Source organism: Megalops cyprinoides, chromosome 3 (genome assembly GCF_013368585.1).
Source record: "Megalops cyprinoides isolate fMegCyp1 chromosome 3, fMegCyp1.pri, whole genome shotgun sequence".
Lineage (NCBI taxonomy): Eukaryota > Metazoa > Chordata > Actinopteri > Elopiformes > Megalopidae > Megalops > Megalops cyprinoides.
In genome coordinates, this window is record NC_050585.1 from 7,090,655 (window position 1) to 7,151,602 (window position 60,948).

Sequence of the window (60,948 nt, forward strand, 5' to 3'; positions counted from 1 at the left end):
AAAAAAGGTAACATTGACATATGGAAATCAAACTGAATTTCCTTCTGGACAAAGCTCATAGATTTAGAAACTTACTTAAGAGAAGAAAATCTCTACTGCCACCACTAGTCAATAACCAGTAGTGCAGCCACCAAGAAAAAAAAAAATAAAATGCACAGCTCCAAATCTTGATGTTGGTATTTCTGTTGCTTTTCAAACACTCAGAGTATATGAATTTAAAATATCAAGTGAAATAAAAGCCAACACATATCTGGCCCGGTAAAAGACTTTCAGCTTTCCAACTAATTTACGTGGTGTACAAAAGAGCACAAACCCACAAAAATGATTTTTTTTTTTCTTTTAAAGTAACATGAGACAGGGCTTCATACAGCTCAGTGCACTCTCGATAGAATCCTCCACTTCATTTCAACAACTTCTTTTGCCTGTGGGACCTGCACACTCATTACAGTGCTAACAGAATCTTGGTCTTTCACAGAACCCACACACAACTAATCTTACACTAGAGCAAGGAGCAGAACCTTACAATTTCAAACAGCAATGCGGGGCATTTTTGAGAATCTGTCAGTGAGGCTTAGACACAGAGGATAATAACTATTTGCCTACACTGACTGTTTTTTTCCCATGATTCTTTGTGCTCCTTTGAATCAGTCTCTCAGGTACAGCATAATCCAAGTCATACTCATTTCATTTACCCAACAGACATTCTGTAACGAATAAAGCAAGAGATTCAATTAAATGTGTTATGTGACTAATGGCTAATTAATGTTTAGTGAGGCTGCAAGCTCTTTTAATAATTGGAGAAATAGCCCTTCTTCTCTCAAGTGTGTATGGCGTGCGGTTCCTGTGGAAAGAGGACAAAGTGGAGAAAGAGAGAGAGAGTGAACAACTGTAGATTTAAATTTATTTCAATACACAACTTGCAGAGAGAACCCTTTGCAATGTCTACACAAATCAATGTCCTTACACTGTGTTAGAATACTTCGGTATTCTAACAATAAAATACCAAGCCGTACTTGGGTTTGAACCTTTTAATAGCCACCGGATGTAATCCCAGATGAACCATTTTTAAAAAGTCTGGCCGCCATGTGGATTATGTCCACAAGTGCTGTGGAAGGCAATATCCTGGCAGGCACTGATACTGTCGTTTTCTATTACAGTGTGAGCATTACTTCCCATCATTCTTGAAGCTGCCAAATATGCCTTTACTTCCTCCCTGTCTCTGCTCCGAATCCTCATTTGCAGCTCAATACACGCCTGACCAATGTCCCAGACTCAGGCAGTTTGAGGGAGACTATCGGCACACTGGGGCTAAATGCAGTGGCAGCCAACCGACCAAGAAAATAAAGCAATTTAATGCAGCAGCGGGTGTTTTCAGGGCAGGTCTCTGATAGCCTGGGCGCATAAAACAGGCTGTATATGGAAGGCAGCCACAGGTCTTCTGACCAAGGTTTAATGCGAGTCCCATATCTGCTGGCAGGAGGCCTTTACCATACATCACTGCGAGCCACATGTTAGAAATAAAAACGAACAAGAACACAGCACTGTCTGTCCTGACCTTGTGAATGACAGAATGGATAGACGGTGATAGCCGACGCACGGCATTACCATATTATAACGCCGAATGCTGAGGAAGCATTGAAAATGAGGACAGCTATAGGCAATATCTCCACATGCGGTTAGTGAAGCCAGACTTTTCTCGCCCTCCCCATGTGGAAGGACATGCTTCTGCCTCTGCTTGCCAGTGAAAGGCACTGGGGAGAATGCCCTCAGGTCCCGAGTCCTGTAGGAAATCAACCGACAGGAATGCGGAATCTTCTGATCTTCCCAGATGTTCCGGTGCTGTTCACAACTTTTGCTCGTTGAGTGCCATTATTTTATCCCACAGCTTCCACGATCAGGAAGTAACTATTTTATAAAGCTCCTGGGCTGATTCTGGCCAAGACACACTGGCAGCTCCTTTGAGAGGAACCCAGTTTCACATTCATATGCATTAATCACGCCTCACTTCAGATATTCAATCCCCTCATTCTGCAACAGTGTATTTTCAGATTTTCCCTGTTTAAGATTTAGACACAGCTTGTGTGAGCAAATAGTGCAGACATGTATCTGGAAACTTGGAGAAGACTGTAATACGAATAATTTTTCATAACTGTCCCCAGATTAAATCCACATTTGTCTGTGACTTTGGTTCACACATTAATCCAAGTGTTACTTTTTTCTTCATAAACACAGTGTGGTGAGTTCTGTGATGACCAAAGAAGAATGAGACATGCTATATGCTAGTGCATATGCTAGTACAGAAGAAAAGGAAAACTTTTGTTTTGTTTTGAGTCACTTTGCTTCTACAGCATGTTTGTGTCAGACTGCTGCTTGAGGAAACATACTGTATCAGAGCTATTCGGCTGTTTGGTAATGGAGCTGTTGAGCATAGAACAAAATGCAATTTGTATTCATTAGTCAGACCAGTTCAGGACACTAAATTTAAATGTTCATTTAACACCTCTGCAGGGTGCCTCGGGCCCCAGATACTTAAGTGACATCACCAGTATCAGTCCCATTGGCCAATAAACACAAAGCGTTCTTGGGCTGCAGTGACACAAATTCCCTTTTGTCTGCACACCGGCACAGCTTTTACGCCTGAGACGGCCGTGCCTCTATCTCCTTATCTGCCAATATCTCTGTCAAGGCAAGCCCCGGTCTCAGGAGCCACTGGAGTAAATTGCTTTCACAGGCCTGGTTTCCCGTACCGCTCCACCTCCTCTCCACCCTGTGGGTAATTCTGGGTAATTTGTAATTTTAACGATTTCTTAAGATCAAGGCAAGATATTCTCCCCTACCTAAAAGCTCTGAATGGCAACCCATAAAACAGCGTAATGCCAATGGTGCATAGAGTTCAAAGGGATGAGAGAAAGAGAGAGAGAGAGAGAGAGAGAGAGAGAGAGAGAGAGAGAGGCAAACAGAGGGAGAGAAGGAGAGAGACAGACAGGGGGAGAGATTTATTCAGGTACAATAAATTAAACTGAAATACCTTTCAGCGCAAGAAGAAAAATACTTCTGCGATGACCATGGCAAAACTATCTTAGACTTTTTACGAATCATACGGATTTATTAGCTCCATTACTGCAGAAAAGTAATGGCACTCCCGAGTTTAACTGAGTTCACGTGTCTCCAGGAACTTTTCCTAAAACTGCCATGTACACAGAAGTTATGTATGTAATATATTGTGGCAAAAACGGTGAATGAGGGCGGTGAATTGAAATGCACTGCTGGGCCTTGGGTTGTCTTCTCTGATTGAAATACAGTGTAAGATGAACTGACTTTATGGTCCTTATCAGTTCTCCCTCTGTTACTGCAAAGAGATGCAGTACTGGAGACTACATAAACTATAGTTACTTTTTCATTTAAACATCATACTTTCTGGAGATTTTGTCTGGTCCTCACATTATCTAAACTTTTTCTTGTTTAAACTGGTGAGGTTCATGACCTCTTTGTCCTTCCAACTGCAAGACTGGTTTAGCAGGCCGTCCACCACCAGCTGGTCTGAACACAATGTAATGCATGCTTGAGTACATTGACACATTTTTTATTTTTGCGTTCAGATAATTGTGAAAAGCTTTAATGTCAACTCAACATTTGCTATAAGGGTGTGAAAATAACCATGTCACTGTGTTCTCAATATCGTATACCCTATTCTGCATATTTAGAAACTGGTAACACAAAATATCACCAAATGTCAAAGTAGGAAAAGAACATTGTGTCTGATCAAGCCTTGAACTGCCCAGTGTTGCAGTTGATTGCAATTTGGTTTTATGGTATTAACGTTTCAGATTTTAAAATGAAAGTGAGATTCATGAATGAAAACCTGAGGTATGGAAGAGAAAGTTCAATATGCCACTTAAATTTAGCCTCACAACTTCACCAATATGCTGTAGGCAGCAACTTAAGGCGCTGTTTTGCTTCATCAATAACCATGGCTTTACTATGTGTGGAATTGGCTGAAGAAGTCTCCCAAAAGCTGCTTATGTTGATACAAGTTTGAAAAAAGTGGGACCCTTAAAATCCTGCTGGTAAAATGACTGCTAAAGGCTTGATGTATGACAACTAACACCAAAGTGCAGTCTGTCCTTGTAACCGGTACAGACCAGAGCTAGCAGACCAGAGTTAATAACAAACTCAAGTTGTTTTCCCCACATATTTAAAACTCTGACCAAGATAGTATCTCTTGAAAAATGCATAAAGTTAGCTCTGGTTAATGATCTGAAAGTTGCTGTTTGTCACATTAGATTAATTTAATATTATGTTTGCTTGGGTATAAAAGTGGCTCCTTCAGATTCAAATCTCTAACCTTATTTTCCTTGGGCATTTTTACTGATATGGTCAGTCAATTTTTATAGACTAAAATGATCTGATTAGTGGGTTCAATAAACTCTGAATCTGAGATAGATCTTTTCAGACAAAAAGAAAACCCTTCCCAGATTAATGCACTGCTGTATTGCAATAAAGTGGTTTTCTTTCTTGAGACGACTTGGTGGCGATCATTGGAACCAGCAGTCACTTAATATGATAATATGGTGCTTGACTACCATGGTTTTTACTGGACAGAACAATATGTTTTTTGATTGAATTCAGAGGTAGGTCCACTTCTTAAGCATGACATGTAACTGCACTAGAGCAATATACTACATCAGATTGGGCGCAGGCAGCAACAACATTGAGATGAACTCAGCTATACATTGCCGTCCAAAGTTCACAACAGGTACCTGGAAATATTTCTCATGACACTTCAGTCATGCTTTGACTTTTACACTGCGGATAAAAGCGTTTGTATATGTAACAAGCTACATCCAGTCCCACAATTCAGCTCTACATTCCAAAAGTGGTGACCCCACAGAGGAGCAGGAATATAGGACTTTGACTTCACTGGAAGAAATGGGAAATCACTCATAACTTTTTCAGGAAAGGAGGAGGAAACCTGCTGAGCTTGAGGTATGTTATGCTCTATAGATGTACAATAACAATTCAGACATGTCAAAGACAGCTTTTGTTCATATTAAAAAAATATGCAATAGATCAAGTCATATTACAAAATCCTTATGCCTGTATTTATTGTACTTGTTGTAACCTCAGTGGAGTAGAGGACTGACATTGTATTATAAAAAGCAGATCCTGGACATATCTTAAGCATACTTTAATGGATTAACCCCATATTTCTACGGCCTAAAACAACTAATTGAATTGATTACACCTGTACAATCAAAGCATCTAACCATATAATTAATGTCATTAGACTATAATATTGCAGTAATTACTGTGGCAAGTGTAATGCATTTATAGTGATGTTGTCATGAGGAATAATGACAGACAATCAACACTGGTGTTCTGTTGGGGCAAGGAGAGCAGCCATGGGTTGCTGAAAGGAGATCGGATATTATGAACAATGGCTTCATAGGAGGCATAGCAACAGGAATACCTAGGCTGGAACAGAGGTATTACTGCCAGTCTGGGTCCTTGCTTAATAGGCCTAAAAAGCCTCTTTTTATGAAACCTTTAATCTTGAAATCCATTTTCTTTATAATTATGATCATTTATAATCCCCCAGTCCCCCAGTCTCCAAGGGGTACTGCTGATACATATACATATATATATATATATATATATATATATATATATATATATATATATATATACACACTTAGTTTCATACACTTGGTTTCTATTTTATATGCATATATATATATATATATATATATATATACATATATATATGACAGAAATCAAGTGTATGATGGATCTCTCCCCAGACATCTGCGTTGCTTTCAGCTCACAGTTTAGTAAAGCTTTTGACACCATGTTTACTCTCATAATTCTTAGGGAAATGTGTGTTTACTGTAAGCAGGGTCATCTGGACCTCTGGTCAAGAACAGGAATGTCTTGCAGCAGATACCTTTGGTCTATTGGACTGTAAATCTGGGTGTGTTTATACCGATAACATCAAAAAAGTAATATCAAAATAAACCAAGAGCGCAAAAAACGCAGAGCAGGTGTACTTTTACTTCAGCCTTGAAGCGGGGAGGCAGAAAGGTGGAGTTTGTGTAGCACACAAAATAAAACCTGACTTGCAGGTTGGAGAAAGCACATTCATAATGTCCTCCACTATGTGCTCCTTAACTGTCCTAAATATCATTGTGCTGAAGTTCAGTGCACATAAACACGGACAATAGAGTAGCAAGGACATTGTGCAATTCGTCAAGGGGGTAAAACCTCCTAGTTTCACATTACAGATAACAACCTAGGGCCAGAAAAGCTTCAGACCTGAGGAGGAACAAGACAGGGACACAACCAGTAAGTACAGACCTTTATCTGCACTTTGACTATTGAGCAAAATGCAAAGATAATGCAGTATTAACAGAAAAAATGAATATAGCCTTTCAATATTTTGGAAAATGTAAAATGCAGGAAATGAGCTGTCTAGTTAATTTACAACTTTCATAAGTGCTTATTAACCAGGAAAGAGCAATAAGGAAAAGAATTTCTTTGAACTTGAAGGTCCTGCATTACAATACTTTGGTTTTTTGACATTTCATTTCATAAGTAATGGTGGCATTAAAATTAAAATGTAAGCGTTTATCATTTATAGAATTTTATAAAAGACACATGAACCATTCTTGCAAGATGTTTCTTGATAAAATGATGGCACTGGCAATGGAATAAGTCAAGCCACTTTCAAATGACTCATCCATGGTGTTCTCAAGGTTTAATGTTAAGATACGCCACCGGACAACATATCTTTCCTGAATATTCATGTTTATCAACTTCCCAAAGAAATTGTTACAAATGAAATTGGCTTTACTGCTAAAATAAAAAGGAGTACTATTGACAGCAATTTCCACACATACCCAAACAACAAAATGTGTTAACGATTGAATTAGGTTGGATTCGGTGCATAATATTCTGGTTCCTCAGTGATCAATGACCAAAATTACTTGATGAATATCTAGCATTTCTTTTTTACCAATTAAAACTTTTTAATATGACAAAATTGTCAAAATAGGTCTGCTTCATAAGGTATTGCTTACATCAAAAACAATGATTAAATGTGTGTAACTGTAATTCATTCAGTTCAATGTATTGGTCAAATTTGCAGAGGATTTGCTTTCTTTATTTTTTTCAGTTCAGATGGAAATGGAGGAGGGCCAGAACAATTCTCAGACAGGGGCGAAGAAATATCAGATCTACAAAATGACGGCTGCCGATCCGCAGACACAAAGAAGGGTGGTGTCCAAGGATGGGCATAACAATGTGAGGATTGACAATGTCGAGGGCATGGTTAAGCTGTACCTCCATGACATCTGGACCACCGTCGTAGACATGAAATGGCGTTACAAACTCACGCTGTTCTCCTCCACGTTCGTGATGACCTGGTTCATCTTTGGCGTTTTTTTCTTCTTCATCGGGATGGGGAACGGCGACTTTGATCCCGAGCGGTCCTTCAACCACACGCCCTGCGTGATGAATGTGGAGACGCTGACCGGCGCCTTCCTCTTCTCCCTGGAGTCTCAGACCACTATTGGGTATGGCTTCCGCTACATCTCAGAGGAGTGTCCCCTGGCCATCTTCACGCTGGTGGCCCAGCTGGTCATCACAGGCCTGGCTGAGATATTTGTCACGGGGGCCTTCCTGGCCAAGCTGGCCCGTCCCAAGAAGAGGGCGGAGACCATCAAGTTCAGCCACTCGGCGGTGATCTGCCAGCACGAGGGCAAGCTCTGCCTCATGGTGCGGGTGGCCAACATGAGGAAGAGCCTGCTGATCCAGTGTCAGCTGTCCGGCAAGCTGCTCTTCCCCTACGAGACCCAGGAGGGCGAGAAGACCCTGATCAGCCAGACTGAGGTGGACTTCCAGCTGGACTCCAGCGGCGACTGCCCCTTCCTCATCCTGCCGCTTGTGTTCTACCATGTGATCGACGAGGCCAGCCCCCTGTGTGGCCTCACGGCTGAGAATCTGCGCACCAGAGACTTTGAGCTGGTGGTGACCCTCAACGCCACCATGGAGTCCACTGCCGCAACCTGCCAGAGCCGCACGTCCTACATCCCCCAGGAGATCATCTGGGGCTACGAGTTCAAGCCTGTGCTGTTCAGCTCCCCCAGCGGAAAGTATGTGGCCGACTTCAATTATTTTGACGAGGTGCGGCCCTGCACCGACCCCGCCCTTTTCTGCAACAACACCGAGAAGCTCCGGTTGGAAGAGGAGTACAGGAAGGAGCAAAGTGACTGAAAACAGACCAGCACACACTGTATGTGACTTCTGTGCCATTTTATCACCAGATTGTGAAAAATATAAAGAAGTAATATGGCAAGTACATGAAAACAAACAGAAGTGTGTTACAAACAAGCTTAATTTAGAGAAACGGGTTTTAGTGTGTGGGTAAATGCTGTTAGGATTGATGACAACCTCTGTAGTATTGTAAAACAAAAGTACTGTATACAGTGCTGGCCAAAAGTATTGGCACCCCTGCAATTCTGTCAGATAATGCTCAATTTCTCCCAGAAAATGATTGCAATTACAAATGTTTTGGTAGTAATATCTTCATTTATTTTGCTTGCAATAAAAAAACACAAAAGAGAAAGAAAAAAAAGTCAAATCAAGTATCAATTTACACAAAACTCCAAAAATGGGCCGGACAAAAGTATTGGCACCCTTTGAAAAATCATGTGATGCTTCTCTAATTTGTGTAATTAACAGCACCTGTTACTTACCTGTGACACATAACAGGTGGTGGCAATCACTAAATCACACTTGCAGCCAGTTAAAATGGATTAAAGTTGACTCAACCTCTGTCCTGTGTCCTTGTGTGTACCACATTGAGTATGGAGAAAAGAAAGAAGACCAAAGAACTGTCTGAGGACTTGAGAAGCAAAATTGTGAGGAAGCATGGGCAATCTCAAGGCTACAAGTCCATCTCCAAAGACCTGAATGTTCCTGTGTCTACCGTGCGCAGTGTCATCAATAGGTTTAAAGCCCATGGCACTGTGGCTAACCTCCCTAGATGTGGACGGAAAAGAAAAATTGACGAGAGATTTCAACGAAAGATTGTGCGGATGGTGGATAAAGAACCTCGACTAACATCCAGACAAGTTCAAGCTGTCCTGCAGTCCGAGGGTACAACAGTGTCAACCCGTACTATCCGTCGGTGTCTGAATGAAAAGGGACTCTATGGTAGGATACCCAGGAAGACTCCACTTCTGACCCAGAGACATAAAAAAGCCAGGCTGGAGTTTGCTAAAACTTACCTGAGAAAGCCAAAAACATTTTGGAAGAATGTTCTCTGGTCAGGTGAGACAAAAGTAGAGCTTTTTGGGAAAAGGCATCAACATAGAGTTTACAGGAAAAAAAACGAGGCCTTCAAAGAAAAGAACACGGTCCCCACAGTCAAACATGGCGGAGGTTCCCTGATGTTTTGGGGTTGCTTTGCTGCCTCTGGCACTGGACTGCTTGACCGTGTGCATGGCATTATGAAGTCTGAAGACTACCAACAAATTTTGCAGCGTAATGTAGGGCCCAGTGTGAGAAAGCTGGGTCTCCCTCAGAGGTCATGGGTCTTCCAGCAGGACAATGACCCAAGGCACACTTCAAAAAGCACTAGAAAATGGTTTGAGGGAAAGCACTGGAGACTTCTAAAGTGGCCAGCAATGAGTCCAGACCTGAATCCCATAGAACACTTGTGGAGAGATCTGAAAATGGCAGTTTGGAGAAGGCACCCTTCAAATCTCAGGGAGCTGGAGCAGTTTGCCAAAGAAGAATGGTCTAAAATTCCAGCAGAGCATTGTAAGAAACTCATTGATGGATACCGGAAGCGGTTGTTCGCAGTTATTTTGTCCAAAGGTTGTGCTACCAAGTATTAGGCTGAGGGTGCCAATACTTTTGTCCGGTCCATTTTTGGAGTTTTGTGTAAAATGATAATTGATTTAATTCTTTTTTCATTGTCTTTTGTGTTTTTTCATTGCAAGCAAAATAAATGAAGATATTACTACCAAAACATTTGTAATTGCAATCATTTTCTGGGAGAAATTGAGCATTATCTGACAGAATTGCAGGGGTGCCAATACTTTTGGCCAGCACTGTATGTTCTGAGCTGATTCCTGAGAAAACCAATTACAATGCATTTTGGATAACTTTTAGCTTTGACAGTGGACCCGGCATTGATTACCACTTTTTCTACTTTATATTACAACTTTATACTGGAGTCTAAGTTATGATGTATGAGATAATGGAGGTAGTGAATGTAACATAACAATGTTTTAACTAATTGGATTTTGAGTTTTGTTTACCAATAAATACACAACTGACCTGTAAAGAGTAAAAATGTCATATTTTAAGGCAATTAAACCCAACAGTATAAAGATGCCTCAGGTGCAAAGTCTTACATACAGTAAAAAGGGATGGCTCTGCTATTGTCATGGGTCCAAACAATGTCAGCTGTTATGGCAACATGGAGGTATGTTGCCTGTCAGATGCATCAGTCACTGGCATTGAACACAAACACACAGACACACGCACACCCTGTTACACACAAACACTCAAATAAACACACACACACACACAGTAGGTAGAGTCTAAACAAGGAGCAATGCAGTTCCAGCAACATACTCATATGATTAAGTTAATGTTTAAGAAGTCACTACTGAGAAAAATAGGTTTTGACTTGGAAATATTTTATTAGAATGTCACAATGGAAAAAAGAACATAATTTATCATAGAATGCGGTTTCTGTACCCTTCCCTTTTAGACAATCTCAGTCCAGGCCTTTTTGCTTGCCTGGTTTATTAGGCACTGCTACCCCCATCCCATCCCTAAACCTATAAAAGTAATACTGAATAGGTCGAAATGCCATGCCAGGCCCAGCTTATTTTTTATTGTTACATACAATCAGTTTTTTATTCTAAGTACATACAATCTGTACTGTAAACAAAAGCATGAAATTGAGAATCCAAGGCCACTATTGGTAAATTGATTCCTGTCCACTTGGTCTGTTTTGATACTATTTTTTATCCCCAACTGTGTCGATTATTTAAAAAATGTGTATAAGTCTGGCTCTTTGGCTGGCTGAGATCAACTCGTAGTGTATAAATGCATAAGTTATATATTTATAATATAAAAGACATATAACACTGAATTGTATATTTCAATCTAACAAACGCACAGCGTTCGCGACTCAGAAAAAAATACAAAAATTGATATTTTTTTTATGAAATCTCTTTGGTAGTATGAGGAGTTTCTATGATAAGGCACAGGTCAAGAAACTCCCCCTCCATCCAGAAACAGATTTGAGGTCCACTACAATATTCTCATATCATCATTATTCCAGTTTTCCAAATTGCAAAGATGCACCTTTTTCAGAGCATTCCCTTTAAAAAAATAGCAATCAAGTAAATGGCTTTCCTTTACTCTCAATAATGCCATATGTAGTATAATACTGATAGATACCTGTATGGCAGTTTATAGCCAAAGGAATAATACTTAGTTTTCCCATATTTCAATGTCTTTCCAATCTGTTATCAACCATCTTCCATGTAGTTGCACCAGCTCCTTGTTCCTATCTCTCTTCCCATCCCACACCGGAGTCCATGGCCTCTAGGCTCAGCTGTCCTGTACTGCCCGCCAAAAGCACATCCCGCTCTTGCTTGTTTCACAGTTTACTACAGCTAACACCTGTATCCCCCTTGCATTTTCCACACAAGTGGAAGTTGTCACTTTTATTGTCATTGCTTTTGTTTGCTCCGTCTCTTTTTCCACCCCCACCCCCGTCTATGCAGACTTTGATATGTTTGCTTCATTAAATAAGGTAGTTTAATACTTAACATATATAATAGGTAACTGTTCATGCAGCTATTGTTAAACTTCTTGTGGTATGTTCTCCTCCTGTTTTAATAGGTATGCATTACGTCACATTCCCCTCCCTATATGCCTCTATGCAACACCACGCTGTCTCTTGCCTCAGTTTCTACTTGACCCACACAACCCTTGCTTCCATTGGAATACTCCATTCCCCATTTGATATATACATGTCAACATCTCCTTCTCTTTAGAAATCCTCTCATTCTTTCTGTACATCCTCCTCTTTTACACCTACCCGCTTCCCAGCAATTTCATCCTATTCTACATAGTTACCATCCCTTCATTTCCATTTTCTTTTACTTATGCCCGTACACGTGTCTGAGTTCACTTTTCCCAAACAAAAGCCCTTTTTAGTTTGCTTTTTGTTCACAATTTGTCTGCCTGCACTTTTACCCCCAATTCCTCGTCCTGCTGTTTAACCTGGTGAGAGCCAGGGTTCCGCCCACCGGTCTGTCTAATAGTATGTGCCCAAGTGGGAGGGCATGTGGGTGGCAGGGTGCCGGGTGTTGGGGTAAATGCCCCCCGTGGGGGAGTTCCAGTAGGGGGTGGGGGCGGCGAAGAAGCTGGACGAGGTGACGGGTAATGCCTGTGGGTGGGGCGCCACAAAGTTCATCTTCTGCTGGTGGGCGTGGTAGGAGCTCATGTAGGACAGGTCCGAGGGGTACTTGTACATGGCGGACTCGGGCGGGTGGGGCTGCAGCGCCTGGGCGATGCCGTGGAAGTCGAACTTGTAGGCGTAGCGCTTGCCGTGCACCTTGGTCATGATGTTCTTGTCGTAGTAGTAACGCAGGGCGCGGCTCAGCTTGTCGTAGTTCATGTTGGGCTTGCTCTTGCGCTCGCCCCAGCGCCGCGCCACCTCGTCCGGGTCTGTCATCTTGAACTCGCCGTTGGTGCCCTCCCACGTGATGCAGTTGGAGTTGGAGCTGTCGGACAGGAGCTCCAGGAGGAACTGCCACAGCTGGATCTGACCGCTCCCTGTGGAGAGAGACAAGGCAGGGGTAATCACCACTGCAATAACCTCCCATGGATTGCCATGAAACCATCAGTGCTTATTGCCAAATGATGAAAAATCGTATATCCCCAGACATCAGCACCTCTCTGATGATACAGGCCACTGGGGTAAAACTACACAGGTACAGCTGTTTTGTCTTTCGACAGGGGGCTCAATCTACATTGTACCAGATCCAATCGGTCAAGCATGTCTGTTGCTGTCATGGCTACGTAACTGTGCTGCCTCCTGAGGATTATGTAAAGAGCATCCCTGAAAATGTAGCTGCTGCCAAACAAGATTCCCTGACAGGAGCCTGAAAGTGTGTTGCCACACTTGCCAGACAGGCCCCTGCAAAGGGAATCTATCAGCTGCACAGCTGAGTGCACAGAAAGGGCACAGGGAGAGGTCCACACCCCTGACACATCGCCTCACCTGGATTGGCCAGCCTGCTGCTCGTAGGCCCCAGTATCTGGTAGGGATCTAAGACAGAGGGACAGGCACAGACAAAACAATGATGTTCGAGCACCAGATGCTGTTTTGTGTGGGTGCTTGCTTTGGCTTTTATCAAAGTAACAGGACTGTGTATTTTGTCACCAAGTCACTCACCAAGCTGGGGTCTCTGCTCCTCTGTTTTGGTGACTATGGCAGGAGATGGCTGGGACCCTAGAAGGAAATGGCTTTTGTATATCAAAGTGGCTGATCAAGGGTGTGGGTGTATACACACTAAATTAATATCTGCTTATCATTGGAATGCATTTGTGTCTCATTTTTCCACCTTATCACAAATTATCAATGCCACCTGCAAAGAGAACACAAAGTTCAAGAAGAGCACCTTTCACTTTAAAATATGTACAGCATGTAAACAAACTTCCTGTACAACTTTGCACCTTTGAGTGGAATGACTATTGGTGTAGCTAAAAATATCCTCATATCAGACAAGGATATACTATTGCACTCACCTTTGGATGAAGACACAGCTTGTGGCGTCCACCCTGACCTCCTTGCTGCCTCATAAGCTAAGTCTGTAAAACAGTAACACAAGCCTCTCTGCAGTCAACCACATGCAATTACTGACTTCACCACCAGAGGGAGAGAAGCTCACAAATGTTTACAGGAGAAGTGGTACGTTTTCTGTGGTTCACCTCAATGGGTTAGGGCAAGAGCAGCATATTGGCATAGGTTTCTATATTATGTGGGATGCAGAAAAAACATGCATGGTATATTGTACACATTGACAATGGGCAGAAGCTTTTATCTGAATGTGCATAATTGCACAAAGTAAGGGATGACATCATTTGAATGACCCCAGGGTCTGCAGATTGATGGTTAATATTTTGTTTACATAGAGTAAATACCAACAAGTATGTATCAATATTTATATGCTGTTAAAAAACACTGGGTTGTAGAAAGTTTCAGCACAGTGAATTCAGGCAGCACCTACCTGGCCTGCCCGGGACCCTGGGAGAGGAGTCGGGATACACTGAGGTGTTGGGGAAAATAAAACTAGCACCTCCTGACAAAGGAAAGACACATGATTAGGGTCAGAACTTGAGTGAAACGGGGCAGCTTTGTAAGGGGGTCACATGGGGCAGCAGCTCTGCTGACGATACAAGCAGGAAATACAGCACAAAGCAGGAAATACCAGCCAGTAGGTGTGACCACCCCCCCCCCCCCCACCCTCCCCATATGACTTTACCCCCAACCCAGGAAATACTCAGCCATTAGAGGAGACTGTACAGCCAAAAGGCAATACAGATCCCCACTGTGAATGAGAGTGCTTTGCAAGGTAATTCCTCCACGCAATGCAAAAGCAATCCAAAACATGCGTTCATCAGTTTTCCTTTTAACTTAACTGTAACACAGCATGTGTACAGTATCAATTAACAAATAATAAGGATCCGGAAAAGTAGCGTACAGAATTTTGTGCCCAAAACAAGATTTAATGAAAATATATCTATACATTTTTATAAATGTCTATGCACAAATATAGACATGTAGGAATAGATATTTACATAAACATCATCCATCACATGTATATAAACTGTGTATATACATAAGTCAACATGGCATGGTTGTAAGACTAGTGAAGTGGGCGGAGCAAAGCGTAGACAGGGGTCCTTACCTGTGTTGCGGGCATGCATTAACCGCGGGGAGTTTTGCAAGGCTTTGTCAACATCATCTGAGGTCAAGTGAGGAAGTGGAGCTGAGAAACAAAACATTCTTTTTTTTCAAAGAGGAAATTGACTGAAACGGCTCAAAATAACCTGCCAATGCACCAGGAGCACCGCGCTTGCCATTTGACTGACACACACGAGCCACAGTGAAGCACTCAGCTGCTCTGTTCTCAGATCAGTTAGAGGAGCCAGTCCAACAAGGTGAGGGTGAGGGAGAAGCACTGAGCATGGCACATGCTCACAGTGAGAAGGCGTTACGATACAATGCGAAACCAAGACAATGTCATAACTGCCAAACTAAACAAACAGCTAATCACTGCTGCCCACAGTCATTTATGAGAATTGCATGCTTCCACAATTTTCTTTCTCTAAAATAAATTTGGCGAGTTTGTGGAGACATTAGAAGAGAAAAAAAAAACAACAAAAAACATGGCCAGAAAAAAAGCAGCAGAAAAGCACGAAAGAAGATATTTTAAAGCTTTCCTTTCCACTGTGCTTTCTCTGTTAAACTACAGCAGTCAAAGCCAAAGTCCGAAATACTTTGCCGGGTCTGTATCTGCATGGAGATAATCAATAAGACCCCGAACCAACTCATGGTATTCTCATCAGGGTTTTTAAGCTACTGCTAAAACCCCTGGGCACTTCTCTGAAACTAGGATACCTTGGGTATGCACTATTCTCAGGTACTTTCACAAATTTCCCTGTGTAATGTTGTGAACATGGATTAACCATATGTTAACATTACTTAAAGGGAAAAATCAATAAAGAGATAATAATTCAATCCCTGGACAACTCAGTGTTGTTTCAGTTTAGTCCTCCGTATGCTGTTTTTAGGAGTAATAAAACTGTGAGCAGTTAAATAGATTTATTGCATATAACTGCATAATTGCGCATTAAAATATGTGGCACAGTGTATCAGTTGTGTCTTTTATTTTTTCACCTTGAAACAGCCATAAATGTAAAATTATATATACTATATCCATGATACAGAGCTGCAGGAATTCTACAAATATTTTCTATCCAAACATGTACACATCTGGACCTGGTGAGTTCTGTCAAATGTTTTTTTCTTAATTTGTTGTTGCTTTTATGAACACTCAGAATCTTTCCACTGACCTTGTTTCAACACACAAGCAGTTATATTGCAGGGTACTACAATAAACTACTCTCCCCATTTAATAATCAACCTCAAAGAATTAGTCATGCAAAAATATTTGAGGGAGAATTCATTTTTTTTCAAACTGCCGCTCCATAGCTTCAAAACAAAATGAAATGTGAACAACCCTTGCGATTAAAAAAAAAAAAATACCCCAAAGAAATGCAACTTCTCCTGAACTTGCAGCGAAAAAACAGAGAGTTCCATCAGATGAAAATGAAAACAGGCACTGGATCCAGTTGGGTTTGGGAACGTTGCTGACGAGGCTTGGCGAGCCTCTGTCTGCCTGAACGCTGTCCAGCACAGAGAACGGCAGTCCAGAATCAGCCCAGCTGACCATCCCGGGAACTGGCAGGGAGGCAGAGAAGGGAGCGCCTCTCCGACTCACTTTCCAATTTTTACCCCTCTCTCCTCACTGATACCAGGGCTACAAAGTGGCTCTAAGCCATCATAAATGGCACAATGCTACTTTGAAAATATTCTTGCTTGGCCATAAAAATGTTTGAGCTCAGATATCCAGGGAAGATCAAAAAGAACAACTTTGACATGAACTTAACTTTTGAGGCACTGAACACTGACAAACTTTTTCCTGTGCAGTGGCTAAACAATCCAACCTGTTCATAGGGACTTGCCAAAAGTAAATAAACACATGTGAAAGGCAAACTAAATTGCCCACAAGGTCACAGGCTAAAAGCTAGTAACAGACTGATAGAAGCCAAAGTATTTGTCTTCTAATTCATGCCACTGGCATAGGTGGACCAAAGTTGAGAGTTAAATTGGCATGAACACGTGGGCTCTATGCATGTCTGTAAACCTTGTATTCAGTCTGGCTTGTACTGTCACAACGGTCGGGTTTCCAGGCTATCAGACACAGGTGCAGCTGGTTTCTGAGAGAGGAATCATTTGACCGCGTGAGAGAGAGGAACACGTCTGTCCGGGCACAGACAGAGGAAAGGACAGAGGACCCAGGGTGGGCTGACATGCAGCCAAGCAGAACAGCAACATGAAGACTTCACCCTTGAGATCTGACCCCTGCAGGCCTTGATGTTTCAATGCCTACAGTATGGAGGCGGTTGGGTGAGCGGGGAGCAGCACTCACTCTCTCTGAGGTAGTGGAGGTGGGAGAGCAGGATGTCCGCGTTGTAGCTGGGGGTCAGCCTCTGGAAGTCCTCTTTGCTCATCTTGCAGAGTTCCTTGCCATCGATGTTCTGGAACAAAGAGATGTCCACATCCAGGAGGAGGTACTCCTTCACGGCCCACTCCAGCCACTGACGCACGTGCTCTGTCGTCCATAGGGTGGGATCTGTGGGACCAAACACCGTGGTGTGCACACGTTCACTCACCAGCAAGAGAAGGGGAGCTACAGTTTTGGCCAAGGTGTTCTTCATCTCAAACTGTTTGAGGTGATTCAACATTTGTACCTAGTAGTACTAGTAACAGATGCCAGTTTTCTGAGATCACAAACAAGACATAATGTGCTAAACCAGATACTCCGCAAAATAAGAAACCGCCATTTTGGCACACCCTCCTGAAACACGTGTGGTACAGTTAAGAGCGTTCAAAATGAGCTGACACATGTGAAAAGCATTGAGAAGTGTGTTACTCTAAGTGTATTTAGCAACACCAGGGTGTAACTTTACCTCTTTTGTGGGGGGAGAGTGGAGGACATTTGCAGCTCATGATTTTTGGCGTGGCTTTGAGCCAAAGCAAATGAAAGCACTTACACAGGCGGAAAATGCGCCACGCAGTGTCCATTCCACCGCCACTTCTCAGTGGAGATGCAAGCGGGGTTGAAAAAAGCTGCATTCAACAGGACGTTTGTTCTACTGTTTTTATCCCCGCCTGAAGTGGTGATGGAAGTTACGGCAGGAGTTACGGGAGTTATGGCAGCATGCTAGCCCTGTGAGGGGCACCCTGTTCTGGGAGAGCAACCCCTGTCATGCGGTGAGGGAGGGACATGAAAAAGCTCCCTTGTAAAGGACGCATGACTGTGTAACATGCACCTAACACACACTACCACGCTGTTGCTTGATGGTTTTCATATGTGTTTTTTTTTTAAATTTACTTAAAATTTATCACCCTGTATTCATCCACATCTAAAGAGGCACATCTCAGATTCAAAGCCTGTAAGGTAATCTACAGACTAGGAAGAACACATATTAAATCTCTTGCCCTGAGAACAACTTTGATTGTAACTCTGGGCACATGTGCGACAGTGATTTCACACTTGGGAAATATATGGTATAGAAATTTACGCAGCAGTATTCTGTCCACTGGCTGGGCAGGAGCAGCAAGAGAGGGGATGGATATGGAGGGCTGGGGTGAGATTCTCACCTGTGGCTTGGAGAGTCACACAGCTGCTTCTTTCTCTGTCGCCAACAGGCATGTGCAGCAGTGCAGGGGTGGAAAGCTAAGCCTCCAAAAGCTATAAAAGTAAATCTAATGCTGCACTATCATGCATACAATTCACTCTTTTGGTTGGAGAAATAAAGCTCGTCATTTTGACCTCCCGATAAATTCCAGAGGGCTTTGTTCCTATTGTCCTTTTTTTTTTTTTAAATGGAGGGCAAAAACAGGATGTGCTTAACGTGCCTCGTCATCGTCCTTGTCAACTTCGGTTGAAAAGGAAGTTGCACTATAAGACAGAAACCATTACTCAATCCCCTACCAAAGTAAAAGAAAGTAAACTATGAACTTTGTGCAATTAAGTTAGCTCGTGGACCCACTGACAGGAAAAACATTTGAAAAGAGATTAGTATCAGGTGGGTTTTCAGCATTAATCCAGTGTTTTTCCATTTCCGAGGTAAATGCGTTGAAGACAAATTTCCACAGGAAATTCATCCTTAAGCCCACAGAGTAGAAAAATAATTAAATATCAATGATGTCAGAAGTAGCTACTGCCTTTCTGAGTAAAGCTTATAAATGAGGGCAGTCCGAGGTGGCCAGTCTGATTGGTCCTTGTCATCCCCTCTACAAATCTACTGTAAAACTGCACAGCTGAAAAAGAGCAGGTAGAACTCCTATGGTTCGGAGAGATGCCACTGTAGGTGTGTGTCTGTGGGTCTCTGGGTATGCACTGATAAGAATGCCTTTCTCCTGTTTGGCAGACGGTCTCAGCCCACGCCCTCCCCTCATCCAATCTGGAACTGCTCCATAGGAAATGGTCTAGACAAGGCCCAGCACACTCGCAACAGACTCCCAAGCTCCTGTGCTGCCGCTGGGAGGGAAGAGCCCTACAGAGACCCGGATATGGACTGAGGCATTCCAGATGTCATTGATACTCTGAACCCATCCTTCTAATCGCGCTTTCAAACCCCATCACTCACGTGATCATCTGCTTTTACCTAATTGATGGCACCTGCTATGTAGTATTGTGAGTGACCGGAGGGCGGGTGTGGTTTTGGTGTGGTCTGTGATGGTACCTGCGGGCACGATGACCCTGCGCTCGTTGGTGGTCATGTTGGGGGGTGGGATGTGCTTGTCCTCCACATAGCTGCCGTAGGTCATGGGAACGCTGTCCGCTCCGCTGGGGAGCTTCCCTCCCTTCCCTGCACTGCAGTCATCTGGGGAGGCCCTGTGCAAACAGACGCAAGAGACCATGAAGCTGGATCCACACGACCGCATAACAGCAGTGACCACAGCAACACACACAAAACTCTCAGACTGCCCTCACTGATGTCATTTTAAAACTAAACTTTGGGCTACGGGGCCATTTATCTCATAAGCAGTGTAAAAGCAACAGAGACATGTTTGTCCAACACCGTACGAAGCAGGATGGTAGCATATGCTTCAGAGCAGACTGCGGGACAAAATGGCCTCAGATTTTCGCTAGATGGTTTGGAAACATTTCTGAAGCGAGCCTATTGCTAAACCTAAGCCCTCCGGCTCTTTCATTCATGTATCAAAAACCACATGAAAAGAGAGGGATCTGGACTGAAATAAAGAAGAGGGAACGAGTGCCAGAGGCCCTAGATCCAACGATTGACCCCCGTATACATTCATCAAGCCGCCATTATCATGGCCGGCGAATCCCCTGAGGACACGGGCGCCAGATGTTGCGGATTACAGTCGGAATGTCCCATCCATGCAGATCACCCATGCCCTGGCCCAGATATGAACAATTTGGACTCTATTAGAACCATGTACAAGTCATGTGTCAACCAACTGTTTGTCTTTCGCAGCTCACAGAAGGGAGCGTAGCCAGCGATGCAGAGACCAGCTCTGTTTAAGGTGCACGGAGCACAGTGTCGCTAAGGAGCAATGGGACACCGTATGGTGCACTGAGTACTGAAAATACCGGGCCGCTGGACCAGTTACAACACAAGGTCACGTCTGGATAGCCACTCCTAACTTAAGTAAATAGACAGGCGTTTGCCTGAACCATGCCATCTCTGTTCACTGTCTCTGTTTGTGTGTCACAAATCTAGGGAGATAATCGACTGCCTTTTTGACAGGATGTTCTGCCAGTACATTCCAAAACCAGAATGGTCCAGTTTCGAGGAGGAATGTTAACGTGAGATCTCCCTGCCTCACCCCTCTGTATCTCTTTTCCCCTGAACCACTGTAGTTTGGATCACCTTAAATACGCTGCTTTCTCAGTTGGTGGTGGGAACAGCCTCCCTTAGGGGGTTTCAGTTACACATGTTCTTTGATGTTACAGACTGTAATGCAGGTACTGCAATACAAAAACTGGCCACAAGGCATTAGACAATGTTCTGATTTTATATTGGTCTTCATTCACATTAAGTGCAATATCAGATGAAAGGTCCTACAAATCAGCACATCAGCAAATCCCTCTGCTGTTTCCAGAATAGCTCAATAGCCCATCCACCTACAAAGCCCTTTTAAGATTCTAAACAGACCTCATTTTGAAAGACACAGTAGTTGTGAAGCCAGAACTGATCCCAGGATATCCCAATAAAAGACTCAGGATCAACAAATAAGGAGTGATCTAAATATACAAAGTCCTCTAAAATTATCTGGCTATGAGGTCCCTACAGATATAAAACTGGTGCATAGACCTGCCAAAAATACTGGGTCAAGTTTGGGAATGAAACTATTGTAATATTATTCTCGTAAAAAGCAAGACCAAATCAGATACCAGAATTTAAAACTCCCTCACAATAATAAAATCAGTAAAAACCTGAAATTAATAAATTAGTAAATATTAATTAATTGCTACTGCTATTATTTAAACACCATGACATATGGATTTCACCTTCCTTACACATTAATAGTATCCGTTCTGTCACTGGACAACAGATCTATGATGACAGATCAATAGCAGGGTAGCATTCAGTTTCCTGGTGATTTTTGTTTTTTTAAGAGGGGGGCTATCATGGACAAGATGGGCAGGGGTTTTTCTGTGTTTTCAGCTAAATTTAAAACCAAGAATTTAAATATAAACAGTACAACAGTAATCATACCTACACAGCGGTATCATATAAAAAGTGAAATAGACTACAGGCATACAGTAGGTCTCTGTAATCAATTTTTGCCTGGTAATATTCTGCAGTTTGGGGAGGCCATCATGCTTCTAGGTCTTAATTGCAAATACTGTATCTGAAACACATTGCACAATGGAGCCCAGCCATGACACTGTGTGTTTTTGATAAATGGCAAGCACTTTGTTTGCAAATGTAATCCTATGGAAGTAATTCATGAATGTGGAATCTGCATCATTTTTTAGAGGGTGGTGCCCAACAGCAGGCATGGCATTTCTGAGTAAACATTTGCCCCTGATTGCCACACAGATATCACACGGCGTGCAACGCAGCATGAAATCATGTGGTGCACCTACAGAGCTTCTCTTTATCGGCCCCGTTGATGCTGACAGAGGCACGGCGATTCGAATCTGATGGGAAGCGTAGAGTGCAAAGTTGCCTTTCTTCCTCCGCCCAGGGTGAATCACTAGCAAGGCCCCACAAGGACAGCGGGTGCGACCTAATGCGAACGCGCATGCCGGGCCATGGGGGGTTTGCCAAATCAGGCCCCGGTCAGTCCAGCAGGGCATGGACACAGACTGGATCCTCCCCTTCCAGAGAGGTCACCTCCCCCTGGGGGCCCCCTGCCCTCGGCTTACTCGCTGTATCAGGAATAGGAAAGCACTTGAAAAAGTTGTGCAAACTGGGCCTGTTCTTCTTCTCTTTTTCTTGGCAGCCGTGTGTCAGCGGCAACTCCTGCCTCTACTGGGTGGCTCTTGGAGAGGGGGATAAACAATTAAAAGGGAAGCCTTGGCAAGAGCTGCCATTCTCCCTCCCCACCCACAGCCCCCCCCGCATCTCTTAGCTACTTTGTTCATTGTTCTCAAACTGACGAATCTGCCATGATGCAAAGTAGCCGAGTTGTGCCAGCCCTCTCACACGTCTCGGGCGCACTCGGAATACAGGGGCCCCTGACTCACAGCTTGTTGAGGGCTGGGCAGCAAATGTGGAATCAACGCCTCTGCTCACTGGCCATCCATCCCTTGCACGCGCCCAGATCCACGAAATCACACATCCAATAAAATCCTGAATTCCATTCTAAGAGGCTATCCAGTAAATATAATGATGAGCTGTGTGCAATCCAAACCTCATTAACTGCCTGGCTTGGATTCCAGGCCATTTCAAATTCCTGAGATGTAAGAAAAACTTGTGAGATGCCTGCATGTCCTTCACACGACTGTTTATCATGACCAAGAGTGCTCTCCATATGGCGGCCTGCTGCCTCTGTCTCCTATCTACTTGGCAGCCTGAACAGCGCCTCCTTCTGGTGGTCTGCTGGAGGGACAGAAGTCTGCCCGTGTGTTGGCCTGCACTGTAAATCTTGGACCACACTCTGACTCTAACTCAGTGCTAATTGGAACAATCTTTCATGTGTCTCACCACCAGATGAGAAGTAGCCCTGCTCTGGGGGCGTGCATTGAACAGCACACTCCAAAGTTGGGGGGGAGAGCGGGTGGCGACGACATGTTATAAATATTACAACTGGTGCGGTCCTTCTGTGAAGGGGGACAGCTGCTTTGAGTTTGGTTGGGGCTGAGGCAGTGTTGCGTGTCCCCCTGCACCCCCCCCCCCTTAGTTTCAGCTTCCAGTGCGTTTGGCAAGCTAACAGGCTGCTGACTGTTCCCGCACCGGCGATGCCCTCAAAATTAATAGGCGGCTTAAGATGTAAACAACAGCCGTCCTCTTTGACCGACTACGCTATGTTCAGTTTTCTGCGGCTTTCACAAAATATTTACTTTCAAGTGTAGTTTTCAAGGGAAACGCCAGGGCTGTTTCAGCTCAAGCCTTGGTCAAAGAGCTGTCAATGGCTAGAAATGAGGGCTTCAGTCTTCTTTATGTGAACAGGCGCAGCACTTCACACAGTTTGCTGTCCTCCTCATGGCAGAACCTCCCTCTTGTCACCAAGGACACCACTCTCTATGCACATGTGCTGCTATCGCTTTTCACAATACATTCACCACACAACTTTCCTGACATAGCGTGCTTGCGCTGACTCATTGCTTCACATTCAGCGCGCAGGGAGGTGGGAGGAGCTAACCCACCTGGAGCCATTGACCTGGCTGGTGTTGCACTCCATCTTGATGGTGACGCGGGCGGGCGGCTGAGACAGCCAGTCCTGCTGGTGGACTCTTGGGCTCATTTTGGCCGTCTGCCCATACTCGCTGGCGGATGACGCCGTCATCTCCGTCTTGGGATGGAGCGGCGTTCCGTAGGCGCACTCGTACAGGGACTGGTCTTCACTCACCACCGACAACGCTTCCTATGGAAAGAGGAGACACGCGCTGTAATTCTGGCACTTTATGCCTTTTACAGCGGCCTCAATTTTGCTGCATTCAGCAGGGATCTCAAAACACAGCAAACATCACTGTTTCTGTAAAAAGTTGGCTTTCTTTAATTGAATTTAATTCATGAGCAATCTGTCATTTAAACACTTAAATCAATGAACCTGGCTAATTTGCCGGTGTGTGAAATTTGATGCATGTTAAATGCATCCATTCTTGTGCGACAGGATTGTATTTCCTATCATTGCAGTGTCTACAATGGCTGACAGCGTAACTTGGGAGTAAATGAAAAGGATTAGGCGCACCTGAAAACCAAACACCCTCCTTATTACTAGGATTTCTATGTCCAGTGTCCAAGCTCTGGTTTCACTATTATATACTGTAGCTGACATGCAGTTTCTAGGCAATGTAGGCAAAAATACTGTAAATAAGAGGTGTTTTACAACCCAAATGATACAAAGATGAAACAGACCATATAGTATGTAACCTGAGCTTTTTCTGGAAATTCCACCCCCAGTGCAAAATCATGAACATTCTGGAATGAACTTCACTGATCATTTTAAAAATGGATACCATACATTTGTTTCCCTCAGGCTTGTAGTTATCAGATCTCATAATGTTTTACAGCACACAAAGCTTGTAAAATACCTGTGGTCAGAGCTGGCCACCACCATTAGTGGGAGAGTGATGCAAATTGCTTTTTTTGCTCTCTGTGACAAAAGAGGAGGCCAGCGAGAGAAGTTCTGTGACGTAACAGGTTTGGTAGAGGAAGACCACAGTGCAAACCACAGTCGTGCAGATATCACATTTTCTGGGCTTTAAATATCCCAGTCTAACCACATGCCTGTGTCCATGACTTCACTAAGGCTACTTTTGCCACGAGGTGCATCTTTATACTCTGAAAGTGAGAAATTCCCAAATCAGAATCAGAGGTTCCTGCAATTTAGATTTTTTAAATGTGATATTTTAAATGCAAATGTGTCAAGACAGGGGATTAATTTTCTGAGAATCAGCATTTTCCTATTGCTATTTCTTGGTTCCAGTTTCAAGATTTCAGGGAAGGTACACAGAATGCAAAGAGAATGAGAAGGAGCTACGCAGCGTTGAAGTCCCACATCTTTTCCTGCCTGTCCAGTCTCTTGCTGTATATCCAAACTCCCATTTCCCCAGTACAATTCAGTACAATGTACAAGACTACACCATTTATGCTATTCTGACAAACACCTTCTCGGGTGTCATTGAAAAGAAAGACTTTCTTGAGATTCAGTGGCCTCAAATACCCAAAAATGGTTGTGTAACATGATGACCACAAAAGTGGAGAAGTGAAGTAACCATACCCCCAAAGGTCAATGACATAAAGAAAAGCATATTCACTTGTAATGGTTGCTATTGTTTGGCTGACCAAAAGTTGAGGCTGTGGTATAAAAGATGTCCTAAAGAGATAGCCATCCCCCTCCCCACAAGTCCCCCTTTCTCTCTCCCCACCCTGCTCCTTCCCTCCCTCTCTCTCACGCTCTCCCTTTCTCTCCCTCTCTTTCACACAGGGTGCATTCCTCAGTCCTGCTCACTGTGGAGCAGACAGCTGCCCTACCCGGCCCTCCCTGGTGACAGGTCAAGAGGCTGGACTGGGATCAGTTGGAGGAAAGGGAAGCTGTGTCGGAAACCAGATTAGTCTAGTGGCCACTGTTACTCCCTGATATGTCAGCTGCAAAGCACATTATCGGACCGGGTGGGCAATTAACCTTCACCTGACAGAGGTGGAGGGACCTGCGTGCATGCTCTCAGCTGCGTGCACGAGCAGAGGCACGAGATGAATTTTGTACCTCTGCAGAAAGCAAAACAACCACACTGATTTTGAGTTATTGGGGTTCATTTCTCATTCACTGAGTTCCTGTATTCTTAAAGCCAGCACGAGGAACACAGCACACTTAAAGCCAGCATGAGACAAACACAGCAAAATAAGAAAAGATGCCAAGAAAGACTTTTTATATTCCCTTATTTTTCACTGTGCTGGATATCAACAGAAAGAGCTCTTGCATTTTTCAAAGCTACTGTACTTGCACACAATACAAGGTATTTGTAATATAATGTTACGATCTGAAATGACAGTCGTGAGATGCATGCTTTGCACAGCTCATTTTTTGCACACAGAAGATCAAGCCCTTTGATAAAACTGAACACATTTTAACGATTTACATCTCATTTCAAACACTCTGCTAAGACCAAAAAAGCACACTTCAGCAAAGCCCGCAAGTTCCAGAACTTTCCACTTTCAGAGCATTATTTGCATCAAAGGCAAGCTAGAGATTATTTTGTGTGCTTGGCCAAAGAAAACAAACACAGATTTAGGAGGGAAAAAAGGTTGAGCCCAATTTTCCTTTTTAACACCCCGAGTCAATCCACGTGACAAGAGTAGTGTAAATGGTTTTGTCTGTAGAGTTGCACAGTCTGGGAGGTCCTTCTGCTCTTTCTCTGCGGTAGGCATGCAGGAGCTGACTCTGGGACGGGATTCAGCGCAGTTTACCCAGGGCTCCACCCGCTCTGGTTTTCATCCAAACCCATTTCCCCTTCGTGTCTGCGCACCTCACACCTCCCTGGGGGTGTTAGCTCCTACCCGCATCCATCAAGGCCATACTTTTTACAATTATTTTCTGCTAGAGAGATGCTCTTGTCCGTTGTGACTTACACAGCACTACTTTCTTACATTATCCGCCAGCTACCATTTATACAGCTGGATATATGAAGCTATTCAGGTAACATATCTTAGATAAGGCTACAGTGGACAGCATCCCACCTGGGGATAGAACAAGCAACCCTCTGGCTACATGCCCACCTTTGCACTACAGCTGCAGTTTGCTTGTTGCTGAGAACGCATCAGTTCTCCCCCGTCTGTGTGCTGTTGGCATCAAGTAGGCCATAAATAAGCTCGCCTGTGTGAACAGTGCAATTCTGCACCCCTTAAATGCCAATAGAACTACAATCATCATAATGAATCCTTGTCTGCTACACTTAGTATTGACAATTGCTTTTAACTAAATGAACATATTTAAGAAAAACATCAATCAGGCAATAATGGGGTATGCTGTTCAAGCCATTAATGGTACAGTAAGCCATGGCATAATTCACTGAGTGAAGGACGGGCTATGTGAACGCCACTAAGCACTTTTGGCAAATCTATCGATACTCACGTGGTCTAAAAGTAAATAATGCCTGCTAGAAAGCCTGACCACAAACAAGGCAACATCCTTGATACATTAATCTCTGCACTGAACAACAGAAATAAAATGAAAGTTCATCTCCTTCACTCTTTCCCTAGTTTCAGGAGGCTCATTTACAAAGTGCCTGAGGAACAGGGACCCGTGGCCACTGCTTGGCAGTGGTCTGCGGCATATTCATTCACACAGATTGCGGAGAAGGTGCCCTCTTCTCTGTGCGGCGACAGACAGGAAACGCCTTCTTAAAGCATTTCCTGCATTGAAAGTTCCTGATAGAGCCGATATCTGCGGACAGGGAGGAAAGAGGAAGCGTTCCCCTCTCAGCATTTTGGTTATAGTGGCTGCTGCAGGCCACCAAACGCTTCATCCTCTTTAACTGAGGCCTGAGGAGATCATGGAGCTCACCCTGTCCTTTTCACGCCAAAGGAAAGCGCACTCCAAAACTGCCTCCAAACAGCATCAATAGCAGCAGCCTTCCCTTACCATACTCTTTATCAGCAGACTTCTACAGTTCCTTCATCGTAGCTTTCATTGTCCCCTCCTAAATCCTCACCTCTTTTCGGGTGTGTCACACCACATTCTGTTCTACACCCTACCTCAACCACAATCATTTCCCTCTCTCCCTCACTCTGTACTTAAACAATGCTCAGCATAGTTTTGTTATTGTATGATTCTATAATCTATATAAAGTTACTTGGATTAATTTTAACCCTTTTGCACGTATGGTCACACCGGTATGATTAGCCCTTTCACGCGTACGGTCAAACTGGTGTGATTAGAACACTAGATTGGAAAAATTCTAGCTAACGTTAGCTTTGAGGAAACAGTGATTTAACAATACAAAGGATAGAAAATGCAGCGGTGAAAACTATGAGAAGCTTAATAATTCTAATGAAAACATAACAAACTATGTAACGTAACACACGCTACATAGCATAAAATAAGTCATGCTGGGGGCAGTTGGAAATATTTTAGAACTTGTGTACGAAAGGGTTAAGAATGTCGCTGGTGCAAGACCTTTCAGTGAGGGGATAAACACTAACATTGTTCTATGGTGCTCTTTCAACTTCAAGGAAGTTTTTGTTTTCCGCCACAAAATTAGTTTAAATTCTTATTATAAAAAATCGTCCACATTTTTCCTTCAAAAACTACCTTCAAAAATCATGCGCCATCATGTGCCAATTTCTCTCTAGACTGAAAAACACTTTCAGGAATCACAATACATTTTTACAAGATTATGTTTCAGTGACAGCCTTTGAAAAAAGTTGAATCTTTCAATTTTTTTTTTTTTTTTGCACTGCAGTCATCCTACGTCAAACGCTTCCATTGGGACTTCATTAATGAAGGACACCACCTATATGCTGACATATGGTAAGGACAGGGCAGTGGGGAGAAGGGGAACAGTGAAGCGTGAACGCCTGTGAAATGATAGTGTTATCCCAGGGAGGGGGCACTGACTCCGCTCTCTCAGTCAGCCCTGAAGCTCATGCAGGAGGTCGGTGACCCGTCGGCAGGGCGGCTCCTTCCCCTGACTTCACAGAAAGTCAGAGCGCAGCAAAGGCCTGCCACTACTTCCTGGACACTTCTTAACACAATGCCCTCCAAACCTTGGCTTCAGATGTGCTTTTCTGCTTTCGTCCAGGCGCAAACATTCCCAAAGAGTTCACATTTATAGGTGAACAGCGGTAATCGTGCACACATCCAGGTTATTGTTTAACTGCTGTGCAGTTCAATGATGAGAAATGCATACCAAGTACAAAGCTCTCACAGTACTTCAGACCCTAGGACATTGTTTTCGACCTGGAGCACTTTTCAGTGATCTGACAAAAAGCTAAAATTGTGTGCAAGCCTTCAGCTCAACAGGCATTACATATTTCTAGATCACAATAATTCTAGCCTCTTTTGCAATTCAGGAACTCCTTGTTAACCATGGTTACTTGACTGCCTTGTTTTTATACAGTGATATCAACATGATATAAGATGACTTTGCATTTTGGGGTTGTTATAGAATGCAGATCTGGAATTTTGAAGCTAAATAGAAGAGCAATGGAACAGACCACAGACAGTGGGCCAAGGGTACAATACCCGACACACTCCATTGATCACAGAACTGCTAATGTACGCTTTTTCTTGAGCAGCTGGAACACTCAAGATGTTTTCTTGTCTTATCTAGAGTCAGCAGTTAAGGTAGTGCCTGACTACTGACCAACAACTCACACAGATTACTTTGGCCAGAAGTACAAACTTGCACACAATAGAAGGATCTCTAAGAATTTAGAAACACATTCAAATGAACAGATTCTGTACTCTATAACATTTAAATAGAAACTGAACCTTTCCAAAGGTGGCAAACCTTCCCTTATAATCATAATTATAATCACTGACTTGAGGGCTCACTTGCTGTCAGCTATAAAATTATAGATATATATTACACACATACACACATAAATAATTTCTAAAGCTTTCATGGTTGTCTTATGGTAAAACTTCATTATTATTTAGACACAGCTGTTCTTCAGCACCACAAAAAATGCTGAAAACACAGTTATACTCTGCACAGTTTACAAACAGGGGTCTGTGAATCTGAGATGTTATTCCCTGGAACCCCGAGCCAACCACGGCCATAGCCCAACAATTTCGCCGCACACAAAAGAACAAACTCCTTTTTCAAAATATTTGCACTGAAGCTGCCGAATTCTCCACTGCAGTGTTTACAGTCGAAGCCAGCAAGACAGATGATTATGCAATTAGGGCTTCCATAGCAGGTTTCTGCCTTTTGTTTTATTGTTCACACAGTGTTTAAGCTCTCGTAAACATCTTTGTTCAGTGGAAGGCGGGCACACAGAGCTCGGCGAAGGACAGACCGCTGGCTGCCAGGTGACTCTCCTCTGCCCGTGGGCTTGATAAACATGAATCCCTGAAAAAATTTTGAGGTTCCAAGCTTTTCTTTCCCTGAGCCCACAAAATTTGCAAGCACCTTTCAATCACAATTTTAAACACTTTTTTTTGACTCTTGTATTAAATGCGTCTCTTTTCAACAAGGAGGCGTGTTTATTGTCCAAACATGAAGTTCCTTGAAATACAGCCATTAAATGAGTATAAATGTCTACTTAGCTATGCACAGTATTGAGACTCTTCACAATACTGAAATGGTTTCTATTGAACAGAACATGTTCAGCAGTAGTTAACTGACCTTCAAAAAACTAAAATTCATCATATATAAAGACAGAGAGATGATTTGATTATCTGAAATGTGGGAAAGGCATTTTATGTCACATAAATATGCGTAAACATAGAACCAATACAATCCACAGAATGTACCATCCAGTCTATACCACACAATTGAAACAAAACAAAAACATAAATTCATATTTTTGCAAAAGGGTAAACACTGACAATGTTGTATAGAAATAATCCTAGCACTATTATATGTATACTTGGTGTCCATGCGACAGTGGAAAAGGTCTTCTAAAAATACGAAATTATTTCATTTGTTTGCCAGGATTGCCCTTTCTTTCCTGTCTCTTCAACGTCCGAACACACCAAATAATGCTTTTCGTGATTCCCCTGAAGATTTTCGAAACTGCAGACAGTTGGAGTAGGAAAAAGGAAATCTACAAGGCAATGAAAAAGGAAATCTTGTCGTGCCACTCTGGCAAAAGGGTGTTACCCGTTCCCCCTTGATCGGTTTTCTGTAACTCTCAAAGAAAGCTCAAAACCGCCGAGAAAAGTGAAAGACCGAAAAACACGAGGCACCCTGAGCATCAAGCCACTTACCTTTATGGTGCTGGCCATTCTCGATCAGGACTATTGATCGAGTCCCGTTGTAAATACAACCGCTGTGTTTCTTTTTTTTTCTGGAGAGCAAGCGAACAAACGAGTTGAAGGTTCTACCAGCGTTGTTTGGAGCGGATGAGATTGTGCTAACTTTGGGAAGTGAAGTCAGCCAATGGCAGGAAGAGGTTTCTATTGGTTCTGGCCACTGCAACTCGAAGAAACAGGATATTTGGGAGCGAGGAGATAAGAAGGGCTAAAAACAATGTTGTTATTCTGGATGATGTATGTTAGAAGATTTTTTTCATGGGGGGGGCGGGTGGGGGTTGGTGCTGGAGGTGGTGGTGGGCAAGGCAAGTGGGTTGCTCCAGCCCTGGGGTCTCTCGTGAGGCAGGTGCCATGTGATGTGCTCTATGTGTGACACTACGACCGGTGGCAGGATGCAGATGTGTGAGATGTAGATGTAGTCCAAATTTGACACGGTTCCACACCGCACCCCCACACCTCACCCCACCCCCCTGCCCAAGGCTGTTGAGCTGTGTGACTGCATTCATTCTTCTGTGAAACTCAGAGCTACAGTATGCAAACCCCCAACATTGTTTCACACTTGCACATAACTCTATGGTATGTGCAAAACACTTACTTTTGCAGTGCAAGACTATTCCTCCAAAACTCACAGAACATATAAAAGCAAAACTACACAACTCAACATTTTTTCAATACTTCCACAATACAACTTTTTTCTACCTACATGCTTGCCTCACAAATTCATGCAAAGGAACTGGTTTATTTCATTATTACATACAAATCGATACTCCAAAAACAGCTGTAAGTTAAGAGATGACTGGAAATACAGGTGCCGGTGATGAGGGCTAATGTACAGTGATCCGAGAGTAGCCTCTGATTAAGTGGTAATCAGACTCTGAAAACTCAGAGGGCACACTTGTGATTATTAACCACAAAAGCTACTCAAGAGTGGCCAGCACCAACCCACCTACCCACACACTGCATCTTCTGTGTCTGTCTTTGGTTGCTGTCCACAAAAACTGAGGTGACAAGTAGAACAGCCATGCTAGTTTGAGTAACTCTGCAGTGTCCACAAGCTGAATGGCTTGGCTTTATAACTGCTTGTGGATGGGGGCGCATTCTTTTTGTTCATTTTTCACGTGCTCATTTATTCCAATGATAAGCATATAATGAAAGAACATGCTGTCCTTTTGCCTCTGTTCTTTGCAGTGTTTGGAGGTTTTTTCAGCATTTATAGAGGAAAGTTAGGACTGCATCATGTTTGTAACTGCACAGAAAAGCCAATGGAATCAACCAGAAGGTAAAGCTGTCAATGGAGGAAAACAAATGGGCACACCAGCATCCTTTTGCCGACCTCCAGAAAACGAGAATCCACATAAGTGGGTTGTTAAAATGAAATGAAAGCATAAAGCAAACACCTGTCTTGAGAATTTCCATCCTTGTATGTGTGTGTGTGTGTGTGTGTGTGTGTGTGTGTGTGTGTGTATGTGTGTCATGCCACAGCAAACCAGTGCACAAACTTCAATACATAATCATTTTTAATACAGTTTGTCTTTGTTACAGCTTACAAAACTATTTAAAACATTTTTTTATATTTCATTGTATGAATGACTGTTACTAATGAAGAAAAATAGACACTGGGATGTTGTTGATTAATAATCCCCTAAGATGTTGAGTATTTTTCAAATTTGCATGTGTAAATTGTGCGTGTCCTATTTTTTAACTGCATTGAGATTTGCGGTTCACATGCTTGCTCAAGACAGAACCCCATATGGGCAGCATTGCGCTCCCTGCATTGCATAACAGCAGTTACACAGAGAGGAAGTTGCTGTAACAAGTACAGTGTTTTTATCGTATTTTTACAAATTAAATGTTCCTTCGCAGTTAAAACAACACAATGCTTGCAGTAGTGCTGGGGGCCTGAGGAGGTACATGATGCTGCATTATATTTCACCAGTCACATGCTAAGAAAAATACAGTACATAGCCTTTGTGTCTTTCTCAAGTGTTCCCAGCTCAATATGCAAGCATAAGATGACGTTTCAAGTATTGTTACTCAAAGGTTAATTGCTCGGTACATATTTTGCAAGATCTTGCTATTCTTCAGTTATTTGTAAGAGCTGTCTTTCAACATATGAGAAACAAACAGTTTCTAATTCGAGAAACAAATAGTTCCAATGATATCAAGCAGGAAATTATTTGGTACCTGTGCGCATTATAATGAAGTATTAGTAGTACCCCAAAGTATCTTTTTCATTCTCCTGTGATGTTTTCAGTAGGTGATGATGACTTATTGTTCTTGTGCATTGCATGGCGGCCAACCTGCTCCCCTGCAGAGTTGTTAGCTCTCATTGTTTCAGACATTTCTCAGATGTCTGTGTATGTGTGTGTGTGTGTGTGTGTGTGTGTGTGTGTGCATGTACAGCTGCTCTACATGGACCACTGAGCACAGTGAGCTGTTGATCTTTGACTCGTGCAAACCGCAGAATCTAATATCATATCACTGGCATCAACGTTCAAATGCAAAAGCAATTGAAAATGCTACAGAACTGAATATCACATTCAGAATTAGTTTCGGTTAACCAGGTGGAGTGCTGTACAGGATATGTCAGTGGTGTCACTGGATGTTGATAAGCAGGCTCCTGTCTCCACAGTGGGAATTCTCTTGGCCTACTGAGAGGATTATACTTCACTGTCAGAGACTACCCCCCGCCCCCCACCACTCCAACCACCTCTCTTGCACATTCATTCTCCATCTCCCTCACTCTCTCCATCTCCTTTCTCTCCCTCTGTCGTTACTTCTCTCTCTCACTGACACTATAACTCTTTCTCTCTCTTCATCTCTTCCCTTTCTCTCTCACTTCTCTCTCCTCTCTTACCCACTCCATCTTTCCTTCTCTCCAGCCTCTCTCACATATTCAATATCACGCTCTCCCTCACAACACCTCTCTCATTTACTCTCTCACCCCCCCCCCCCCTCCCTTGCATATTTTATGGCCTACAGCAGGAAGTCTGTAGGAAATGACCCTGTTCCCCTCTTGCAGAGACGCCACAGTGACTTTTGCACTGGTGACACACAACCTCCAGCAGGCTGGGAGTGGAAATGTCCCCTCCACAGGGGGCTGGGAAGCTGGGCTGGTCCCCCTCACAGGAATGTCCTCGGCAGGAGCACACCTCTTCATGTCACGGCTATAAATACAAAACTCAACTGCGTTCGCAGCCCAGCCTTCCTCTGTCCCTGTTCATCACCGTAACGTTCTCACCGGAAGTGAGCAACACAAAGCTGCTGGCTGAAGACGCAGTCTTAACAGTAAACAACAAGCGACGGGAACAAAGATGATGGTGCCGTGGAAAAAGTACGGGAAAAAACTCACAGTGCCCAAACAGTAGCAGTGGGAGTACAAAAACAGGTTTCCTGAAGAAGGTCTAGTAAAACCTCTAAATAGCAGGATTAAGATTATATTGTCTGAATGAAAATACAAAGTAATGCACACGGTTAATCTGAAGTCGTGACCACCGGCCCATGGCGCGTGTTACTGTACTGACATCAACAGCCCCATCTATAGACAACATTGAGAAGTCCCCTCAGCTCCTGTCTCTTGTGTTTCATGGCTGTGCATGGCTCTCAGTGTTCCAGTTTTACAACAGTTTCATTCAGTTTACAACAGTGGCCTAATGCATTTTGAGTTGCAGAGGCACAGTACTAAAATCTCACTAAAAAGATTATTTCTTATTTAGGTGAAGTGGCACAGCACATAGTGAAGTGTGATCCTGAATTTAAAATGAATAATAATTTTAAAGGGTGCCTTTTCTTAGATTTTTGAATACCAAAAATCCAAATTAAATTTTATATGCTCAGTCTGTTCACAATTTTTTAATACATTTCAGTCAAAAGTTTGCTTATTGTACTAGTTATTTATATAATTTTTAGCGAGTAAATTCTATGCTGCAATTCTTTGAACCTTGACGTAGATTTAAAGTCTCAGTTTCCTTGTGGTGAAAACATTGCTCATAGATAGACACCTCCAGCACCTTCAATGGGTAGCACCCATTGAACACTCACCACTGAAATAGTGAAGGTGGAGAGGAAGGGAACTATTCATCCAATTAAACTAAGGCATCATTAGATAGCCAGAAAAAGCCTGACTGGGAATCTGGCAAGCAAACAGGGACTGCCTTATTCTGTGCCATGGGATCTTTAATGATTGCAGTGAGTCAGAACCTCAGTTTAACACCTACTACAGGTAAACAGAGGCTCCTATAGCACAATGTCGGCATCACTGCACTGTGTTACTACTCGGTCCAGAGGAAGGGCTGCTGCTAACTGTCCCACCAGCACTTCGAGCAGCAGCTTCCCAGGAGTTCTCCCATGCAGTTACTAACCCTGCTGAGCTTCAGCCAGCTTCAGTTTTTCAGGGTGGTATGGCTGCTTTTATTCATTCAGTTTTGCTGATGATTTCCTACCCGCAGTAGCAGCACGTGGGCTTGGTATGTACAGCCTGTGTATGCTGAGGTTAGCTCGTGGGAAACCTTCAAGCCTTAAGGAACTGGCTCATAAGCTGGGACACTATTATATACTTTCTTTACTGTGCATATGACAATACAAAAAAAAAACTTTGATATTACATTGTAAAATGGCATCTTGTGAATACTGGGTGACTTTCATTCAACTGCAGAGCACATCATTGTTTATTTTGTACATACTGTAATTAATTTCTGATTCTATCTACATACAAAAGATCAATTTAAAAATCTGTGTATCCAGGTTGTGTTGTGTTAACATATTTAGTCAAAAAATATGGCAAGATGTGGACATTTATTTTTTAAATAGATCATCTATTTAAAAACATCGGAAATTAAACTCCAAAGACTGTGTTAAAGAGTATATGAGCACACAAGAGCTGATAAAGACAGGAACTTCAAATGAGAGCACCTGCAGCTGTCCACTTGCCCTAAGTTCTGTCCAGGGTGTGCCGTTCCAGCTGTTTAATATTTACTCAAAAATGTAATGCAATCATAGTGGGGGGCATAGTTAAACTTTTTGTTAAAAACAGTTAAATGACTAGATTAATAGCAGCAAATATAAACATAATGTTTTCTGATTCCTCTTTATTTGAGACTAACTCTGTAATCATTACTAACTTTCTTCATAACACTGAAAGTCAGTATGAATTAATGTAAAAAAGCCATGACCAATAAAAATCTGTAACAATAATATAATTGTATTAGAACAGACAACATGAATAAACTATAAGAATTTATTTTTATTATAAAAATTTAGTTATGGATGATAGCCTGTTAAAACAACTCTACATGCATCCAGAGCGACTGGAATCAGATCCAAAAAGAAGTAACAGCCTTTCGGCTAATATGTCAGCAAGCACCAGCCTCTGGTTTAACGATAGAGAGGAAGAACTTTCAAGATAAGGCATAAAATCTGAAATAGAATCAATCGCACTTACTGCCAGCACAGTAACCTTTATTTTCATGTTGCCTTTGATATGGAGAAACTCAAGAATGATTGTAATAAGAACTGAACAGGCACTGTTCAAACAGCTGTGACTACTTCTCTGACCTTTTTGCCCTCTAGTGGTAGTTGCAGTGGTACTGCAGAATACAGTCAATCTAGGAGCCAGTCAGTCAGTGATGAACACTCACATCTTTAGTGCTTCTTATTTCAGTCAGAGCAAGAAAATCATTCTCCTAGGTGCATCTTTATTCTGAAAAGAAAGAACAAAATATTTCTTTTACCTCTTTCAGAGACTGTGCTGGGGTTAAACTGAAGCTTGGACTAGTCACTGGACCTTCTGAGAACCACTAATTAAATTAGTCAAGGTAGTCCTGACCTGATGAGAAGTCTTCCTAGACACGCTATTCTTGTAGCTTCTTAATGGCTACAGGCAAACAGCTTTCTTGCTCAGTGTTGGTAATGAAGATTTCTTTTTTGTTTTAAAAATAAAAACACTTATATGTTAATGATAATGATAATGAGCCATTGTACAAATTCAACAGATCTTGAAAGTACATTTTTTGTCAAGGAAAAATATAGTCCTGAGACATGAAGCCTCACATCCTTTACACAGACAAATAAAAGCTCCAAATGTCTATTAAATTTAGGCAGACTTACCACACAGAATGCAGCATTACCAGTAAAGATGGTTTTCAGCTTTGGAGAGCAAGCCAGATACAACTAGTTTCAGACTGAACTACATGAATTACCATCAAAGATTTGTCTCTCTTGGGGTTGAATGAGTAACGCCCTAGACTGTCTGAAGTCATAGCTGTTTGCATTTTATTCTGATATAAAATCTGCTGAAATTGGACAAATTAAGTCTAATGATCAGGAATGTTTTTGTGGCTAAGACTTATAAAAAAAAAAAACCTTGAAAAAAATGTTCCTAACTCTTAACCCCCTGTTGATTTCTGAGCATGAGCAGTGATTTCTGACGGTGGTCTGTTGCTAACCCTGTAGCATGCTGGGCATCATTAAGACACTCAAACCATCCTCTGGCTGCATCCAATATACCTGCTTTTACTTCTACCAGCACAGCACAGACATGGTCAGAATAACCACCATGTCTATAATACCCTAGCATTGTTAATTTGTACAAGTTAGCCATTCTGTGTGGCCACTCAGCATGGTCAAAATAACACCATTTAAGAGGTTTTGTATGCATGACTTTCTTCCTGTGGCATGCTGCGTGACCACAACCAACACTCTTCCTTCACAATAGCCATGGTGTTGCACTGTGATAGGTAATAGAGAGGCTATGAGCAGATCAAATGTTAACCACTAAGGTCACCAAGAAATTACTATGTTTTCCCTATACTGGGATCTACAGGAGGCAAACCATGCTCCAAATATGCCAGCTATGCACCAACCCAGGGACTGGTGTAAGTCTTTTTCATTTAAAAAAAAAAAGCATGGTGAAAAGGGACATTTAAGGATCACTTACATCTAAACACTGCCTTGCAGTATCCTGCAATATTAACCTTCATTTAGCTGCCACATTCCATGGTCCCGTGTATTATTACATTCATAAAGGAGGGAGAAAACGGCATATGATTTGAATTAATCACTGTGGCCAGACAGTTATATTAAAAATAACATTTTTTTTTCTTAAGTTATAATGGCCGTCTGTTGCTTGACAAAACACTCGCCCCAAAGCCCTATAGCTGTTGGCTTTCTTCTGCATCCCCCAGGGGTGCTCACGTGTTTCATATTTTAGGGCCCTGAGCTTGGCAGCGTCATCAAAACAAAGTGGTGTGGCGATGAGAGCCAGGAGACACGGTCACCCCGTCGGACCCTGACGCGTGGACCTGCTGCTGCGTGCCACCTTATTTCTGAGCGGTGACACATGGCATGCTCTCGTGCAGAGCACGCAGAGGCTGCGGAAAAGAGCTCTTGCAGACTGGGGTGCGCATCCCTCTTTCCGTCATTAGACCCGCGTTCAAAATATCCTCCAAATAAAAGAGGAGACAAGCGGCTAATTGTTTCCTCAGTTAGAGTCATTAAGGGTTGTGTGGTCTGATGACTTGAACAGCTTCTTCCAAACACGGAGCACCTAACTCAGTTCATTTCATCACATGTATTAGCATATACTGAGGACTGAAAAAAAAATGCTAATGCTAATTCATCTTTTTTCTCTTAACACAAAGGTCAGTCTTATTTTTGCACACCATGGGTCTGGCCATTATGGCAGTAATGATGGTCTGTTCTCTGTGGAGGTCAAGACTCTTTAATCTATATGGCTCACCCACAATGCCAACTGAGAAGAGAAATTTAGATTTCTCTTAGAAATTTTAGAATCTTAGAAAGATTTAGAAATCTCAAGATGGAGATTACAGTTTGCAATAATTAACTAAATTAAACTGAAATCTAAAAAACTGCAATAAATTATCACCAATCAGAGTATTTGGAAAAACACATTGTTTTATCTAAACGGCTCAACTGCTTCCTCCTGGACATGGCCTTTATAATTATGCTCCTTGTCTTTTTTTTTTAAGTCAGCCTCACGGAATTTGTCTCCAAATATATTTTTGCATTTCGCCCGTGTTGCGTAACATGTGCAGCAGCACAGAAATCTCACCCCACATGTGTGAGTGAAACAGGAAGTGGCTAACCACACAGCAGCTCCTCCACAGAGCCCGTTAGAGGACACAGAGAGAGAGAGAGAGGGAGCCGGCAGCGCCGTGCCACCACGTCGGATGGCACGCCGTGCGCGCCGCGCGCGACACCCCTCCAGCACGGCACCGCTCTGACGGTCCTCTCGGCCCGAGCCGCGGCCGGCCTGGGGACCCCCCTCCCCGGCTGCGCTGTTTGTCACATCGTTCCCGTATTTCGCCTGGCCAGACCGCTGGCATGTCAGTCCCATGAGTCACGGCGCACGGCTGGAGGGGCGCTGCCGCTGCACAGGAAATCAGTGCCAGAAAGAATGTCAATGGCCAGGAGCGCAAAGGAAGGAATTCTTACGCTGTCACGTCAATGCCCTTTCATTCGGAGCAGAATAATAATAAAAAAATAATAATCGACCGCAAAAAAAAAGAAGCAGCTTCGTTTAGTTTAGCTTAGTTTGCGTCAAGAAAGACAGGTGTCACGTTACCTCATGCAGACATGCATAACGCGTTCATAATCACTTCTACGACCACATAAAGGCATTCATAACCACTCATGAAAATATGCAAGACTCCTCGATGGCATCCGCAATCATTCATAGACATTGTTAAATGACCACCGGCATCAAGGGTCACAGAACTTGCAATGATTCATAACAACAGTTTGTGCTCTATGATGGCTTGTCAGGGGTAGGTAATTAGCAGTTATAAATGTTTCTGAATGATTATGAGCAACATTGGCGGTTTTATTACTGTTAATGAATGGTTATGAATGTCATTGCCTAGTGGAGGTTCATTTGCTGGTGATACTTACAGTGCTCCAGGAAAAAAGAAAATACTCAAGGCAGAGGAAGTCTGAGAGAAGTTGAGGCTGACTGTGTCACTGGCCCTCAACATAACTATGAGCATATAAAAGTCAGCAATGAAACCTGAAACCCACACAGATACTCTGAAAATGTGTTCAGCATTAATCACACCATTGCACAAGCGAATATGCCACCGCAGCTCTCGGACCTCAAATCTGATAAGCAGCGAATCATATTGAAGAATTCATACAGAATAACCTTAATGCTTTGATCTAACCCAACAGGATTTACTGGGCTAAAAACTTCAAGAATAAAATAAGGCAGTGCTTTTCTACTGCACATGGCCGTTTTTATGACCTTCTGCAAATGAGTGGAATTTCACAGCCTAGGAGATCCCTCTCGCAGTCTCCTGGTTGATTTCAAAAATAAAATCACTTGGCAAGCATTGAGTGTGCTTCTGAGTACAACCTGCTCCTCAGCTCCGCTAGTGCCTCGGCTTTGGTCTAACGCCGCGCCAGGAACTGAGCACTTAATGTTTTCAGCTGAGCAAGACTTAGCTAGACACTGCAGACAGTGTGTAGTGTGCTTGGATCACTCAGCGGGAGAGCATCACTCATCACGACAGTGGAAATAAACAGTAATACTGGAGTCTTCGGCTTCTTCTGAGCTGTCACAGATGCTCGCTCTGTCCCACAGCATAGGATTTATTAGCGTGCTGCACCCAGAGGCAAAAAAGGCTTACACTGTAAATTAGCTAGAAAATGACAGAGTAATTCAATTGTTCAGTTATGAAATAACCACAGCTGTGATAGTTATTAGAGCAACACCATTCTGATTGACAATACAGTGGCAAAAGCAGCATCTTAAGTAAGATACGAATGTGCACACAAAAATGTTCACCCGTTAAGCAAGTACACATGAGATACAGCAAAAGATACAAGTGCATTTGTATTTTGACTGCATCTTTTTCGACTGAGCCCTGGATGGAACCCAGAGCAGCTACAAAGTAGCGCAGGACACCAGCCTGCCTTCCTAACCCCAAACGACAGACGAGACCCTGACCTCACGCGGAAGAAGTTGTGAGACGAACAGTGAGCCCGAGATCCCAGGCGCTCCAGTGACGGAGAGGAGGCACATACGATCGCACGCCCCTTGGAGAGGGAATGGCGGGCACAAGGTGAGAAGGCAGCGGAAAGAGCCGGCGAGCAGAGCGGGGTTGGGGGGTGTGGGGGGAGGGGGTGCGATAAGCGAAGGGGAGCGGATTACCTTGGTGCGCGGCGGCGCCCTGACTTCTCCCCGGCTGCTGCCGCACAGAGCTCAACATCTGGCTCCCCTGCCTGCCGCCCGGGCTCTGCACACGCGAGCCAGTGTGTCAGCGTCTCTGTCACGTCTTGGCAGCGGCCCTGTGGAGTCTGCTGGGTAACAAATGACTGAAATATCTGCCCAGATTTTCTCCACATGCCGGGGCTGGGTAAAACTGAAGTGAACGTGACCAGACCGCAAGTTTGTCCCATAAAAAAGGCAACAAAAAAAGAAAGGAAGAAAAAAAAAAAACGGGTGAGGGGGGAGACTACTCTGATCCTGGCGCAAATAAAATTCCTGAATGCTAGATTTCTTGGATCGCGGGCCGAGGCGCCTGTCCTGCTCATCGGCAGGAATTCTGATGCGTGAGGCCAGGGATAACTGAAGCACTGTGCCTCCCTACCCCCGGATCAGGCTTTCATTTATTCAGGATCTGCAGTTCTCCTCAAAGGGACCGGTCTGTCTTATTCAACGGTAGCAGCCTCAGCTCTGTGTTCAGAGAGTGAGGACCACAGCCCAGCTCTACAAAGGTGAACGCTCACACTCACAGAGTGAACTAGCTGGAGGTTGTGGGTATTTCTGACGTGCAAACTGCAGCCGGTCACAGACAACGTTACGGCCCAGAAGACAGGCCTTGCTATAGGGGGAACTCAGGGTCCCCTTAGAAAGCTACCTCTCTACAATAAACTCTAAAATTTCCTTTACCTCCAAACCACTTTAACTGCAAACCACCTGAATAGTTACAAAATATCTTCTGTTAATCAAAAATTGGATTTAACTATACATTTATATTTACTCATTTTGAAATAGTTTATATTATTAACATTATCCTATCTCATCAAAGCTTATCTGAATACATCTTGTTTTATAAGTCTCTTTTATAAGTCATCTTGTTTTATAAGTCTCCTGAATCTGAAAAAAGAAGTCTCTCCATTCCTCTGTTGGTTAATTTTGTGCACAAATGCTTGCCAACAGTTTGATTAAACTGGACAGGGAACACACAAACACCATGCAATGCCATTCTGCAGTTATGATCAGGTACCATACTGTACACAATCTATAAAATGTGACTTACGCTTCATTGGCTACTACCTTGGTTTTTTTATGTGTCCATAAATCTATTTGATCACCTGGACATACTTCTCAGCTCAGGTAAGCCACTCAGACAGACAAGAAAGACACAGCTGAGCAATGTGGACTCAAGCTGGGTGAATAAAATTGTATGTCACATTTATCATTTGCAGCTTTCCAAAGGAGAGTTGTGCAATTAAAAACACCAGAGCTGCCACCAGGACGCAATAAAGAACTGTGGTAGAATTTAGTGGCAATGTGTGCAGTCATATAAAAAAACACTACTGTAAAAAGGAATGAAATAAAGCAAAAAGGTTATACAAAATCCCCAAACATAAAATTTACATTTACAATGTAAATACAGCCACAAGGTCCACAAATTATGGAGCTGCTAAGAAAATAACTTTAAATCTAAAATTTAAAGTGGAAATGCTGTTTGTTTAGGCAGAAGTATTTCCTGTGGTCACAAGCTATTCTTTACACATTCCCAAGCTTACCAAACAAATCCTGGAAACATTAATCACCATGACATCGTCAGCAAGCATTATCGCCACCTCCCTCCATGTGACCACAGCAGAGATGCAGGAAGGCCTTCCTTTGATCCTGTCTTTCCCACTTTTAACCACAAGCTTAAATCAACGTCCCACTCATTCCTCTTGCTCTATGGGGTGCTGTCGTGGCTTGTTCTCAGAAATAGCTTCCAGCAGCCAAACAATTTAAGGAAAGCAGAGCATCTCCATCAGCTGCTTTTCTGCTCCAATTCTGGGCCAAATATGAATGAGCTAACATCAAGTCAGAGGTATACTTATCAAGAGTCACCCAAAACATTGAGTATTAAGAAATAGCCCTGACAAAACAAAAAACTGTGATATTACATTATCGCCATTTAGCAGATGCTCTTATCTAGAATTTCTTATATAGGTTACAATTTTCTGTATTTATTTAGCTGAATATTTACTGAGGCTATTGTGGGTTAAGTACTTTGCCCAAAGGCACAACAGCAGTGTCTCATCAGGGAATTGAACCATCAATCTATGGGTTACAAGCGCTACTCCTTACTGCTCCTTACCACTACTCCACACTGCTGTTATATGATAGATATGAGAGAGAAAGAGGTATAGGCAGCCCTAGATGTGCACATACATATAGTTACAGTGAAGTCACCGACAAACATCTCAATGACCTCACATGAGGCCATAGAGGAAAGCAACATTCAAATTCAAAGCTGTAAAATGGAGTTAAGCTGCCAGCTCCAGTGCCACACACAGTAAAATTAACACCGGAACCGACACTGTCATGCATTTATCAGATGCAGACATAACAATTGGAAAGTCAGGTTGCTTTAGTACAGTGGAATGAAGCGAGGAATTGGAAAAACAGCCCAGCTACCCCCAAAAGACCTCACTCTCGACTGCAAAGTGCCCCCATCCCCTCCCCCAAAATCCCAACTATAAATCTCCACTGACTAGGCTTTTTCTCACAATTTTTGATGCGATCTTGCTCGCTAGCGTGTCATTTCCCCTTGACTTCGGGGGGGGGGGGTTTGGGGGGTAAAAGAGTGTCCTCACGGGACAGACTTTTGGCATTTATTTGACACTATGGACAGCTCCTATAAATATGGTATGTGCTTTTGGACGAGAAAGTCAGGGCGGGCAGACTCCTTGACCCTCTCTAACTCGGGACGCTGGGTGGTAGAGAAGTTTGTTCGGCTCCAGTTTCCATCACCCGGATTAATTTGATTTAAACTGTCCCATTTCACAGGTGGAGTCCCTTTCCAGTGGAGAAGAGTAAATCACTGTGAAAATCAAAGGGCCCAAAAGAGGCAGCTCTCTGTATTTTTTCCAAGGCATTTTAACCATTTAAGTGCAAATGATGCTTTTCAGATAGGTGCTCTCCTTCAGTGCATAACTGCCATTCCATTTAAGTAGCACGTGCAGGTCACTCCCTCCACAGATGTAACAAGTGTGTCTTCCAATATGAGAATATGAATGCTATCATCTTTATTTTTTTGGTCATCAGGAACATAGAATTTACAAAACATTACAGAGGAACAGGGAGGACACAAAGTTCAATAAAGCACAGTAGATATGGCAACATAGTATGGCGGGTAATGGGTTTCTTTCAGTGGCAAAACATTTGGATCTGTTTCTGCCTGGATATTTGTGCTTACTTTTCAAAATGCACTGTGTACATTGAAGAACATATTGAATGTCTTATGTTCTCAATATGTGCTTGATTGACAATTTGCTGAGTATCATGAAACAAATCTTAGTTAAGCTGTCACTGATGATATGGAGGTGAATGATTCTTACATGACATTTGACATTTTCTTATCAAACTTCTGACTTTAAATGATATTAAAAGAATAATTCAAGAACTGCACTACAACATGTTAATGTGTGTTCATTGACATGTGAATTATACATTAGTACATCCACACTATGTTAATTTGTCACAAGTAGTCACACACACACACACACACACACACACACACACACACACACACACACACACACACACACACACACGAGGACAAATCTGAATTCTCAGGACTGACGTTTGTTTTGTGCTTTCATTTCAGTCAAAACACCCTAGTTCTGCTTCCTACTTTGTTGGCAAAAGGATGCTGGTCTACCCATTGGTAAGGCAATACACTTCTTTAGTATTGCTGCAAAATTCATTCTTACGTACAATCTAAAGAGATATACCCCTAAAGAGGCACAACCAAAGTAACCAACACTGAGTAGAAAGTCAGCTCTTCACTAATAACTGAAGAATGATAGAAAGCTAGGATGCACCATTGATTGCTTCGCAATCACTTCACGCAGACATCACAATATCACCATGACTGTAAACCTGTGACAGCTAAAAGCACTTTGTCTGCCGCTGATGGGGATGTCACATGGCTGCATGAAAAACTTTTCCCTCCTTGTCACTGTTTACTCACTTTGGTGGGGCCTGCAGGGTCTACTCCAGTCTGAATCATGTCCCCCGGTGGACATGAGAGATCTCGGCGACAGGGACACCCCTCTTGCGCCTTCCTGAGGGACAAACACAAGGGACAAATGAGGATCAAGCTCAGGGGAAGCACCATCTTTACAATCTGATCTCAAAAAACACACATATGTAAGTCCGTCTGGATGTTAACTACATGAATGTACAGGTTTTTCTTCCATGCCCAGTGAGGGGGTTCCCATTGCATTCTGGGTGCTGCGAACGGCTGGCAGGGAACACAAGAGACACGCCGGCCCTGTCCTTGGGTGTACCGTTTACCCTGGGAAATGGAGCTTGACAGTAGACGCCACTTAGCGAGCGGGGTTATTCCCTCCTCTGTAAATAAACAGCCTGCATGGTCACGCCTGATTGTCATTGCGAATGTCAGCAAGCGAATGTAATTCTGTAATGATATCTGCCACTGAGGTTAACCAGTCGGCCCCTGAGATAAGCACGTCTCTGATACTCCATGTCCCCGTAGTCCACATCTGGGACTCATCACAACACAGACAGCGGCCCCGTGGCAAATGGTAGCTGAATGTAATTACTTACACAAGCATGTTAATGATAGTCCCAGCACAGACACAGCCGAGGCGTTGTTTATTATTTATACTTCGTTAAGCAACAGGAGGCTCTGATTATCTGGGGTCAGTGCTCTATTACCTCCACCACAGAGCAAAGGAGAGGTGCAGTTAGAGACGTACTGAAGCTGAAAAGAAAAATAATAAAAAATAAAAAATGAAACCGTGGGCTGCGCTAACCGCCCTCAAATAATTACGCTCAAATTATTCTCGTCTAAAAACAGTGGAAACTGTCACCCCAAACTGCGCATTCTTTTTTGTTTGTGTGCAGAGGCACACTTTATTTCCAGTGGGAAGCCAGAATGCCGAGCCGTTAAAGGTAGGCGTTGCTCCGCACGGGCCAGGTGATGTCATGCGATGATGTCATGGACACTTGGCTAGCCGCACGGGCCTCCCACTCACTGTGGCCTCAACGGCCTGTGCTCCCTGCAGGGATCCAGAGCCTGCCACACAACACAGGGAGCACTGTTCTAGGGTGCAGCGCAACACAACACGGCACAGCACATCACATCACATCAAAAGGCAACAAAACAGCACACAACACAGCACGTCATAACACAACACAGCACGTCATAACACAACACAGCACATCACAACACAGCACATCACAACACAGCACGTCATAACACAGCACAGCACGTCACAACACAGCACAGCACGTCAAAACACAGCACATCACAACACAGCACATCACAACATAGCACGTCATAACACAACACAGCACGTCACAACACAGCACAGCACGTCACAACACAGCACATCACAACACAGCACATCACAACACAGCACGTCATAACACAGCACAGCACATCACAACACAGCACAGCACGTCACAACACAGCACATCACAACACAGCACAACACAGCACGTCATAACACAGCACAGCACGTCATAACACAACACAGCACATCACAACACAGCACATCACATCACATCACATCAAAAGGCAACAAAACAGCACACAACACAGCACGTCATAACACAGCACAGCACGTCATAACACAACACAGCACGTCACAACACAGCACAACACAACACAGCACATCACATCACATCACATCAAAAGGCAACAAAACAGCACACAACACAGCACGTCATAACACAGCACAGCACGTCATAACACAACACAGCACGTCACAACACAGCACATCACAACACAGCACGTCACAACACAGCACATCACATCACATCACATCAAAAGACAACAAAACAGCACACAACACAGCACGTCATAACACAGCACAGCACGTCATAACACAACACAGCACATCACAAAACAGCACAGCACGTCATAACACAACATAGCACATCATAACACAGCACAGCACATCATAACACAACACAGCACATCATAACACAGCACATCACAACACAGCACATCACAACACAGCACAGCACAGCACAACGCAAAACAACAGAACAGCACACAGCACAGCACAGTGGAGGTCAGCATGACGCAACACACAAAGCAGCACAATACAACACAACGCAATGCAGTGCCACACAACACACTGAGCAACGTGGTGGAGAAGAGAGAAAGCAAACTTCCAGTGCACACTGAGTAACATAGGGAAACACACCGAATGACACAGCACTATAACTGACATGCCACAGGGTACAGATGATACAAGGGAAAAGGGCACAGAGGATATCACTGGAGGATATAGGGAGCGCTGTTCTGGAAGACAATGAGCAAAATGCTACAACACAGTGACAAACAAACCACATCATGTTTAAAAATACAGAACTACATACCACGTAACTTATAAGAGTACACAGGATGTACCAATGTATGCCTGGCTCAGGTACTGCTGGGTAGATTCCTTTTTCTGCTTAGTCTACTTTGAACAACAATGTAGGTTAAATGACCACATCCACAACAATAACGCAGCATTGCTACCAAGACCTGTGAAAACTCTGCAGAGGGACATTCCTGAAGGGTTCCATGGTGTTACCCAACCCATCACGTAACATACACTCAGCTTCCTACATGGAAACACAGCTCCCAGCACCTGCTCGGCTCCAAAAATGACTATTCTGCCCACGACACTGGGGCCGGCCCTGTGTTATTTTTACTCAGTTCCTCTCCACGTTTCCTCCAGTCAATGTCCAAATGGTTCATTTTCCACATTGCTTGACTCATTCCGAGTGATGTCCCCTTACAAGTACATTAGGAACCCCTCCCTTCAGATCAACACCCCCCCACCACCACCAGCATGCCTCTCCCCCAAGACTGCCCCCCCTCACCTCGCTGGCCTCCCTCGCCTCACGTCTGTCTGCGCCATGAGGTACAAGGTGTGGAGTAACTGACAGGCTCCGTGAAGAACATACGTGGAGCAATGCACTGAAGTGGCGTGTAATTTCAGTCAAGGGGTTATAATTATCCCGTGTTTTCTTTACCAAAATAAAACTTTCCTAAGAAAAACAGGCCCTGGTCAAAAAAAAAAGTGGTGGGGTGACATCACAGGAGAATATTGTAGAGGAGAAGCGAAGGTTTCTAAAAACACTACAATCAGGTCCCTCTGAGAAGGGACAACGTGAGATTTGAGTTTAAAAAAAAACACGCACATGCACACAAACATGCAATAACACATCCTTTTGTACTCTGCCGGATGGGCGAGGCAGCAGGGAAGCAAGCGGTAAACACATTAATTGAAAAGGCAATAATTTTCCATTTTTTCCATATTTTCTTTGTTTTTCTGTCTTAATTTTAACAACCAAAAAACACCGCTTCCAGTTTAAACCATTCCTTAACTTCGATCCAACTGTGACCTCTCTCATGTAACTGGCTCTGAAACAATTCACTTAATTCAGGATAGTGATATCATAATCAGGATATTGGACCCACAGTTTTAAGCATTTTTTTAAGCAACTTTTTTTTTACATTCATACGAAATCAACATATGAGTTTTGTCACTTTTCCTACAGAGTCAAGACTACTTTAATCAAGTAAAATACATGACAGCTCAATATATACATTGTAGCACACACAGGCATAAAATACAATTTGCACATCTATTAACATGTATATGTCCTTCAAAATTAAGAATCTGGATTATTTAATTGTCCCATATCGGTCTGATCTCAAATGATCGTCTGTGCCAAATCATCTGTGCCAAATTAACATTTCTGTTCTCAAATGATGAAAGATCTACAGTTGGCACAACACAGTTGATTTTCCACATAACTGTAGGTTAGAGAGTCGATACAGTTTCTAGGAACACTTCGAGGGTGTAAACAGACGTGTCTTTGTAGGGCATGAAAATAATGTGCAAATAGTGTGCTTTCGGAGAGAAGGGGGCTCCTATCTCCGGGAGTAAAGCGGGTGGTCTTATCTGCCTGCTTTAATAGTCCTTAAAGAATTACAGCACTTAGCATATTTTCAGCAAATTAGGCACATATGGTTGTGGAAAATGTTGGCTGACACACACTGTGCATACAGTTACAGTATCAGCAATGTTAATGTGCAGTTCCCTATTCCCTCAGTGATACGGCATTCGCCTCAAGTTGCAGACTCAGACAGGGCTCACTTGAAAGATTACAATGAATATAATACACTTTCGGATACACAAAAAACAGCCTGTAGCCTGAGAAACGGATGAAAAAGATCCGAGTAGAAACCAGGGACATAACTCAATCCTCTGCAGTTATGCCTTAACTTAACAAATTGCAGAAAGTTTTACTTATTAGTTACTTAAACAGCATTCGTCTTTTATAGCAAGCTAAACAAAAGATTAATGTTTTCAATGCTTTCCAAGGGGAAAAATACAATGCTTTTTTGTACCTGTTATTCGTTAAGGCCAAACTGCAATGAAGCTGGACTGAAATCAACTCCAGCTCACGTTGTGTTGTCTAGCAGTCCTATGGATGACACAATCTGTGTGCTGAAGGCAGTACCATTTCAAATGCAACGTGACTGTAGACTATGTATTAGCAGAAAAGGAGTTTCAGAAGTTAAAGTGACTCTTCACATTTTATTAAGAGCTACAAAAGTTTTCCCTTCCACATGATTTTTCAGAACATTGTTTTCATGAGTTCATTGATGCCAATCACTTATTTAAAGTTGTTCATTTAAGTATCTTTATATGTCTATATATGATACTAACACTACAACTATGAACAATAATAAAAATATACATACATACATGTGTGAAATACCCATAAGGAGCCACGTGCTGATACTTCACTAGCAATAACAACATCTAAACCAAACTTTAATAAATGTAAATAACTCCAGGTCCTTCTGCGGCGCAGAGACAGAATGTCATCTGGCTTTTTTCAAGTAGATTGGAATCATAATGCATAACATTCAAAACCAGCTCATGCCTGTGGCATTCATGGCTTCAGTGGTTTATTCCACATATAGGTTAAAAACCAATGGGAATCCACTATGCTCACTCCCCAGAAGCCGCTTACTGCAGTCTGTGTGTTTCTTTATTCTCTTTTTCTCAGCCATGGGAAGGCGGCTGCGCTGCTAATCGAGGCCTCCTGAAAAAGTTGCTTCAGTAAATATGGCTGGCGTGCAGTCAGGCAGATCCGTCATGTGGAGCGGCAAACCTACACAGCAGCCGCCAGAGCCGAGAAGTAGGGCAAGCCCTGACAATCCTGGCTCAGAACCCACACCAAACTGAACTCAAACAATCGGTTTTGCTTGGTGGAAAAGAGCTTGTAAATCATATAATTGTATTTTAATGTTATATGAGACTAAAATGTATGGAAAATGTATGCATAATATAAGATGAGAAAGGAAGGGTAATTTGAATACTGAAAATAATTTGGAGGCGTTCAGAAATTGAATTGAGAGCATTAATTATAAAATGCAAATTTCTACTGTCTAGGTTTAGCTATGACAACCGTGTTCAACCCTAGATTAAAATAAGAGAACATACAAACTTCATGGAAAGCTGTAATCACAAGATTAGTGCTAGCAAGACTGCACATCCAATGTATAGTTCTAGCAGGAAAAGCCAAATTACTCACCATTTCCCTGTGTTTGGAATACATTATTAAGCTCATTAATTTTACATCTTACAAGGCTATTTTATTAAAGGAAGAATATGGGGAAGAACACAGCATAATTACTTAATCCGACAGAAATGTAATCACTGGTGTGGCTCTGATAAGAGCAAGGAGAACATGTAACGGATGCTTTTGTGCTTTTTTTCAAATACAAATGCTATCCACATGGAGAACTATACACACATAAATGCATTATACTCCTGTTCACACAGCATCTCGAAACTATCTGTATAAAGGATGATGCTATGAACGGAGTTATGGCAAATGAAAGTAAGTCCAAACTATGTTGTTTGGTCTCTCCCCAGTGACCACTGAACTGCCATTTTCAAAGAATCTGAAAGACAGAGCACCATCCTCTATCAGTGGAACTATAGCATACGCCACATGATCATCTTAGCCTGCTGAAAATTTGCCAAAACTAAATGTGTCCCAGTTCAAACATTTTCCTTGTATGTTCCATTTTGAAACAAACAGAATTTGGTTCTCTTGCGTTTGCAGAGGGATGGATTTTTGCCAATCTCATATTTTATTGCATTCCTATTAGTTCCTACCGATGAGAGGGCCCGAGTGAACACATTCGGCTTTCAGCGGCTGAGTTCAAGCCAGTCAAGAGAACCTGCACTGACATTCAGACTGGAAACCGAAGAGGGCCCATTAAATGATTCCATATGAGAGACCCCCGCAGAGCAGAGCAGTGATTACTTTCAGGTGGGATCCCATCCCTAAACTCCACAACTGCTCCACTCAAAATGAAATACATGACTCACTTCTGACTGGGTTTGGGTCTACACAGCAAATTTACATTCCTTTTTTTAATTTCATTTCATTGCTCTCATTCATTTTTTACTGGACACACTGGCGTTACTCTCGATGGCTTCTCAGCACTCTCAAAATGAAATTTCCATGAAACAGAAATTAACCCGCTTTCAAGTCTCAGTGTTAATTACACTACAAGCTGGAGTCTTGGTAGGCGCCTTGGTAGGCCAGTGCTGTCCATGTCAACATCTAAAACCATTAATTTTATCTTTATCCCTAGAGTCAGTTCATTTCACATTTCACATCTTTATCCTTAGTGTTGCATTTAGAGTGAAAGGTCCACACAGGTGGATACACATGGGGAACAGGTGAAGGAGTGCTGAATTCAAACCCAGGAAATGAGAGCCCTTGAAAGATAATAAAACTACAGGCTATGCTGGGGTGGGGGTGGGGGAGGGGGGGTTTAGTGCAGTGGACCGCCACGCCACCTTCACAGGTCTGGATGAGAATGTCTGTGAGGGACAGGCAGAAAGGTGAGTGATGCTTTTGACCACACATGGCCCCATCTCTACAGTGGCAGACATCTCTCAGCAGGCCAACCAACTGACCAACCGACTGACCATCAGCTCGTCCACCGCGGACCTGTTTCACACGCGATAAAACACCTTTAACAGGCGAGGAGCGGCCCGTAAAGCCGTCCTTTACTGCAGCGTGTCGCACGTCACGGCCGCAGTAAAGACTCGGCCCTTTCAGCGGCTCAGGCCCCTCTGCGAGTGTGGTAGCAATCAGCCGAGACGCTGCAGCGAGCAGGAAATCTAAAATTAGTTTTTACTACCTATAATGGAAGATTTACGGGATGGTTTAATTTGCAGTCTCGGGGCGAAGAAACTGCAGCAGGGAAGAACAAAAACAAGTCTCTGGCCCGGGCCTCGCCGGCCCCGGGACCTGCGAGGCCCGTCGGCACGGCCCTCGTGCCCCGGCCGGTCCCTCCCAGTGCACACACGGTTTGAATTAGGCAGGCAGGCCTCCGTCTCTCAGGCAGGCCAAACGCAGGGTTTACCACCTCATTCCTTCCCACTCGTTCCGCCGGCCCTCGCCTCTGTGGCCGTCTGCAGCGCCATTCCTCGGGTTTTATACGGTAGCTGTTAGCATTCTGATGTGTCAGAACACATTCCCCGCGACTGCTGTGACACTTTGCACTTCACAGCAGCTTGGAAGCACACAGCTACTGTTAATTTATCACTACAGGGAGCCCACAGAACAGTGTAGCAATATGCTTACAGCTGAATATTCTAACAGGCCTACATCATCTGGCAATGTCACGCAACAAGAGTGGCAGGAATCAGGTGTATAACTGAAGGTAACATTACTCATGCTACGGCAGCAATTCGGTAGTCTCCCTATGCCTGATAAGCACAATATGCTACAGTATACACACACAGATATGCACAAGAGGCTTGAGCCTTGTCAAGCTCTTTGGCTTATTTTGAGTCCTGCAGCCTGGAGAACCCAGTCAATCCATGTTAGATTTTTACCAACTCAGCTTCCCTCCTCTGAAGGGTAAAACTTCGATCTTAAAGGGCATCTAGTTTACACAATAGCGATCATTTATAATGTCCATTTTCTACCTTGAATTGAAGACAGATTAGGTGTATTTTCTAATAAGAGTCAGTAAGCATTTTAAAAATAAAAAGTAGTGAAAGTGTTTAGTCAGACATACGAAGACCATGCAAAGGTAGATCTATAATAGTAGGTTTCATCCAGCCAAACACTTTCCCTGTGTTTTATTTTCTCACAGAACCACCAGAGATACTTTACGGGGTCCTTTTTCACTTTCCTAGGTCTACCATGTCAACCACAACCCCCCCCATCTCGATAACCACACATTTCTCAGACAGACCTCAAGGATTTGGTGACCCTCCGTCTCCATCCTGCCTGCCTTAGATCCCCTGTGCAGCACTTGGGGGCGGTAGGTAACCAGAGCATAGAGACCCCGGAGCTGTTGATTGATAGATTTAGATTACCTCTGAAACGCCATGTGTAGAGACTGGGGGCCCCGAGGACCGGTGCGCTCATTAATACACCCACAGCCCATCTCAGCACTCCAGTCTCACCTACAGAATGAGTGCCTGCTCCATACGCTAAGCATTTCAGCATTCAGAGCCTGTAATCACTCTCACACATGTGATCGCATTAAAACGGCCTTGAGCAAGAAACCCCGGCGCATTCTGTGGTTCTCGAGGATTACTTTCAGAAGCGTTGTCTTGTAAAAAAAAAAAAGCAGGACAGAATTCAAAGTGAACTGGAAGTTTCCCATAGTGCTTTTAGGTTTTGACTGTTAAAAGGTCTGTCTGTGACATCAGGTCACCTTCTGAAATCATACCTTTTAATTTTAGCAACTATGACAAAACCGTATAAAAATTTCCGATACAATTTTATTACAAGGAAAAAAAAACAGTGCCCTGTGATTGCTGGTCTGGTTTTCCCTTGTAGGCTGAATCTCTTTGAACTTCATGACATAAAAAGCCAATCAACGCCACTTCCTATGGTGCCTTTTGAACAATAGACAGATGTGTTGGAGTGGCAACTTCAATGGCAGGAGAGAGCCTGACAGCCAAACTACATTAAAAATTCCTCAGAATAAGTCCTATAGATAGGAGTCCTCTAGATGGTATGATATGGAATAGACTGGTGCAAGCAGTGACAGACACAACAAAGGAATAAAAACTGAAGCAATATTTTCATTAAGAGTCACAGGGATCCATGCTGGATCAAATATTTCACTGGAATCCCAAGGTTCTGTTGAGCAGCAATCGAGCCAAATCCTAATTGGAAAGATGTGACACAGGAAGAAAAGAAGCACTGGCAACACTTGCCTAATGGAACACTCTTTTGAATGGAAATTTAAATTTTGATAAGGCTGAAGAGCAAAACAGATGTTGCAAATGTGATCTCAACCACATAATTTGTTACTGAGTTTTTTTTTTTTAAAAAAGCAGCAATTTATTTTAATAATTTCAAACGACCTATCTTTAATGCCAGAATGCTTCGATTGGCATGACTTAATTCACTAGAAGGGAAAAAAAAAACTCTTTAATGAAATTATTTTCCTGTTGTTTGCATATTTTCAGCAGGAAAGATGCCTCATTTTCTTAAAATTAACGAGAATGCTGATCAAGCACCATTTAATGTAGGATTAAATTCAATGTTGAGAACCCTGTTGAAACTACAGAGTTACACTCACTTGAAGGCCCGCCAGCCTTGTGACACATAGTTTAAGGGTTCTGCCCTGAAATTCTGCTGCATGTTTGTGCTGTATAGAGCAAGAAGACCAAAACTGTCAACTGAACTGTAAACTTTTTTTTAAAGAGTTTAAGTGTATTCCACCATCTTGGATTATTTCGTTCACTTCAGTTTTCTATGTCTGATGCACTGTGATGCATATATGATGCAGAGTACTTTAACTGTGATATACCAGGCAATAAATGATTGTTTCATGATTGTTCAGTAATAAGGGCAGAGCAATTCAAGTATCATAATACATTCAGAATAATGAGATCATTTGTCTGAACAGTGAAAAAGAGAAGTTAAAATGATCTCACAACTGAATGAATTACATTGTCAGAACTAAACGTAACACATAACAACCAGTAATCTCACATTCACTTCCACTTATAGCCATAGTTCTGTAAACCACAAACCAAACTGCTCAAAGGATATCTAAGTCATTACAGAAACCCGTAAAATTCAGTTGTACCCCAGCCCCATTCTACCTGAAGAACCATAATGTGTGTGCATCAATAGATGCCATAGACTGCACACATCCTCCTGTTGAGCAAGATTCCCAAATGAAAATTGTTTTACTCAACAACAAAGCTGTTTATGTGCAAAGTTAACTCCAAACCTTTGTATGTATTCTTATTACATGTCCAGTTTTAAAAATATCAAAAATGGACAAAAACAATGCCTCCATATATTTGCTGGAATGAGAGTGCTACTTTATATTAAAGGTTTATTACAAAATATAACAGTATCTAAAGGGGACTCAATAAACAATTTGCGATTAAGATTGCCACAGATTTGCTAACTTTTACCTTGGAACCTGGATGTGTTACTGCTATTTATTTATTTATTTATTTGTTTGTTTTTGTTGAATCATAGTTACATTCTGTTACGTCTGTTTTCACCCTGGTCAAATTTAAACAAATGTAGGAAAAGTTACTAACTTGCATTGGTTACTGTGAAATGTAGCAGGTTGAAAGTTTAAACGGGAAATGTTATTTTGTGTTATTTTTACCACTCTGAGGAAAAAACCCAAAACATATGATTAATTCACTCTGCCATAAATCCACTTAACACGTTTGGCTGGATCTGATTGGTCAGAATGTTCATCTCTGACATTTTACATTACGTGCTGCCGAGGAACACCCAAAGGTACACCAATATAGAAGCAACATGGTGCCAGAGTGGGAGTGACTTACTTTCATTCAAAACACCATAAGGAAATTGAAAAATACATATAAATACAGAAACAAACTTTAACGAACAAAAAGCTTGTTTAAATCTCTCCAGCGTCTCGTCTTAACTGCAGACTCACCTATTGGTTTTTCAAATCTAGTAAAATTTCAAATGGCATCATTAAAACGATCAAAATGATTACGTACGTAATGAAGTGCTCGCAATTTCGGCACAAAACTTAAGTGCTCTCATAACAACATCCCCAACTGACCTTAAACAAACGGTATAAGATGCGTAAAGTGTAACATTATTATTATTATGATTATTATTATTATTGCTGTTGTTGTTGTTGATGATGATGATGGTGGTGGTGGTGGTCTACAATAACATATCAATAATGATTTATTTACTATATTGTAATCAAATGTAAGTATAATCATAGTTGCCATCGTTTCATTGTTTGGCTGCGAGTAAAGTACAAAGTGCAAAGTACATTACTTTTAAGATATTCACCTTACATTTCTTAAAAACGTTACATATTCTACATACCGTTATTCAAGTGGCACTAATAACTAGATCTAATATTAACTCATCTGTGGACGACGGCAAGATTGCGAAAAATATTAAACTTTTGTCTTTTCATTGCGTTTTTGTTGAGGGTTAGTATTTCAAGAATAAAAAAAAGTATTAATAATTCATAGAGCAAGAGAAGGTAAATATGTTGGACTGAGCACCATTACTGAATAAGCAACTGTCATGTAAATATCAAATGATATTGTATAAAGTTGTACATAAGTAAAATTGCTAAGACTACCTTCTCAACAGAATGCAAAGAGAAACAAACCCCCGCAAAAGGACGCGTGTCAATCAAAGGAGGCTGAACTACCGCTGTCAGTTTCTGCATTTATCTTACAGGAGCATCTTCTCATCTTCTCGGTGCCTATGGTCTAATCTCCTCTGCAGCATCATTAATCGGCACAAATCTCGCGCATGGTATTCAAAAATCACCATCTTTCAGCTGGTACTACACGTTTATTGGATCTGAATGAACCGCTACCTTTCTATGAACAAGAAACATTAAGAATATAACTCTTTTACTTACGTTTAGCAGTCAGAGAAGCGGGCGCTCACAAACTTTTGTTGCGACGTCTGGCACGGACGTGAAATATGCTGAACCCAGAGAGAGAAAACGGTTAAGAGTTTCTTGATTCTCTAAAGTATAAGCTTTGAGCCCAGCGTACATCTACTATGTAAGTTTAGTGTATCAAGCAAGTCCTACAAAACACGGGATTGTAACCGCACGAATGAGCGAGAGAAAGGGAGAGACACAGGAGAGAGAGAGAGAGAGAGAGAGAGAGAGAGCGCGTAAAAGAAAGTGGTACATTACAAGCTGGCAGCAACAGACGTTAAATAGAAAAATGCAGCTTGCTGTTGTGCAGTTTATGCAATTTCTGTACAGTGAGGCTGACTTGTTTTGTGTGCAAATATATATTCCAGGTATAAGCAACCTAAAACAGCAAACCCATCTAACCCTGTCTATTAAACGTATATAATGATAAATTACAATATGTTCACAGACAACTGTAGCAACTTTGATATATCTTAAGAATGGAATTACAGGGATATGTAATTGTTTTTTATTCTCACCAAAAGATGCATTTAATGTTGTTTGATATTTTCATTGTACAATAAACCCATTGTTTTGTGAGTTCAGAGTTTAGCGAAGGCATGGTAGACCTTTGACCATGTGACCAAGTACGATTCCATGTGGACATCTCACAGGTCTCCCAACAGGGCACAGACACTCCTTGGCTTTTTTCCAACCTGTGTTGCCCAAATGAGCTATTTGAGATTAATGTAATTGAACCAACCGAATAGTCCTGAACCAGGCTCAAGAAGTTAATTGTTTGAGGGCACTTCTAACAATTTGAGGTCAGGCCCCAGAGAGCAAGAGCCGTTGGGCCTCTCCTAAGGACACAGGAAAGCATGTCTGTCAGAACAGAAAGAAAAAAAAAGTCATGTCAAAATAAACATTTCTAAATACCATTGCATTGACATGTTCTACATAATTTCAGCATCTGATACTCAAAATGTCATTAATCCCAGTTGTGGTTCATACTGTTTTCAGCAATGTGTTTGACATTTAAACTTCATAAAATTGGTTCATTAAAGACAACAACAGGGCTTGAGAAATGTTTGCATTGTTAAAATGTTTTTCAAATTATAGATTTTTTTCTTTTTAAATAATGACATTTTGAGGCAAAGATTGGTTGGTTGATTACTGATAAAATGTTAAATGACATTTTCTAGAGTAATGCTGGTGAATGTCAAAAGAAACTTCAATTATTTTTGGTTTATTTCATTTCATACTCTCTCTGGATGTGATGGACATATAAAGGAGATTAACGTTTTTGAAAGCAAAGTTAAAACAATGTGTCCGTTTAAAAGTGTTCAGCTATGCAGCATTATTTAATAGCCGTAGTTGTATTTGAGTAATAGTGTTTGTGTGCGTTTTTGCAAAAACAATGCCTGGTGCAATGAACGACTTGGCTTTTAGTGACAATTTTTGGACAGGGTGTAACACATAGAGGTTTGCCTGTGACAGAGGGGTGTTTTCAATGAAAGCGGAGTTATTTTAGCTCCAGACATGTTTACATTTCTGTGGTCTGGTCTCTAACTTTCCCTCTCTCCCTCTTTTTTTTTTCCTTTTCTCATTTCAGAATGCTGCACCACGAGCGAAGGCCCAATCCCCTCGCCTCCCAGACATTCCTCAAGTCTGCCAAAAAAACCAGAGGAGGGGGAAAAAAGAAATAATAAAAAGCAACACACACAGAGACCCCCAAGTCTGGGTCAGGATGGAGGCTGTGGGTGTAGGGGTCCCCCCTGTACCCCACCCCCTCCAAGTCTCTGTGGAAGACTTTCATAGCTCTGCCTCCAGAAAGAGAGAGAGAGAAGGTAAATATCATGTTGGACTAAACACCATTACTGACTCGCTTATGGTGTGGTACTGACCGTGTGGACTTATTAATCATTCATTCCTGTTAACTCTTAAAAATACTGGAAAGGGAGACTGCCAGCAACAGGTTTCTGTAATCCAGTGTTCTGGACGCAACACCGTTCTGTGCTGTAAAATGTTCAAGACTCTTCACTGTTCTATAGTTCCTTGTGTTCTAGACTCCACAGGGTTCTGTAGTCTATAGAGTTCTATATCTCATGGTATTCGATACTGTGCAGAGTTGTCAGATCCAGTGTTCATTATTAATTCAAGGAATGGTTCACCATTCCTGAATTATGCCATCTATGAAACTGCAATTTAGGAATGTTTTAGATTTGCAACATGTTCAAGAGGGTGCATTTGTAGACACTTTTTAATTCTAGAAAAATAACATGCCCTCTCCGCTTTTTCTCCCCTTTTCATAACACAAACATGCAATTGTGGATTGTGTATTATGCTCTAATTAAAAAGAGATTTTTATAATTAAAAGGTCAGCTGATGGATGTTTATGTAGAGCTAAATTAACAGAACAGAGGTGTTTGTTTGTCCCAGTGACAGGGTGAACCACATTTCTCCAAGTCAAAGAGAAGCCAGTTAACTGTGCTACCTAACCTGAGACTGCTTATAAGCGCTTGCACACTGACCCAACATCCCCCACAGGCCAAGATTGGCTGATTTTATATTGTTTGGAAATAGAACATTACCATTTTCTTGAAGACAAAATCCACCTAACCAAAGAAAGCCTCAAATAAAAGCAACAGAGATACTACAATATAACAGGGGCAAGAGAAACAGCTCATGATCTGTGAGGAGTCCATGATGTTCCTGGTAAAAAAGGGAGCTGCCACATTTTTGTCTGCAATTCCTTATTCTGCAAGCAACTTTCAGTCTGGGTAGTCATCTGTCAGACTCTTTAAAATGCACTGCTTGTTCATGCATGATCACCAGTTCAGAGCAGGCACTATGTGACCCATTGGCCTGTATGGTATTTGGATGGGCCTGCACAGGACACAGATATAGATGATTAGAGTAGCTCGTCCATATGATGTAAACCTTAGTGAAACTGCCGCAGGAAAGCTGCCTTTAAGTCAACAGTTGTTCAGCAGTTGCAACTAGCAGTTTTTCTTCTTTGTAATTTAGGTGATGTGTAAAACCTTTATATGAGAGAATATTTGAAATTCAGGAACAACATGTGCTGCCATAACAATTGCAGGAAGCTGATGGAATTAGAGAATATTGAATGCTTTGACTGCTTGCCTCTAAGGAGAACAGAGTATACCTGCACAGCCCCTCACCCATTTTATAAAAAATCGCAAAATTATCCAGCTAGAGAAAAGTGGGAGATCATTTATGACCACTCCTTTTATTTTGCAGACAGTAAGTCCACAGAAGAGATCCCCTACCCTAATCTGAGCACTGGGCACTACCCCAAAACACAGGCTTATAAAGAACCCAGATATTTCTGGAGAACACTCCCCTTACACAAGGCATCATATTTATCATGGTTATTGTTATAATTGAATATATGTCATTATCTAGCCAATCCATTAATTTCGCTGGATGGAGAGATATAGCTTCTTGACCATCTAGACTTGATCCTCAGAAACTGGGAAACAAAGTTATCAATCTCTTCATCTCAAAGCCCTTTTTAAAGTTTGTGTTTTGGAGTTCAGTCAAACTCCAAATCTTTATACGTAAAGGTCTTTACAGACATGGCTGATGGCTCAAATGAAAGCTAACACTCTCCACTACAAGACTACACCATTACAATTAATCCAAGAATTGGACTAACTGTTCTGTCAAAAGCTTTTTATAAAACGCAGAATGCTGTGAAAGATTAAAGGTGAGGAAGCTCCT

General features: G+C 42.5%; 2 protein-coding genes across 7 annotated transcripts; one reads left to right on the forward strand and one right to left on the reverse strand.

Annotated features, from left to right (window-relative positions):
* The first annotated feature begins 4,876 nt into the window (after positions 1–4,876).
* kcnj15 (potassium inwardly rectifying channel subfamily J member 15) lies at positions 4,877–8,332 on the forward strand. Of its 3 annotated transcripts, none has more exons than XM_036523986.1 (2): positions 4,877–4,986; positions 7,177–8,332. In XM_036523986.1, exon 2 carries the CDS (start codon positions 7,177–7,179, stop codon positions 8,269–8,271), a length of 1,095 nt encoding a protein of 364 aa, XP_036379879.1. In that variant the 5' UTR covers positions 4,877–4,986; the 3' UTR covers positions 8,272–8,332. The 3 variants fall into 3 exon arrangements, with proteins under 3 accessions (XP_036379879.1, XP_036379878.1, XP_036379877.1); XM_036523985.1 differs by lacking the exon at positions 4,877–4,986 and adding an exon at positions 6,050–6,342; XM_036523984.1 differs by lacking the exon at positions 4,877–4,986 and adding an exon at positions 6,051–6,342 and having other exon boundaries at positions 7,172–8,332.
* A 2,375-nt stretch (positions 8,333–10,707) lies between these two features.
* On the reverse strand, positions 10,708–57,377 carry erg (ETS transcription factor ERG). 4 transcript variants are annotated; one of them, XM_036523979.1, is made up of 11 exons: positions 57,199–57,377; positions 45,235–45,328; positions 23,739–23,956; positions 19,636–19,787; positions 17,313–17,516; positions 15,006–15,086; positions 14,325–14,396; positions 13,843–13,905; positions 13,490–13,546; positions 13,316–13,363; positions 10,708–12,867 (listed from the first exon to the last, which is right to left on the reverse strand). In XM_036523979.1, exons 2-11 carry the CDS (start codon positions 45,271–45,273, stop codon positions 12,347–12,349), a joined length of 1,455 nt encoding a protein of 484 aa, XP_036379872.1. In that variant the 5' UTR covers positions 45,274–45,328; positions 57,199–57,377; the 3' UTR covers positions 10,708–12,346. The 4 variants fall into 4 exon arrangements, with proteins under 4 accessions (XP_036379872.1, XP_036379874.1, XP_036379873.1 ...); XM_036523981.1 differs by lacking the exon at positions 15,006–15,086; XM_036523980.1 differs by lacking the exons at positions 45,235–45,328; positions 57,199–57,377 and adding an exon at positions 30,971–31,097.
* Between the last annotated feature and the right edge of the window lie 3,571 nt (positions 57,378–60,948).

Excerpts from the sequence above, each read along its gene's own strand:
- kcnj15 (XM_036523986.1), top strand. The coding sequence starts at position 7,177 with ATGGAAATGGAGGAGGGCCAGAACAATTCTCAGACAGGGGCGAAGAAA.
- erg (XM_036523979.1), bottom strand. The coding sequence starts at position 45,273 with ATGATTCAGACTGGAGTAGACCCTGCAGGCCCCACCAAA. Across the intron at positions 23,957-45,234 it reads ACCCTGCAGGCCCCACCAAA|GAAGCGTTGTCGGTGGTGAG; the intron begins GTGAGTAAACAG and ends CTCTTTCCATAG. Across the intron at positions 14,397-15,005 it reads AATGCATGCCCGCAACACAG|GAGGTGCTAGTTTTATTTTC; the intron begins GTAAGGACCCCT and ends TTCCTTTGTCAG.